The sequence below is a fragment of the Anas acuta genome, chromosome 6, assembly GCF_963932015.1.
Source record: "Anas acuta chromosome 6, bAnaAcu1.1, whole genome shotgun sequence".
NCBI classification, from domain to species: domain Eukaryota; kingdom Metazoa; phylum Chordata; class Aves; order Anseriformes; family Anatidae; genus Anas; species Anas acuta.
Window position 1 is genome coordinate 13,001,940 of NC_088984.1, and position 72,089 is coordinate 13,074,028.

A 72,089-nucleotide genomic window follows, 5' to 3' on the forward strand; every position below is an offset into this window, starting at 1 on the left:
TGAATACTTTCTAAAAACTGGAGTGATTGTCAAACAGAAGTTATCAGTCTCAATAGGAAACTAACTAGGAAAAGAAAGGAAAAAATGGGGACAAATGGGTGTCATTATGCAAAGGAAGAATATACTCACAAGGTGAACCAGTTGACCAGCTGAGGATACAGGTTACAATGAGGATACAGATTAGAACCTGTAGAATTGATCAAAAATCATATATATATAAATATATATATATATATATATTTTAGTCTGAAACATGTGCCTTATGGCACAGTGTAAAGACTCAGGTAAAATATTATTCTGCAATCTAGATCAGTATTTAATTTGTAGATAAGAAGTTTGTATAGTTTCTGTTTGGTATTACTCTGTATTTTATCCCATTGTATTGCCTGTCGCTGTACTGTGACTTTACATTACTACAAAAAAAAGTTACCTAATATAAAACATCCATTTGGATACATCTACTCTGTTACCTCTGTAGCTGTTCCATGATTTAAAAAAAGATTTTAAAAAATACTTCCACTTATTTGTTATTCTGCTGCTTTAGTAATACTGCCAGCTGTACTTTCCACTTCATATGAATTCAGGTCTATTCCAATTTTACACTTCCCTGCCTTTAATCCCAGTGTTACAAATGGAATCCCATGCTACACTAATATCTCTTACTCACTGGCACAGAAGAGATCAATATTTCAGAATGCCATATGTTTTATAGATCAACTGCCTGGTGCATAAGAATCCAATGGCATCCGAACCATTAGACAATATTTGTAAGTTACACAAGGAAATGATTGTGAAGCCTATCTTTGCATGACATATCACATCCTAAGTTGTCTGTACTCATCTGTGAAATGTTTTAGTATTTCAATGAAATTTCACTAAGTTATTCAAATCCCCTATCTCCTCTGATCATAAACCATTCTCTGTGGCCTCTGGGCATGGTGGATCCTTTAATAATGTGAACATTTTGTCCTTCATGGACGTACAAAGACCTCAGAAAACTTTCAGTAAGGTTTCATAGCAGTCTAGCAAAACTTGGCTGAGTATTAGCTCTTACAGAATCAGAGATGAAGCCAGTGGCTGAGGCAGACAGTTGGGGGTGTATACGGTATTCAGTATGACAGAACTGCATTTTTAAAAGTCCAAAACAAAACACTATTGAATACACTTTATCTACTAGAAAGAGGATTAGAGAACAAGCATATGATATCTCAGACATATTGCTTAAAACATCATTGACATTTAGAATAATGAGTAGAGTACAGTAGAGTACAGTAAGTAGAATAGAATAGAATAGAATAGAATAGAATAGAATAGAATAGAATAGAATAGAATAGAATAGAATAATAGAATTAGACTAGACTAGAAGCAAGACACAAGGAAAAAAAAAACTTGACTGCTTTCAAGTAATTTTAAACAAAATAAATGAGAAAGTGATGAAAACTGAACCAAGACTGAAACTTGGATGGTAACTTGGATGGTTTTCATTCTGTAGATTTTTTTTCCACTTGTAGTATAATATCTTCATAGTGCTGTTTACATGAAAATTAGTTTAAATAGCAGCCTGAGGCCCTGGAGAAGTCTCTGAGCTAGTAGTCTGGATTTTAATAACGCTGCTGTATTTCTTCACCATATTATTGTAAATTTGTATAATGAGTAGTTTTCCTCTGAGGAAATGGCCAAGATAGTAGTACTTGAGGGAAGCTCTTTAAAGGCTATTAAAATGTTGTTATTATAAGTTTTTAATAACAAGTTGGAGAAAGACCTTACCAGTGAGGTCAGCTGGAAACCATAAATCAGACTTAAAACTTTAGATACATCTACAGTGATTACAATCAGAGTGCTTCTGCTCAAACTGAAGTTAGGGTAGTCTGTCCAGGTGAAGTTGTTTGGTTTCAGCCTGAGCATGTCTTTGTAAATACCTTTCTTTTTCCTGCTGAATGCAGAAATGCATAAAAAGAGGACTTTGACCCAGAAATAAGAGTCATTCTGCCCAGAAAGGATTTCTGGCTACAGAAAGCAGGATATGAAAGCAAGAAGCAAGGCTGCTGCAAAAGTTTTAGTTAAGTAAACAAATTTTGCTATATTTTCCCCACAAATAAGCCTAGTACTTAAAAATATCTTCATCCTTTCTTCTTTTCACTGAAATTCTTGGTCTTGTTGGGTATTTTTATTTATTTATCTTAATAGCTAGCTGATCTAAGTATTACTGCAAATGGTACATAATAATAGTAATTCCAAAGCTCTCCCACTGTAAGTTGTTTGTGTAGGGAAGGACATTTCATTTCATACATCATTTACAACTCCCTACTATAATTCTAGGGAGTCAGAAAGCTTTTAAAATTTAATGAGCAAAAATGTTATGCTGTTGCAGCATCCAAAATTGGGATATACCAAGCAGTTACATTCAGGAGATTTTCTCTTGACACTGGTTTCATTTTCTTTCCACTACACCAAAAAGAATTCATCTACTCTGAAGTTAATTAAGCTGAATAGGGAAGAAGACATTTATGTGAATCATCTCCAATGTCCTAATCCATTTGCGTATATGTTTTTCCTCTAAGATGCTCCCAGCCACTATAATTCATAAACAAATTGCATGTAGAAGTTGCAATTTTCTTACCTCTTGAACAGAGTGATCCTTTAAAGCAGTATCTCCATGTCCTAGAGGATAAATTGTCAGTCCTGCTGACGAACTGTGCCTGTTTCTATGTGACGCCTTGCCTGGCAGCATCGCACTCTAAGCACATTAATGCTGTGTTATTACATTGGCATAAATTAGTCAATTCATCCTAAAGTGGTCTGTGTGCATATGCAATATCTTTTTTAATTATTTAGCCTGTTTGGGCACAGTAATTAATCTTATTTGGAACAAATGTTTCTAAAGTTTGAAATGGATAGGTTCATTTCAAAACCCTTCAGTATGCTTCTATAACTAAACAGGGATTAGAAACAAGCTGAGAAAGTAGTGTGTCAGTGAAATGCCACTTCTAGCCTGACATATTTAGTTCAGAACATCACAGATAGGGCAAACATTTGTGGAATCCATCTTGGAACTTCTGGAGTCAGAAACAGGGGACTGGAAATCTCATGGACACCTGTATTTTTACAGCATGGGGCCAGCCAACAAAGCTGGTATTGTGTAGGTGCATGAGGAGCAGAAATACCTAACCTCCTTTTTTAGGAGGTAATTTTTAGTAATTAAAAGTAACAGGGTAGAGGGTGCTGGTTGACTGCTGATGGGAACATAGGTTGGCCGTGATTTCAGTTCCCTGTTTTATCACTACCCTGACAATTGCCTCTGGGACTTGTACTTCCCCAACTGTCGAAAAGAACTAACACTGTCCTCCTTTACAAAGCACATGGAGATCAATCAATGAGTAATGCTACAGAAGAGGCTTGTATTCTCATTCGCAAGTGAGACAAAATCATTTTTATTTTTTTTAAATCCACTGAGGAAAGGAATCAATTGTCCTTGATTTAAAACCTAGAATCCAGCTTTTGTTGCAGTCACAGACACGTAGTGAAGCTCATCAGTGTGGTGGAGTGAATTGCGACAGATGTGCTCTGTCATGCAGCTCCCATTTTTGAGTTTTGCAGCAGTAGAGAGAGGAGGAGGAAAACACTGAAGGGCAAGCTGCTTTCATTCTGCTTTTCTTCTGATGACACACAGTATCTGCCATGATAGCCCTGCTCTGTGTTAAGGATTCTTTATATTTAAAGTGCAACCAAAATGCCATGCCTAACAAACGATGACAAGCAACGAGTGAGAAGTTAGGTTGTTGTCATCCTCTGTGACTGCAGAACTGTATCTGACTATGTCCTTGACCACAGTCCTCTCTTCTCTGAAAAAATACTAGGAGGTTGGCATATTGTCCCAAAACTTTCTTGCAGGCATTATTCCCAGTCCCTCTGCAAAGCACCAGGGCACCTCTCTGCTCAGTCCATCTGTGCGTTGGGGATGCAGTCAGCTTTTCAGCTCTCCTGTGGAAAAGGTTATTTTCTTTTCTGTTTTCCACCGAGATTGTTTGAATCATGTTCAGAGTTTCAAATGACACTTGCTCAAGAAAATTACAGTAGTGATTGAGCTAATTGATTAACATTCTCCTCTGTCTGGAAATTATCTATTTAGTTCTCAAACTTCTACCTTTTTGCAGCAACAGTATATGAAATCATATGCGTTGGTTAGAGCTAAAATACAGGAAAAACAGGACAAAGCCACCCCATTTTTTATTCTAAAAACATAGGCTTAGTGGTAATGTAAAACTTTTAGCACACAGGATGTTCTGATATTTCAAATATGATTTGTTCCAAATAAAATACTCCTCGTAAATAAAAAACTCTTCTGCTTCATTTGAAATATTGATATCAATTGTGATTTAAGAATATATCATTTTAAATGAAGTCATATATGTATTCTAAAAAAAATGTAATATTCAATCACAACATTATTTTAGGATATGTGCTTTAAAAAAACTTTAAAAATATGAAGGAGAACAATTAGAAGAATCCTCTATTAAATGATAACTGTTTAGATTTAACAAAATTGAGACAGGAAAATTAAATAATATTTTACAACTAGTGTAAAATGAAACATTTTGGCCTTATTCAAATATTAAAGAGAAAATACCATAATTTGACAATGTTATGTTTCAATGAGCCAATTAGCATTTTCCAAAACAACTTTCAGCTTCCCACTTTATTTAAGGTGCTCTTCTGGATTACCTTTTCCTTTTTATTTCATTCTACAAATCTTGTAATTATAAAGGAAAAAAATCTCATTGAAACAATTCTGGAAGGTTTTTCATTGCCCCTAGGAGCAAAGACATGTACTAGCTAATTAACTACAGACCAAACTAGCTTCCATTCAGGTGCACCCACATACTCTGTTCTTTATAGAAGTAGTTTCACCACCTCCATAAAGTAGCATTACAGACTGTTCCTGTGGGCAGTGAAGGAGCCCTCATTACTCAGTGTACTTGCCTCTTCTCTCAGGTCTGTTTGGAGCTTGTGCATTGGTAGAAGCAGGGCATTATGAAGATTGAGACAGTTCCTCCTGAAGAAACAGCCCTAAGAAAACTTGCCAGATGACAATGAATACCAACAGCTCTCTGGTGACTGATTTATTTTGCTCTCAGACTAATCTTTATCATCTCTGTGTTAGCTAAGAGAGATGATCAGAAGGAAGAGTATTTTTGTATGGTTGGTTTGTTGTTTTATGTTTGCTTGCTTTACTCAGCAAATAGCAAATTCACTGATTGGATTTATATTGAATAAAAAAGTGCATGTTTGAGTCCATTTCACTGGATGTAGGATAATAGCAGTGACTTTGAAGAAGACCTAGACGATTAGTGGTGACATTTTCAAAATGAAATACATCAATTATTCATTTTAAAACATAGTTTTGTTTTGATACCTAATTCTGCTTTTAAAAGGTTAACTCTTCTTAAATGGATGCTTAACATTCTTTCTTTCCTTTTCTTTGAGCTTCTTACTTAGAATATGCTCCAAAATTAAATATATGTATACAAATAAAAAGCAGAACAAAGTATTCTACTTTCTCAAATAATTATATACATATATATATTTATATAGTTATTACAAAGATGAGTGGCTTCCTTTCACTCACTTTCATTAAACAAAGCAGAAAATGCTGTTATTTTCACCTCTTCTTCAGTATTGCTGTATTTTTCCCCAACTCCTTTGGAGTGGAAGTCAGCTAGCCCCAGGGCCACATGTCCTTTGATATTGCTGGTGGTTCTTTGGTGCATGAAAAGAGAATCTGATCCAGCATTAATGCTGCCCTTCTGTTGAAGATTTGATGTGAGACACTAGGAAGAGCTAATACTCCAGCAGCAATACAGTGTATACATCCCTATGCATTTTGTGAAGGATGTTTGTTTCTTTTCCTCTGAAAGGATAACACTTAAAATGCTGTGGTTCGCTTATTGTAATGTCCTTTAGGCAGCATCAGATCCTTACAGACAATTTAAAATTCTTTCACACTCCAGAAATACCATAGGCAGTAACAAGTTAGATAAGTCATTCTTATAGCTATTAGCTGATAATGATGATAGCTTCAGTTCATCTGAAAAATTATTGCTCATAAAATTACTGTATCATAAGCAAACTGCACCTTTTACTGGTTTGTTTATCTTCACAACACTTTCAGCTTGGATAACACTTTTTTTTATTAATATTGTTATTATTTATTTTCTCCCATCAGTTATATAAGATATCTCATAAAATACATCTTATAGATGCCAGCATTAAGAGAATCACTATCTTTCAATACAATTGAAGATGGAACTCTTTAGTGTTGTTATGGAAAGGGAGAGGAAGCAAAAAGAAACAAAAACCAAACAACAAAAAAAAAACACATCATACAGCAGAACTGATTTAAACTCTATCTCTTGGGGAAGGGATGGAAAAGTCACAGAGAATTAGCAAACTTTACAGGGTGGGAAAAAAAATCCACTAAAGATTCCATCAAAACAATGTTGAGAAGAATTTCATTGATTGCCCTCCTGGGGAACTCCTGTAGTACTGACACATCATATGTCTGTATACACATCATATGTCTGTATACAAGGCACATATACTCTTCTGAAAAATGAGCTGGAACCCCTCAGATTGACCTTGTTCTGAAATTATCCACTCATGGACTGTGTGTGACAGATCCTTTTCTAAGAAATTGTGCTGCTTTCTTGGATTTGTCAGACTGGAAGAAGCACAGGTGCTAATGTTGCTGCAGCTGCTCTGCACCTGAGCACTCATGGCACATTCCTGAGCATCTGTACAGGGTGAGGAGGAATGACTGTGCCCTACATTGCTGATTCTACTCTGATTTTTCTCAGTCTTCACAGGTGGAGACAGGATTCCCCTTCCCTCCAGCGCTTAATGGTCTGGTGATGAGGTGAAATCTGCAGCTATTGCACGTTCAAAGCAGGTCTTGGGTTTGATCACCTACCACTTCCCTCTCTGCAGAGCCACAGTTTGTCCACCTATGTCCTCTTTTGTTGGCGGAAGGAACAACAGCAATGATGATCACCAACATTTGTAGCTAGAAGAAAATTCTACAGTTAAGTGATTTTCAAAAGAGCAAGGAGCCTATATGCACATTTAGACTCCTCTAATTTTAAATTGTCCCAGAAGATGAGTGCAGAAAAGCTTTTGTTCAATTACAGGAACATAGTAGACTTTTCCTATAAATAAATAAATAAAAAGCCATTGGGAAATTTAATCTTTGGTCTGTTTGAAACCCAGTGCCCTTCCCAGTGCTCTTCAGGGCTGATATGCAACAACTCATGTGATCACAGCAAGAGGCCATGCTTCCTGTGCACCTCAGGATGCCTTTGCACCTCTCAGGCCAGGGGAGTATGTCCCTTTGGCAGTCCTCTGCTGCTCAAGGCATGAGAGGAATACTCATATCCAGAAGATCCTGCCCCTTAATGATGTATACCACGTCAGCTGAACCATCATAAATTATCAAATGAGTGCTCTTAAGATCTTTTATTGATTTTCAAGCTAACTCATTTTACCTCAGATTTCTGGCAGTCTTAAGTGTGCACGTCCACTCAGGTATGGACAGTTACTATATCTGAGCCATCAACCTATGCATGCCTACATCCATTCAGCCTTACAGGCTTGTCATCACTCATTTAGCAGCAACATCTGCACATGGCTAGACTGGGCTGTAATGGTCTTCTCTCCCCTTGCTATAGTTAAGCACAGAAATGTAAGACATAAACTACATTTTGGGGCCTGGATCGATACGCATTACGGTATGGCCCAGCTTCATCCCTGATGAGGTAAAAGGCTCAGCATGGTCAGGCAGCTGTAAATTTTCCAATGTTATGTCTGGTGATAATGAGAGCACCACGGTTAGGAGTAGAGGGCAGGACAGCTACTGTGATTCTCTATCACTTTTCTTGCAGGTATCACGGAGAAAATATCTTGTCCCAGCTCTGGGGGCTCTCCTAAATGCCAGCCTAAAACATTGCTTGCAATATGCTTAGAAACTGTTGTAGCAGCAACACCAAAATGGGGAGATTCCTGCAAGTTGTGCATTGCCAGCAAGCTTCAGGGACTTGTTTTGCTTCATACTATTTGTCTTTTCTATTGCTCTCCTGACTTCTTGTATCGTAGGTTTTTCAAGGCTGAGCCTATATTACTGGCCAGAAGCTAGCACAGTCCTGCTGGGGTGCCTTTGGTGTAAGATGTGTTCAAAAAAATACTATCATGTAATAACAAATAGTTTCAATTAAACAAAAGCAAGAACTCCATGGCTGTGCAGAAGTGGGGCTTCAGAAGCTTCCAAGGACAGGATGTTATTAAAACCTTTTGTTCCCATTTCTAAAGCAGCTCTGCTCTGCAAACAAACCAGGAACACTTCAGGTTTTAAAATATGCAGAAATTAAAGTAACTGTCACACCTGTCATTTTTAATCCGTAACATTAATTTGACTGCATGGAAATACCACTTTTTAGTGGTGATGAAACTGTTTACTTGGGGCTATGCTAAACCATGGAGAAAGCCAGCTAGATTTTCCACAGATAACATTGGCTATCAGAAGTCAGCATAAGTAGATTATAAAAAGAAATCTAAAATTATTGAGTTGTCAAGGACTCCATTCAGATCTCATGGTTTAAAAGAAAATTGCACTGTTTCAATGTCTGGCAATCATCAAGATTATATGGTAAGAGTTGTTTTGCATAAACTGTGAAATATGTTTGGAAATAATCCCTTTCCCTTCCACCTGATGCATATGCAACATACTTGGCAGCTTTAGTTAATTTATTAACAAAAATAAGGTTTTTTTTAAAGGAAGGAAACTGAGACAGACAGGTGTGATTTGCTGAAAGGTGCAAAGGAAACCATAAGGGAACAAAAGGTTTTAGGGAATTTTCTGGGGATTCGGTGTCCCTTAAACTCCCATCTTTGTCACATGCCTATGGTGTGAACACTGGCAAATGGCCCTCTCCCCAGAGCCCTCTTTCCATGAATTTAGTATGATGATTGTTTCTACCTGTTCTCTGACTTTTATGGGGACAAGCAATATCCAATGTTCAAAACTCCTGTTGCTTCAATGATGCAAATTCATCAGCTTCACAGCTGGGAAAGAGGCCCTGGTTTCCCTCTTTTTTGCCCATTTCTGTATCCTTATCACAACACCACTTAGAAAATAAGATTTGTTCTTTCTTCTGAAGTTTAGTTGCAATTTATTCCCAGTGTTCTATTAAGATCTGGCCCAATCCTCCTCATTATGATCCTAGCTTTGAAGCAAATTGCCTCTCTCAAACCTACTTAACCTATTTAAAATGATGAGGAAATTTCAGCATTAAAACTCAACCCGAGCTCTCTGTGCAGCTAGTGTGGTGAATGCCAGGCCTGCAAATCCCTTTCACCAAGCTTCTTTTAAAATTTAAAGGGGAAAAAATGCATGAAAGCAGCAGCCCAGACTATAACTAACTGTACAGGGAAATCAATTTAAATGTAGACCAGAAAAAGGGTTGGATAACACAGACACGTCAGCTCAATTCCATTTAAGAAACAGCTTCACTCAAGTTTCAAAAAGTCATTCTTTTAGAGCTTTAACAAAAAAGGTAGTTCCATCAAATATTCCAGTGAACACAGCAATAGTATTCAGTTCATTCAAACACAGCCCTTCCACACTGTCATATAAACCCTTACTCTGAATTGCTGCCACCACCTCATTGCTTCAGTGCTGCAGAGTCCCTTTGTATTTGTGTCTGGATTCATAAAGCCTCTTCAAACCCCCAGTAAAACCAAAGGTTTCACAATGAACACTACTGGGAGCGGGGAGGGAGTGGTCTGGTCATTAGGTGACTTGTGAGTGAGTTTGGTGACAACTTTGAGGGGTTTTAATTCAAATCCCCAATGTTTTTATTTGAGAAAATGAAAATCTTGATGTTGGGAATTATCAGAGGTAATAGATGTCATTATGTACTTTCTACAGAACATATAATTATTGATGCTTGTAGCCTGAGTAATCAAGTATAGAACTGCAGCTGATACAAACAGGACAACTTGATGCCTTTAATCTGAAAAACAAGCTATTTACCCTGCTTTTTTCTAAATGTACCTGGATGCACTTGATTTAAGGTTTTAAATTTCATGTGATAGATCACAGTCATTTTCCCACTCAATATCTCTGTATCTAAAAAACATGTTTACTGAGCATTTTGCCTCCTGTTTATGGACATCTTTGCTGTTCCAAAAAGTCACAGACTTTCATGCTCATAGGCAGCTCACCCTGGAGTTAGTGGAAATTTAGGTAACCTCAAAGGCTATATTGCTGAGCCTCTAGCCCTCTGTACATTCTGAGCCACTCTGCAGGACACACAGCACCAGACTCAGTCCGTGAGGTCTGCAGTGAACAAGAGTTGCACCTGCACCCCACTGCACCTATACCTTCCCTACACCTGTCAGTTCATACTCGCTGTGTTATAGAATCCCAGAATATCCCAAATTGGAAGGGACCCACTAGGATCATCAAATCTGTCAATGGATCATTGAATTATCACATATATTAAAAAAATAAATAAACTCTAAATTCAGGAAAATTCTTGCTGATCTTCCATTATATCAATGGATAGACATTTTTCATATCAATGAACTGACATTTTGACATTTTGCTACTTCATGGCCATTTCCTTTCCAAACTTTTTTTCGTAGTACATTTAGAACAGCTCGTTGAAACATGTGATGTTTGTTTTCAGTCTTTTTGTCATGTTTGAAGTCACAGCCTTGTGTTAATTTCACTCTTCACGATTAAGCAAATACCTCCTTATGAGAGAAAAATTAACTAAAGCTAAGATATAATTGTTTTTCTTCACATGCTTATTCAGTTAAAATACTCAGTTTCTGTTCACTTAAACTTGAAAGGAAATACATTCCAGACAGAGTTCCAACTGAGCTGAAAATATGATAAATTAGGCTGTTAAAATGGGTCTAATTGTGTGGTTTAATTATTAAATTATACAGGAGAATACAAAGTGGGCATTTTGTTAGATGAAGACAGTGTCATCTGTCTGCCCCAGGTCCTTTGGTAAAACTGTAGGCTTTAAAAAGACTTTTTTTTTCTGATATGTATAATTTTTCAAGGCTAGACAACTACTAAAATACTAATTATATACATTAATAATCATAACTCCCTAAACATTAATTGTATATATGAATAATAAAAATATCCAAACAAGCCATCAAGTCACCTATAAGAATAGCAGCCATCTTACTTCAAAGGCATAAGATATAAATATACAGTGTGTAACCTGACCCTTTGCTGTGCCTCTCATTCCTTCCCCAAGTTAGCAGAGGAGCTGGTGCAGGACTGAGTATGATCAAATAGTGCTAATAAGCATTTGTGAATAAAACCTGCCTCCAGGTCTAACACTGGCACCCATCTGATCAAACCAGTACACCAGATTGTTCAGAAACTAATAGAGGGTCATGAATACCCCATAAACATGTGAAATAATAACTCTGAGAGTGCAATGCAAATTGATGTCCCCTTATCTCACAACTAAATTTGTGATTTTTGTATAACTGCATTGATCAGGGAACAAACTCTTTTTTTCTTAGAGATTTATTTTCTCCTCGGTAGTATTCTGTTTCCTTTTTCGATTCAATTTTGTTGTTGTAGAGAAAATTTATTTTATACTCATGTTTCTTTTAAAAATTTCATTGTTATTTAAAACTAGTAAGGATTTGGGGTTAGCCCTACTGTAACCATTTAAAGTCCTGTTACCTCTCTCCCATTTTGAACTCCAGATATAGAGTTTTCTTTTCCTTCTTTTAAGAGATTGCCATATTTTCACAGACATGCTATTGTGAGGTGCTGTGGAATTCCAGAAAAGCTAAAAATATTACTTTGAATAATACCTTTCTTACTAATGAACAAAAGTATAGACTGACTTGATATATGCACTACTTTGTCCACTCATGAAAAATGAAGTTTTGCAATAATTAATATTAATATTTCTTTTTGAACAGATACCAGCCTTCTGCTGACTCTGAGTGGAGTTTCATTTCCAGCCACACAAATAAGGTCAAAGACAATCTTTTCTTAATTAAAGGGAGTACATAATATTGATTTAATAAAATTCTAACGTTACTTAATGACAGCTAGATATTATGTTCAGAGCAGAAAGATTGACATTTCTTTGTAATCAATATGTATTTTATTAAAATCAATGTGGTACATGAACTATTCTACAGGGCCTTAATAACATCTAATCTGCCACATGACAGAAACAGGAAGTTTGTCATCTGAAGGGAGAATTGTTTGATATAAGATTTGTTACACGTATAATTCAGAACTTATTTTCAATTTTTCTTAGAGGCCAATGAATGTGATTTGTATTATTCAAAGTGGCTAGTACTTAACCCCAATAAATTTCAGACAGCCACGAGGAGTGAGGACCTAGAGAGGAAACAGGTAATACCACGTGCACTATTTGCCTGCCAGCTTTGCATTCAGCCCTGCTCAAACCCATGAATAGCAGGAGAGACTCTTCCAACCAGGACAGCCCCTGTCCCTGCACTCTGACATTCTCTCCTGAAACATTGTCCTGAGGCAGAGCTGCCCCATGATCTGGGACCGTGTTGGAGCCCATGTGCACTCCAAGACCTGAAGGACATCCTAGTTCTACCAATACTCTCTAAAGGCCAAGTATCTAGCAAGCAAAGAATGTGAACATGCATGCACTCTTATCAGCTTTATGCTATAAAATAAATCACCAGCTGCATCTTTTGCTCCATTCTCAGTGCCCAATTCCCACAGAGACACTTAACCACCTGCTACAGCTGCTAACAGGCACTGCATTCACTCAAGTGAAGATGTGCTTTGGACTTGAAGGGTTGGGTTTTGTCTTCTTGACAATATGAGGAGATAAGGTCATCACACTAACAACTACACCAGCAGCTCTTATAGGACTTACCTTTCACTGATCACAGTCATTGAAAAAGGTGATGCAGTGAAAAAGCTTCAATGCTTTCCTTAGCAGTCTAAATTACCCCAGTGGGTAAGGGGATGTGATTCTCCTTTACTTCTTTATTACTTTCTTTCACCTCAGTAATCTCTATCATAATTACTTTAAAGTGCATTTCTCACCCTAAAAGCTAATGGGCAAATGACCCAAATCTGCTTTTTTGATTTATTATATTTATTTCTTTTTTTGAGGCTATATTCAGGAAATAAAAGGAGTAGAAGTTGACAGGCTTGTTAACTGATTCCTTAAATTTCTCCTTTCAACCTTTCCATTCAGTTCTCTTCTTCACCTTGTGAACAAGATCAAGTGAGAAGTAGTGTTGGAACTTTGGGAGATCCTCCAGTATCTTATTTTATATCATACACACTGCACATAACACTGAGCTCTCTTTCCTAGTCAAATTGAGAGAAAATAAATCTTCCATTAATAATGTTGTGTTTCACCAATCATTGTAGAATTGGTAATATCAGACAACAGACATTACAGAATCACAGAATTTCTAGGTTGGAAGAGACCTCAAGATCATCGAGTCCAACCTCTAACCTAACACTAACAGTCCCCACTAAACCATATCCCTAAGCTCTACATCTAAATGTCTTTTGAAGACTTCCAGGGATGGTGACTCCACCACCTCCCTGGGCAGCCCGTTCCAGTGCCTAACAACCCTTTCAGTAAAGAAATTCTTCCTAACATCTAACCTAAAACTCCCCTGGCGTAACTTTAGCCCATTCCCCCTCGTCCTGTCACCAGGCACATGGGAGAACAGGCCAACCCCCACCTCTCTACAGCCTCCTTTAATGTACTTATACAGAGCAATAAGGTCACCCCTGAGCCTCCTCTTCTCTAGGCTGAACAAGCCCAGCTCCTTCAGCCGCTCCTCATAGGACTTGCTCTCCAGGCCCCTCACCAGCTTCGTCGCCCTTCTTTGGACCCGCTCAAGCACCTCGATGTCCTTCTTGTAGCGAGGGGCCCAAAACTGAACACAGTACTCGAGGTGCGGCCTCACCAGAGCCGAGTACAGGGGGACGATCACCTCCCTAGCCCTGCTGGTCACGCTGTTTCTGATACAAGCCAGGATGCCGTTGGCCTTTTTGGCCACCTGAGCACACTGCTGGCTCATATTCAGCCGACTGTCCACCATCACTCCCAGGTCCTTCTCTGCCTGGCAGCTCTCCAACCATTCCTCTCCCAGCCTGTAGCTCTGCTTGGGGTTATTGCGCCCCAGGTGCAGGACCCGGCAATTGGCCTTGTTGAACTTCATACAGTTGACCTCAGCCCATCGGTGCAGCCTATCCAGATCCTCCTGCAGAGCCTTCCTACCCTCGAGCAGATCGACACACGCACCTAGCTTGGTGTCATCTGCAAACTTACTGAGGGTGCACTCAATGCCGTCATCCAGATCATTGATGAAGATGTTAAAGAGGACCGGCCCCAGCACCGAGCCCTGGGGGACGCCACTAGTGACTGGCCTCCAACTGGACTTGGCTCCATTTACCACAACTCTTTGGGCCCGGCTATCCAGCCAGTTTCTAACCCAACGAAGCGTGCGCCAGTCCAAGCCAAGAGCAGTCAGTTTCTTGAGGAGAATGCTGTGGGAGACGGTGTCAAAAGCCTTGCTGAAGTCAAGGTAGACCACATCCACAGCCTTTCCCTCATCCACCCAGCGCGTCACTTTGTCGTAGAAGGAGATCAGGTTCATCAAGCAGGACCTGCCTTCCATAAACCCATGCTGGCTGGGCCTGATCGCCTGCTTGCCCTTCAAGTGCCGCATGATGACTCCCAAGAGGATCTGCTCCATGAGCTTCCCTGGTACTGAGGTCAAACTGACCGGCCTGTAGTTCCCCGGGTCTGCCCTCCGGCCCTTCTTGTAGATGGGCGTCACATTTGCTAGTCGCCAGTCAGCTGGGACCTCCCCCGATAGCCAGGACTGCTGATAAATGATGGATAGGGGCTTGGCCAGCTCCTCTGCCAGTTCTCTCAGTACCCTTGGGTGGATCCCATCCGGCCCCATCGATTTGTGCACATCCAAGTGCCGTAGCAGGTCACCAACCAGTTCTTCGTGGATGGTGAGGGCCACATCCTGCTCCCCATCCCCTTCCACCAGTTCTGGGTACTGGGTATCCAGAGAGCAACCGGTTTTGCCGCTAAAGACTGAGGCAAAGAAGGCATTAAGCACCTCCGCCTTTTCCTCATCTCTTGTAACTAAGTTTCCCCCTGCATCCAGTAAAGGATGGAGATTCTCCCTAGTCCTCCTTTTTGTGTTGATGTATTTATAAAAGCGTTTTTTGTTATCTTTAACAGCAGTAGCCAGATTGAGCTCCAGATGAGCTTTGGCCTTCCTAATCTTGTCCCTGCACAGCCTCGCTACATCCTTATAGTCCTCCTTAGTGACCTGCCCAATTTTCCAAAGATTATAAACCCTCTTTTTTCTCCTAAGCTCAAGCCACAATTCTCTGTTGAGCCATTGCTCACTGTTTGTTGCTCACCATATCTTCAGTGAAACTATTAAAAAGAGGAGGAAGGATTGGCAGTGGAAAAATGTGCAAATGAAATTTCACCTAGTTTGGGGATGGTTGTGGACAAGGTTTGACTGATCAGCGGGCAGTTTCAACATATATCAGCCAAAGAGACATGTAATATGAGTATCCATGGTGAGTGCTTTCTTTCTCTTCTTTTCAGGTTAGTTTTGTTCAATTATTTGGGTGCCCACAAAAGGAAGGGGGGATGAAAACCCATGGTCACCTAGAAAGTTCTGGAGAAAAAGCCTTTCTCACAGCTCTAGTTGAATCTCTGGACACTATGCCACTCAATTTGCAGTCTGTGCTCCCAGTTTTCACAAAGTTTATATTCATCAGCTTCTGATTCACTTTGAAGACTTTCTTCTAATTACCTGACACAGAAATAAGCACCATTTGTCTGTGCCTGACATGATCACAAAACACAGTGAGAATTGATTTGAGTCTTCCTTTGAGTCGTCCAAGAGGAATTTAATAGTAGAGAGTTTTCTAAACAGAACTGTACAAAATGTTGGGGTAAAGATATCGATAAAAACTAAGGAAATGCAAAAAGCTATTTTCATTATCAACTAATATTTGTGATAAAAAGTGAAGGCACACTAACATCAGAAGTAAATTATAAATAGAATTGTGTCCTACCTTAGTGTCCTACCTTACTCCTCCCCACTCCCTCCCAAAAAAAAATTAAAAAAAATGTTCTAGGTGCAAAACCCGCCCATCCATATGTACCATATGTATTTTGTTCCTCATTTGTCCATAAGCTTTTAAAATTAAATGGGGATGGGGAACATATTTACTCCTAGGATAAATATTTTTTTATTCTGGTCCAGCTTTAAATTGAAATCCTATTATACCTTGATTTCTAAACAAGTATTTTTCATTCTCTATAAAACAAAGTGAAGGAAAACAAATATAGTATAGGCACAATAAAAACATAATGCTGAAAAAAAATATATAATCAGTATAAATTTGCTTTCCAGAAGGAATCTCAGAAGATGTAGCCCAAAGGGCTATTACATAAGAGTTAGAAAATGAGTAACATGGGAAAGCCTTTAACCTAATTATGGTTTTCTTATTATTTTATTGGCACTATTGAATTTTCATGGCTGAGCCAACACAACTGCTATAGCTGTGCCTGCTGTCATTGCTCATTATTGTCTTTTTTTTTTTTTTATACCAAATTATATATGTGCATGTAGCATTTTGCAAACAAACAAGAGATGAGGTCTGTGTTTCTTGGCTAAATGTTGGCAGTGTTATGCTTTATACACATGGCACTTTGTCCAAAGTGATCCCACTGCTGAGATCTCCTTAAGCCTATCAAAATAGTCATAAATTTGTGCCCATAAGACACATTGCTTCTGCAGGTGTCTACCTGCAATTGATAAACCTTACCCCCTAGCTCTCTAATCATTGAAGAGCTTCCCAAATTACTGGCTGTTAAGTTTTGCAAGCATATAATGCAGCTCTTTTGTGCCTTTCTTACTGAGGATGAAGCCCAAAATATTGGCCTCCTGTTTTGTAGTTTTTTAAAATAAGTATCTTCCTCTTGTTTGCAGGGCAGCAACATGGCATGACACTATACAACAATTCATCAGTCATCAGCTGCCCTGTTCAGTCATGGAACTTGGTCACTGAAGTTATGCTATCCAGAAAGACCTGTTGGGCAAGGAAGCCACACAGATGATAAGGTACCCAATAGTCTTATGCCTTTGGCCCCATTGTGGATTTTGAGAACTCAGATCTTGCATCTTATTGTGGAAAAGACCTGAAAGCATTACAAAAAGCCTACATAAGCACATGCTAGAATCACCTGCATCCTCATAAGGCTGAGTACTTACCACCAAGTCCAATTCGAACACAAGACATCCCTCAGTTAGCATCATCTACAAGGCCCTGATAGATTCCCCAGCTATCTCCAGCAAGGCTAGGCCTCAAAAAAAAAAAAAAAAAAAAAATGGATTTCTCATCTATCCAAACATTAGCTTATGCTTGGAAGAATACTGAGCAATTCTATTTAGCAGAGGAAGTTCAGGTAAAGTTGTATTCTTGTCTCTCACACAAGTGCCCTGGACACTAGCCATGTCCAATCACTCCCTCTCTTTCTCCAGATCAGTGAATAGACAATTACTCCACAGAAACTGGTACAGCTTCAACAGGAATGATTAAAAGAACTTCCATGAGTCCTGCGGTTCAAGGAACATATTCTAGGAGAAATCATATCATCAATATCTGAACTCAGCTGGAGATCATGCAGCCAGCATCATCCAGGATTTGGGACTAAGCTAAAGCAGAATATGATAAGGGCTGGTAAGAGACATTGTATGTGAAGGGATATGATATACTAAACTAAGCATTTATGGCTGGTTTGCTTAGCAACACACCCCTGGAGGCTCCATATATTACATTTTATAAAAATACTAGTTTTACACTAGATCCAGAAGCCTAGGATTTATGACAGGACATGTCAAATGGTAGAAATAAAAAATACAGACATTCTTTAATGTTGATTTTTGGGAACAAAAGGGCTAAACTCAGAATAACATAAACATTACATTTTATATATGACAGGCAACAACTGTGAAAATGTATGTGCAAATCATCATTATTTAAAATATTCTTCTCAATTTTATAAATAATTAATACACATAATTTAGTATTCATTATTTCTTATTCCTTTGGAAAAGTTCCAGAAGTAATGTTAAAGTCACTATGAATAAAATTAATTTGATTTAATTATACACTGTTTAGGTGTCTCACATATACTACTCATTTTATTTTCATCTATAGTCATGGGAAGGAAAGAGAGCATACTTCATGCCTTGAATAGAGACTTTTCTCAAGTTAGGGTGGAACTTCTTTCTGGACTTTCTAATGTCTGGACTTTCTAATGTCTCTGTATCAGCAACAGAATAAAACTGCATAACTGACTTAAATGAGATTTCACACAGTTAGATCACTTGAATAACATGTAATGTGATTTTGGGAGAACACTTGTCTACATAACAAATCATAATTAAATGGAAAATATATATATATATCATAAAACTCAGGCACGTGCTTGTTAAAAACTGAAAAAACTTATTGTACAGGGTCTTTCTGTTTGGGATGGAGTTAACTTTCCCTGCAGCAGCCCATATAGTGTTGTGCTCTGAACTTGTAGCTAGAACAGCAATGGTATCACACCAGTGTTTTTGTCTATTATTGGCACAACATCAAGGCTCCCTCCAATCCCCACCAGAGCCTGTAGGCTGGGGGTAGGCAAGAAGAGGGGACATAACCAGGGAAGCTGACCTAAACCAACCAAAGGGATATTCCATACCATGTGTTGTCACACTCAGCAATAAATGGTAGGAAATGGGAAGGAACAGAGGGCACTCGTTACGAAAACTTCTGTCCTCCCAAACAGCTGCTGTGCATATTGAAGGCCTGTTTCCTGGAACATGGATGAACATCACTCACTGGTGGGAAGCAGAGAATTTTTTTTCTCTCTCTGTGCTTCTGCATGGCCTATATTTTTCCCTCTTCCTTTTCCCTTTAACTAAATTATCCTTATCTCAGTCCATGAGTGTTTTTTTTTTTCTTTCCAGCATGACTTCTTCTGCCCCTCTTCTTCTGAAGAGGGGAAGTGAGAGTGGTTGTGGTGGAGTTCAGCTGCCCAGCAAGGTAAAAAAACATACTTATTCATAACATGCAAAAAGGAATGGAATACTTGTGGATTAACCAGATACTAACTAATCAAAATCAAAATCTTTAAAACACCTGTTATTCCCTATGTATCTTCCAGCCTTTTTCCACAAAGAGAGAACTATTGTTCTTTTATTTTTATGACTTTACTTGGCTATAGGTTAAAATGCAACATCTCAGATATGTTTATATGGTTGGTATTAGCTTACAGTACAATTTTGAAGATGATAAGTATTGTAAGAGTTCCAGGGAAATGGCTGACCTCAAGTATTTTTAACTGAATCTGGGAGCAGTCACACTTTAAATCCTCTGGGTCACCAATTCACATCTAAGTAGTATTTTGCAGGTATAACTGCTACTGTGAAGAAACAAGAGATTATTGGTTTCAGATCCAGGTTCTGACCAAGGATAGGAAAAAAGCAAATCCTTACGTTCTACTTTGTTATGATCAGACATATTGAACTTTTGCCAAAGAAAATATATTTTCTTATTTGAGGGACCCAAAACTTAACCCTCTTGTCTTCTACTTCAGTTTTTCATTAGAAAAAAAATTAATAAAATAAAGAAACTTAATTTCATCCTAAAAACAAAAACTTGTGGAGCATCTTTAGTGTAGCATATAACATTTGTGGGAATACATTCTCAACTTTTGAATAGAAAATATAACCTATTGCTAGATACATTCAAGAAATATATTTATTCTCAACACATTCATTCTTGAATAATCTTAATTTCAAATTAGATTGATGTCCCTTCATAAATTCTCCTGTTGCACAGATAACTTGTCAAGCCCAGATGAAAGGCCAAAGTGAGCTTTTTGACATGGAAAATATCTCTCAGAAGAAAAAATTCCTAATTCCTTCTTTTTTCTTTTTTTTTCTTTCCATTGTGAAAGCTGAATAAACAGATTTTCAATAATACAGAATAATGAATGGCAAACTTGCCTGAATCCAATTATTAATCTGATATTCAGATATTTAATTCATTCCTAGTAAGAATTCTGCTATATCAGCACTGAATAATTGCACCTTCTGCGTGGTTCTTCTCTTTAAAAGAGTATTCTTTAATGCAGTACTGTTGTAATGCCATGAATACACAAGCACATTTCGCACATATTCAATAACTGTCTGCACCAGTGAGAAGAAAAAGCATTGAGTTGTATTTACTGAATGCAATGCTGGCACAGAGGTCCTATTTTCAGTATTCAGGTGCATTACACCGTCTACTTAGTTTAATAAAATAAACAGTGGTGGGAATTATAATATAGAAATTGGGTACATTGACATTAAAGCCTATTTTTCATTATCTGAAAAGAACTTTAATACAAATTTAATGCTATACTTCCATTCCACAAATGTTTTAGTTTCATGAAAGTCAGCAATATTGCTCAAAATGTTTTTGTTTCTCACTCTGACAATTGTCTCTCCATCCACATCCTCACTTTCTCTTCTGCCACATATGGGTAACTTTGGTTCAAAAAATATCATGGCAACAAGCAAATAAAAACCTTTATCAAATTCATCCTTTTCCCACTCTGATGCCCTGTGTGTCTATGTAACTGCTACCATCAGTTAAAAGAAACGGGTAAGGGTTAGAATGTACCAGCCCTTTTTGCAGCATTGCTAAGATATGATATATTAGACAGATTGTGGAAATATGACAGATGAACCAACACAGAAAAGAGAGTTTCTATGATAAAACAGCTTGCTTTAACAGTATTGTACTTCCCAAAGGCTGTAGGTGTTATTTATTAACACTACACAAAGTTTCCTATATTTCTATTTTTAAAGTATTTGAAACCTGACATGTAAGAAAATTTTTACCTTCTAAATATCTAGCACTTGTTGACATAATATGAAATTATTTACAAATATAATTTATGAACACAGGGAAAGAAAAACAGAAGGGAAACCTTTGTTCATTAAGATTCACTCTCAGCTGCACCATATATTTTGTTATATTAACTCCTTTCCTTCATTTTCCATGGCTCTGTTTTGTAAAAGTTGCTAAAAATCTAAGTTGATTTTCTCCTTGAGTTATGCTGCAGGATGAAAGTAAGAAGAAAAACTCTCGCCTTTTCCTCCTGCCTGAGTCTCAGATGAGCTAAATGTGATGGGCTTATGTGGGACAATTAATAGCGTACATCATCTCTCCCATCAAATTTCAGAAAAACTGAATGTTGCATCAGTGATATTCCATAGAGACAGCTGTGTCTCGCTGGAAACCATTACATAGAACAGTATCATTGCTGTCGTGTACATTCAGTGCTGGTTTTGAGTAGAAATCCTACCTAGGACCTAAGAATTTCTTTCCATCCAGAGTTTATTGAAACCTAGAAATCTGAAAGTCTGAAATTTTAAGGGGAGGACTAAGACAAACAGAATTTTTAGGGAGAACAATATAATAAAAGACCAAGCCTTCATTTCCTTAAAATATGTGAGCCAATAACCTGTGCAACCATAGGGGCTTTTGAGATGTGAAGAGAAAGTTCAGATTCTTTTTCCTACAGCAGACAGTGGGCCACCTGCATATGTGCTACTTAAAGTCATTACACAACCTAGGGTGTGCAGTAAATAAGTTAAAAAAAAAAAGTTGCATAGCTTTCTGCTGTGTAACTGCTTGCAATATAATTTATCCCTCAAGCAAAATGAAACAATCACCTGCTAAAGCTATTCAGCTACCATGAATAATTAAAATGACCACAAAATCTCTAGTTCAGATCCATTCTAACATTTTCATAGAGAGAAAAAAAAAATGTTTTAATTGCTTGCATTGTATAAAATCAATGGAATTTGCTGTTCTGATTCTATACATGAGTAATTCAAAAACTTAGTCCCACCTAGCTTGTATTATAGGAGGGATATATATATATATATTATCCAGGTGTTAATCCAAAGACATTAATATTAACATACAGATATTCTCTAAAAATTTTAGAGCTAGAGAAACCCAACCAATAAGGGCAGGTCAAACAGAATAACCCTTGTTCTCTGGGCTGATACACTGTGGACATGATGAGCAGGATTTTTATCTAAACATTACTTCTCAGAGAAATCCAAGGAAATTCCTTCAAAGAGAAATTTTGGTGTACTTCAAAAAGAGTTGATACTGAGAAATACCAGCAGATTTAGACTGTAATAGAAAAAGTAATTATCATGCCTGTTATGTTGTATTTCTCTTGATTTCAGGGGAAAGACAAGAAAATGTAACTATGTATGGAGGCCATAGAGTGGAAATATAAAAACATAAATCCTGTCCATGTTGGACACTTTGCCATACTTTACAGTTCTTACTTATTTACATTAACCGTTTCACAATTGCCTAGGTTTTATATTCTTTATAATATTGTACTTATAGACTCTCCTCCCCTCTCTCATATCACCAATTTTTACTCTAATAGACAAAAGGACAAAAAAGTGAGGGAGATAGAATTGTTCTCCGAGCTCTTTGAATGTGGATACCATATGAAATCATAGCTGACCAGCTTTAAAATCTAGGGTGACACCTGGGGATGAGAAACCATCCACAGGTGACAATATCTAGCACTTTCTTTACTACACTTTATTTGGGTGCAGACAGAAGAATCTGAGACTGGCACATTTGCAACATCCAGGAGTTCTTTTCTGTATATATATATATATATTTAAAAAAAAGAAAAAAAACATGTGACTTTCAAAACTAGCTTCCTGTCCCTTCTGCTGTTTGAGTAGTGAACAAGGCTGTATGCCAATAGGCAATGCATCCAGAAGACTTTCAGGATACTCATGCCTACTCTCCGAGCACTCACTGCAACTCTGGTGATAGAAAAGGACAAATGTCATTATCCACATGCTTATATTCAGGCATGACCAAGTTGGTTATTAGGAACTGCAAATCAAATCTGTACTATCTGAATTTTAAGTGGAAGTATTCTCCCTTGACACATTTGTATAGTCAAAATGCATTGCTTTATCTGGGAGTCCATCTTTGAAACACGAGAAATACACAACAGTTTATGAACTCTCTCGGGAAAAGCACATCTTCTCATTGTATGAGCATCTAGTGTAATGGGACTCCAGTTAGGATTGTAAGAATAGCACCCATTGCCTTCTTTTGGAGATCCAATAAAAAAAATTCTCCCAGGGGTAAGCCATCCCATCCCCAGAGTGTGAGGAACAACGATCGTTTGCATTCATGTTAGATAATTTTTATATTAAATTGTTGGAAAAAAAAAAAAAAACTCCAAGTTAATTCAATCAAAGGTCCTGATTCCTGACCTCTTTGCAATTCAATTGATTCCCATTTTTATTTGGGAGGTTGGGATCCGCCAGGGTAGGATCCATTTGATGAGGGGGCCCTGGTGCGTAAGCGTAATTACTTCAGTGGTTTGGTACATTTTCTGCATACCAAAGAGACCTTAAAATAGGAAAGCTTTCATTGCCAGAAGCTAAAGTGCCTTTAATATTTATTATACAGTTAATATGCCTCTTCAGGAAATCCTTTGAGGGAAATAACAAAGATCAATAGAGGCCTGATGAATCCTAAATGGAGAAACTAAAGAAGTATTTATTTTTCTGTCTATGTATCTCCTAGGCATGACAGGAAATCTTCAGGCACATTATAGCAATGGCCCAGGGTATTCTGTGGAATTAAAGGAAGGTGAAGACATTTTCAAACACAAGAGCCAAGACTATGCACTACCACAATGCTGATTATTATACTATGCAAAGCTTCAAACCACACATCCAAAAGCAATGTGCTCATGAAAATAATGAATAAAACACTAGATTGTTGGTCAAAATATTATACATTAAATTTATGCAGAATATTGCATCTTTAATAAAATATTGACCACCTGCTGCAGAAGAATGACCTATATCTGTTGCACTGTTTCAATATTAAGCTGAGTTTATTTCACAGGATCACATTTCATTATGAAAAGAACTTGGGGGGAGGGAGGGAGGAAGGGAGGGAGAGAGGGAGGAAGGAAGGGAGGAAGGGAGGAAGGGAGGGAGGAGGGGAGGGAGGAAAGGAGGGAGGGAGGGAGGGAGGGAGGGAGGGAGGGAGGGAGGGAGGAAGGAAGGAAGGAAGGAAGGAAGGAAGGAAGGAAGGAAGGAAGGAAGGAAGGAAGGAAGGAAGGAAGGAAGGAAGGAAGGAAGGAAGGAAGGAAGGAAGGAAGGAAGGAAGGAAGGAAGGAAGGAAACCCCTGGGGAAACGATCGAATTATAGCCCATCTAGGAGTCAAATTCTCTGTTTCTTTATTTACATAAAGATGCCTAGTGTTTGACATCCATTTGTCATAAATGCCTTTGAAATGCCTACAGTTGATGCAAAATTTTGGTGATCACAATACAATGCATTAAGCAAGGAGCAAAAACAAATAAGAAGGCATTTGGCTGAGGACCATAATCATCAGTGTCCCAAATGGAGTTTGTGTCACTGATGCATAGTGTTCACTGATAAGTACCCCTTAGCTCCCCTGAATAACCAAACTTGTCACCTGCACTATGTAATCTCCATGCAGCATTTAGAATTAGTGTTTATATAGAAATTATGCCTCCACCAAGCTTTTTTGTACAATAATATTATTAATTTACACTGGTATAAACCAACACTGAATATGTGAAGCAAAAAAACTTATATCACCCATGTTACAGGAGAATTTCTACTCCAGCTGGCTTCTTGCATGAAATGAAGTCCTTAAAACATGGGCATTAACTTCCTCCACTGGTACAAATTTACCCCAGATCAAGTCAAACTCTTCCATTTTACACTGACTTACATCGTTTCCAGAAATAAACTCTCTAGACATGTTATATATAAACCTTACTTAGGATCCAGGGGGATAAGATATAGTTTTGTATCTTCAGTTGGCAGCTTGATTCAGAATATGTGCCACCAGTCTGTTTGTCCCCTCTTTTTGCTTGACTGGAAACAGAAGGGTCTGCAAATTGATAGAAAATCTTTTTAACTTATCTTATTATTGACTAGAGTTGTTCCACTAAACATCCATCTGGATCCTGAATGCTTCCCAACACTCACCTACCTGCTTCAATACTGAAGTCTGAAGTTAAATAATAAATTAAATAAATTGAAGACTGCTGGAAGAACTACCTTATTCCTTTAAGTTTTTCACCACACCTTATATAGTTCCTATATTTGAATAAATACAATGTGGACAAGATATTAATCTATATCTTATGACTGACATGCTGAATTTGAAAAAAGGTCCCTCATCTAAGAGTTTTGGGGTATTTTCTCCTGAATCCTTTGCTAATCAGGATAAAGTTAATATTTCACTGTTAAAGAGAAGTTTTGGAAAAGGGGCCAACATTTTCAAAGTTCCCATTTCTTTAAAAGCTGTAAGTTGACATACTTTTGATAATATAAAAATTTGTGATAAATGCTTCTTTATGATATATGCGACTAACTGGAAACAGTAACACCAGAAGAACTGTTTTATTGGCCAGCCACCAAAATGACAAGAAATGCATATTTGTTTATTGTTTACCACACTATTGTTTAAAAAAGCAACAAGCTGTCAAAATCATTTTAAAAATTCATTGCAGATATAAACTGAAACTAAACTAATTTGTTTACAGAGGATATCTGGCACCAAAAGGAGGGACAATCTTTCAATCTTTTCTCTAGCTTTCAATGCCCCTTTGAAAATCTATCCTTCAGTCAATGATGTGATTTCTAATTTTCTAATTTTTGCCAGCTACTAAGTTGTAAAAAATAAATAAATAAAATAAATAAATAAATAAGAATAAAAAAAAAAATAAATTCATGTGGTTTACCACCTACCTCCCATATTCTATCTTTTATTCAGAAAACCCTGTTTAGATTAGGAAGAATCAACAGATGATTATCTGCCTATTAAATCAAATCACTTGGCACTGAGAAATTCTAGGTTCTTGGCAGCAGGATATTTATACAGAAGAAAATTGGCAATAAAGAAGAGCCAACCATTACAAGTCTAGCATTTGAAACATCTGTAATAAGTCTTGATGAAGAGAATGGAGGTTGTTTTTATTTAAAGTACCCCCTTGCCAAGGAAATATTCTTGAACACTGTTTAATGTAGCTCATTAATTAAGATCTACCTAAAAATCCCATATTCTAGAATTCTTGATTTATTTGTTTCAATTGTAAGATTTATTGTAGCAATTCACTACGGTTGGACGCCTCTCTTTCTGGTTTCATCCCAACAGTGTTTTTATTTTTTCCTTCGTTCAGTATATAAGCCTGTAAATGTAATCCCTGTTGATTTAAAGACACTGTTCTTTATATGTGTGTATATGGTTGAACAACCTATGGTTGTTCATATATACACACATATATATATATGTATGTATATCTTACTGTTTCTATTTATCATTTTCTTTTTCTTAAGAAAAATAAATGATAAATGGTATTGTTTGGAGCTTTTATTCTATTAATATAAAAAATTTCAATGTAAAAGTGAAGTTAATTTCAAAAGATTTCAGAAGCTCACAGATACAAATAACAATAACAAACCAATATACAATACAATAACAAACTAAACTTGAATATGTTATGTTAGCATGCCTTATAGAAACGTCCTCTCATTAACAAAATATCCAGATATTCTTTAAAGCTCAAAATAAAATTTGAAGTCAAGTATCAGGACAACCTTTAGTCTTCAGAAAACTTTTCAACAGACCAGTGGTTCAAAAGAAAAGTGCAGGAAGCAGAAAAATGTAAAAGCAACAACTGTGTTCTCCTGAAGCAGTGGAACAATGAAGTTTAAGGCAGGGAAGAGAATGAGAGGAAAGACAGAGAAGATGGAGAAGATGCTCCTTTCTTGAAAAGAGCAAGAGTGTGGTTTTGTTTTTTTTTTTTTTTGGTTGTTGTTGTTGGTGGTGGTGGTTTGCTTGCTTGTTTTGTGTGGTTTTGTTTTGTTTATTCCAGATATAAAGAAAGTTTCTTATCAACTCAGCTGGCACTAAGTCCTAATGCATCATGGTGGACTATGCCCATCTTCAGAATAAAATGTGAAATAACCTGACTGAAATAATAATTACATAGAAAGAATGATGTAAGATAGATCACTGTACTTATAATTTGCTGTTTTATGTTCCTCTGAAAATAGGTGTGTTTGCACAATGGAAGAATCCAGAGACGCGGTGTCAGTTACTAGACGTGCAGCTCCAAGTTGTAAACTTCTTATTCAACGAGTTTGAAGTTTAAACAAACATGATCCACCAAGAAAAATTACACATGAGAAGAAAGCAAGCACTACAATGTGTTATGCAGGCAGTTTAAGAACTTTTTTTTTAAATTGATATTAGTTATGAAATCTTTTGTCCACATAGATTGTTTTATGTCCTAAGAACAAACTGTAAGATCTCTTTAAATTCTTCCATTACTTTCATCATTAACTATCGTAACTCTGAATAGATCTTTATTTTCTCACCATAGCCTCAGTGACATTCACATTTTAATATTTTGCAGTTAGTAAATATTTACAGTAGAATTGTATGATCACAATTGCATGATCACTAGTGCTCATTAACAAATATATATATATATATATATATATATATAATTGCTGGATAGATTTTTCAGCATAAATGATTTTCCACATACAACGTGTATTTTCATCACATATTTTAGACACGTCAAATATAAAATAGAAAAATGACTATTTTTTGTGAGAAAATAAAACATTTTTGATAATACCTATTTCTTCCACTTTGCATAAAAGAATTAATTCTGGGTTTAGCAACCACTAAGACTGCTAAGCAACCAAAGACTGCTATGGAAAAACTCCATAGAAATAATTAGTATTGTTGGTTGAAAGTGTATAAGATTTAATATAAATAATAGGATAAAATGAAATAAGATGTAAAGAATTTTCATGTAGTTCAGTTTCTAATTAAGGATATTGGATAATATTGATCCAATTAGTAGTGTTTTTCTCTAATCCTTTTTGATTTTTTTGTACGATGCAATGATGTTTGCCATTTGCTAAACTGCCTTCTTTGGAAAAATACACTACTTATCTGACTGAAAGAGAAATAAACATTAATGTCATGGATATCTCCCTTTGAACACTGATCATTTCTTTATGTTTGATCAGAAAGTGACAGAAACATTTTAGTGAATCCCTGTTTGCACTCCTGTGAACTAGCAAAGGGCTGAAGGCAAAAAAAAAAAAAAAAAAAAAAAAAAAAAACCTGAAAAATCTGTCTTTTCCAGAGGATAGCCAAGTACCAATTTGAGAAAATGTCATAATAAATTTCAAAGCTGACCTTAAAGGGCTATGAAGTTTCGAATGCCAATTTCTCAAACATTTTCAGGGATAATGTTTTTCAGATGATATCTCATCAAAATTTCAGAAAAACTGGGACTTTTAAAATACCTCTTTATAGACTCCAAAACAAAGAAGTACCACAAATCATTATGCACTCCTTGAAGATCTTAGCTATTTTCCTTTTCCTGAAAATGTTTTGTACCATAAAATCATCTAAAAGATTGTGAAGGGTCTGGAGGAGAAAACATGTATGAAGAGCAGCTGATATCACTTAGTTTTTTCAGTCTGGAGAAAAGAAGACTGAGGATAGACCTCATTGTAGTCTACAGCTTCCTCTTGAAGTGGAGCAGAGGGGCAAGTGCTGATCTCTTGGCTTGAAGCCAAGGAGTGGCTCAGGATGGATATCAGGAAAATGTTCTTCACCATTAAGGTTGTTAGGTGCTGGAAAAGGCTTCCTAGGGCAGTGGTCAAGGCACCAAGCCAGCTGGAGTTCAATATGCAGTTGGACAACACTCCCAGACAGCACTCTCAGACACATAGTCTGTTTTTTGGGTGATTCTTTGGGGACCCAGGAGTTGGATTCAGTGATCCTTGTGGGTCCCTTCCAGCTGGAATCATATTCTATGATTTTATGTTGCCAGCCTTAACATCTTTAGTAATTCAATGGAATACTAGTTTTTTCAACTGGATATTAGAAACAGGACAACGAGAATGAGTTGCAAAGAAAAACTACATGCTTAAGTGTAATCTGTAACATGTTCAGGAGGGACAAGATTTTGACTATTTTGACTCTGAAATTTGAGACGGGAAATTTAACAGATGTGGAATATTGCTTTCCCCATTCCTATCTTTCATAACAAGTGGAGTCCATCTCACCTCTGCAGTGAAACATATATTTCCATGTTAGCTCTGCTCTGACTATTTATGATTATTTAAATTATAGCAAACATGTTAAGCACCACCCCAAGACCAACAGACAAGTAGCATTTGCACCAGACCCCAGGGTCAAAGACTATAGTGATACATGATCTTTCACTCCTTCACACTAGCCTCAGTTTAAAGGATTCAGAGTAAAACAATTCATTACTAGGAAAAAAAAAAAAAAAAAAACATATTGTGGCTGTTGTGTCGTAACTATTTGAATGCTTGTGATAAAGTAGAAGAAATAGAAAAATATGGCACACACAGTAAGTGGTTTTAAAAACACTTCTATGTTTTGTTCTGCTTTATATGAAAGGCACAGGGAGCAAAACCAATATATATTTGTGGCAAAGATAGTACTTAATAAAAGGCATGCTTTGAAACCAACAAATTGATCAAAGAACTGGAACAATAGGACATTAAGATTTTCCTTTAGTGATAATTCACCCGAGGGTAATATTTTGCATGTGTTCAAATTTTACCGAGGTATGCTGCTGAATCCTGAAACCAAAGTTTGTTTTGATCCATCAAGATTGGAAAATAATTTAATTTTCTGCTCAGATCCTGTTAGATATTTCTCAAAGTTTTTCAGCTTTTCTATTTTTAAAACAAATATTTTGTCTAAGACATATCTCTTGTTTAAAAATCAATAATAATAATAATTAAACCCAATGACAATGAGCTTGAAGACTTGGAGCAGTGAGGTTTTGGCTTAAATGGAGGAGAGATTTTAGATCTAAATTCCATTTGATTTTCAAGCCTTTTGAAGTAACTCTAATTCTGATCAAAGGAACATAGGGAAAAGAAGGCAAAATGGAAAAGTGTTAGCTGGGTTTGGCTGTTGAGCTATTGGCCCCCACATTCACAGGTGCTTGCATCCAGGCTTTCAGGATTTAGATCACAGTTAGTCTAAAGAAAGAACAGTTTCTGTTTGTAACAAGATCAATGTGATACCTTAAGATAGAGAAATCAAAAATGGTGTAATTAGATGTTAAACTGATGGAGGTCATGTCAGTAGCAGCACAAATAGTTTGCTTAGAATTGCAGAAGATTGATCTCACTATAGGTATCAGATAAATTGCACATATTACTAAGGAGGTAGAAAACAAAGATTCTTCACTCTAAATAAAAGTCACAAGCTCAAGCATAACACATCATTTTTCTGGTCACCATATGTGTTGGGTCTGTAAACCCAACCACCACACCATAAGAAGACATGAGTCTTTCATAACTAGAAGAGGACATTTTATAATAATAGATTATTGGGGGGGGGGGGGGTGATAAATAAATAAATAAATAAATTTGGTGGAGACTACAGTTAAAATTCAAAACAGAGTTGCCTAGATGAAACCCTGAATTTAAGATGAATCAAAAGAGCATACAGGAAAGCTCAGAAATGGAAGCAAAAGAACCCTAAATGAGAAACCTAGGAAGGAATATTTAACAGAAAATCAACATGTACTGTCTGCTGAGATGTGATAGGGAGGCGTCAACTACATCACCGGACAATTTGAGACACTTGAATAGAAAAACTACAGGGACACACCTAGAGATATTCAATGCAGAGTGAGAACTCACCAAATACTTGGAGCTCAGAATTGATATATAAAGTCAAGCACTGTTAAAAGAATATTTTAACAGCATATAAAAGACATTCTAATCACCACATCTAATTGCAAAGAGGAATAAAGCTCTAAAATGGCTTAACTGTCTTATGTATGAAGAATAATAATTAACAATCGAATTGAAAGCTGCTATCTTGACAGACGATGTATATTAGGACAATGAAAATGCAGCTCATAATTTAAATGCTGAAAAAAGACTTTCAAATTATTGGAAATGCAGTTTTCTTTTTGTGAAACTTAACTGATTTAAAATTAAAATTAGTTTAACAAAGTTTCCTTAAAGCTGTATAATTTGCCCTGTATGTCTTATTTCTTCAGCTCAGCTCAGCTCCAAGATGAATTTGAAGAAAAAAATCTGAAAATTTTGGGTTGCCCAACCCAAGATGTCTTCTAATAGAAGTGTTCTTCCTTGTTTAGAACTAAACAATTTGTGCTTTCCGCAAGAGGGTGTATAATGCCATAAGCAGCTTTTGAACTCAGGCCAATGTTCTCACTGACAGCACTGGAATCAGGAGCAAGTCTGCAGTACAGACTATTTGAAGTACTGAATGAAAGTAGCGTTAATCCCCACTACAAGCCATTAATGAAAAGCTAAAGTACCTTGGAACTAGATTTGTTTAGGTAGATTGGTTAGGTATAGTAATTGTAAATATAGTATTTTGTTGTTTATAGGCCTTGTGTAACTTTCAAATGTGGTTGCCAGCAGTCAGGATATTTAAACAAACAAACAAAAATGAAATAAAAAATAAAAAGTGTTAAATATCAAATGTTATGATATTAAACAAAATAAATATTTAATATTAAGCAATATTTAAGTGAATAGACGCATGAAGCATAATTTTCTTCCTCAACAAAAGTCACAAAAAAGCAGAATTAAATCTGTCACTGATGCAGGAATGAACACAGCCAACACTGATTTCTGGAAGGGAAAAATCCATTCAAAGGAGACAATTCAATCTGTATCATAACTCTGTCTGTGCTTTGTTTTGGTTGACTTGCTTCTTTCTTCAAATGTTTTGTATGAAACTCCCTAGAACCTTATAATGATGAAAATTGATGGAAGGCTTGTGAGCCTTTAAAGACATTAATGAACACAATATAGTCTCCTGAGCAATGCAAGTCATGGATTTTGCAGTAATCTTTGTTTTTATTCATATGTCTGACACATAGTATGTTCTGTAAATAAATAAATAAATAAATAAATAATAAAAATCTTGATTTTATGGTGTCATGTATGGAGAATAGACTGATTCCACCAGTAATGTACTCCAACAGCTGCTCATTTTTCACCATGGAAAATCTTCACTTCATTTTTTAGCCTGAATATTTTGATCTCTAAGCCACTGGATGCTCTTTCCTGATAAATTCAAGATTCCCATACTTTCTTCAGCTTCCTTTCTGTCAACATACTTACAGTCTGCTATTAGGTTACCTCTGAATCTTTCCTTTGATAAATGCAAATTGAATGAATTTTTTAACTTGCCAGGGAAGAGTGAAGTCTGAGACACTTAACATTTATCAGTGACAACAATAGTTCAGGAGGATGCCAGCCTCATCTGTGCAGGTTCTAGCTGAACATACCAGGAGTGTGCAGAGCTGAAGAACTTTGTAAGAATGAAACTGATGTATCTGCCTTCAAAATGCAGAAAGAATAGGGTGAGATGTCCTGTAGGCAAACCAATGAGAAAAAAATTACTGCACAAAATAATACTGAACATCATAATATTTTTAACAATGCTTTTTGATCTGTTCACAAAAGCACAAAATCTAAGAAAAAGCTAGCAGAAGTTGCTTCCTTATCATTGACCCTAAAGGTCCCATTCATTTGTCCTGCAAGCAAAGTACTGCTATAGGTGAGGAAAAAAGAAGAATCTTAGTGATATGGTAACAGAAAACACTGGGTTAAACAATACAGGACTGAGTCTTCCAGCTGAAAGACAATTATAGAATTGACAGAGGACCCAAACCAAAGACATTAGATATACTTTATCGACTATGTGAAAGCTTTTGACTCGGTAGGTCAGCTGAGATCACTCAACTCTTGGAGCAATAAATAGTTCCTTCTGAAAGCTGGAAAAAGCTGTAATCAATACCTATTCTATTAAAGACTTAAAAAAAATCCAGAGGAGGAATATTTCTGTTCCCTTACATGCCGTTATAATCATAAGGCATCGAGAAAGTAGTATAGCAGTGAGGCTCAGTAGACACCTTCAGATAAACACAAAGACTAACAAAACTCTCTGTTACCATCAGCAAACTTCCCAGTGTTGCTGGATGAGTTGTTCGTTGTTCTAGGGTAATAATTACCTACTGAATGATTGCAGGATAAAGCTGACAAATATACTCCCCTGGAGACAGAATAAAACGTGCAAGAATACATTAGCTGCAGCATAAAAAGCAAGTCTTTTAGTGTTGCACAGATTATCTGTCATGGAAATCACTAGGGCTCTGATGCAAAGCTGACAGGTGCAATGTAAGAAACAAATAAAATAGAACAGAATAGCTAATCATTTTAAAAATAAGGCCTTGTGGTCACAGACATGCACTGCATCATTAGTTGTGTCACTTGATTACATTCCACTTGCAACCATCTCATATGCTACACTCCTCTATGGCTAAAGGAGATTTCTAAGACAGTGAAATGACTGGGATTTCTCTGCCTGGCTTGAAGAGGCAGGTTAATCGGCTTAACAACAGATCACTTCTCAGAAGAGAAGAACAGAGACGTGTAAAGACTACACACAAAAACAGAGCTACTATTTTTGTGGGTCGGCAGATTTAAAATGCCTCCATTTTGAGTGTTTGTTTGTGTTTGGGTTTTTTTTTGACACTATTTCTGACAGTGATACTAGTGGCATCCCTCCTCCATTTTAATCTCTCTGTTTAAAATCTAATTGCTAAGCAAAGCCTTTGCAAAACGTGAGAACTCAGGAGCTATTGGGTCCTAAGGAGCATGAAAAATCCCAATTCTTCCAGAAGGCTGCTCATTTGCATGATGTTATCCTAAATAGCAATAATGTTGGTTCCCATATTTCTGAACATTTGTTAGAAGCCTCCTGTCTATATCATTGTGGATGAATTTTGATAATATATTTCATGATATCTCTTACTCATTAGATTTATTCTTCTCATATCTCATTTGCTTTATTCATGTATGATCTAATATTGATGGAATTCTGCTTTCTCTCCTGCCCATGTAAATTGAAAACAACTCTGAAACTTGGATTGATTCTGACCGCTCTGAGAGGAAATTTGGCTATTCCTACATAATTTAACTATGTTTAATTCATCCACAATGTGTAGTACTGAGGCACTAGGAATGAATTTTCAATATGGTTTGGTTGTCTAAACATACAGATGGAATTTGCAGATTTCTTGTCAAGATGAAGATGAATTTAAGCAATAAATTCTCATTGGTTTCACTGGATAGTGGACACTCCATTCCCTTAGGCATTTGTAAACTCTTGGAAATCCTTTTTAATGTTTTTGACCACTAAAATGCTGAAATTTTGACATTCTCACCCAAGCTCCTTGCTGTGTTAGCAGAATAGATGGATGTTGCATGCCTCAGGCTGTGTTCTGGATGGTTTTCCAACCTATGAAAAGAAACTGCATAAAGAGATGTGTTCCTGGCAGCACAGCCAACAGAGCTTAGCTCTTGTTATGCTAGGAAGGCTCAACATACAGCACTGTACCCCAGAGAGAGGTCTTTAAAATTATGCAGGCTCCTGTCCCGCACTGTTGCAGATGCAGTTTCCTCTCCATAACTCTGGGTAGTCCAAAGGCATGTTGACAAGCCTGCAGTCCTCCAGCAGCCTATGAGGCTTGATATTTAACATCAGAAGGTGAAAAATGGACTTATGTTCCACATACCAGACTCAGCCCCTCACATCCCAGTGAGGTTGACCCATTGAGGTTGAACAGCAAGGGCATGTTGTCCTGCAGAGCAGGACTTCCCTATGTTTTGCTTCAACAGACATCTTTCTTTGTGACCTTTAAAGCCTCAAAACACTGTGGTTATAAAAGGTTCTTATAGAGTCCTTCCTCTATCCCATGTCTTCACAAAGTTTTTCAGTGCTATGAGAGGATTTCAGTTTTACCAGCCCTAGCTTTACGACAGTAGTAACTTTTAAAGAGTTATAACTAGGCTGTGTTTCCCCAGCGCTTGCTATAATGAGGCAGTGTTTTCCCAGCACCTGCAATCCTATACTACAAAAGAAGTGATATAAATGAGGTACATTATTATTATATATTACGACAAGAAGTATGTTATAATTAGGTACTGTATCCACTTTGTAATCACTATGGCTTTAATTTCTAATCAAAAGCATCAAAGTCTGAAGAGAGCAACCCCACTATTAAACATTTCCTTTTCATTTTCCTTGACAATGAATTTTCAAAGGTAAAAGGCTGTTGGGGGTGGGGTGGGGAATAATGTTTTATTCTAAAGCTTCTCCATAATTATAGTAATTATAGAAACCTTTAATGTGCTTGGTCAGCTTTTACTGCTCACATTTAGCTCTCGGTTAGAAGTGGCTCTGAAAGTTATAATGCAGTTGGTGCACCAAAGAGTCTGTCCCACCATAATAAATACGAGCTAGACAGACTAATGATTGTAGAGCTTAGAGGAAAAGGTTAGTAATAAATATGGAGGATGTTAGTACAGGTAACATAAAAGGAATTTAGAAATCTAATTCAGCAAATTGCTGTGTGCTATTTCACCTGTTTCTTACTCTCTCTCTTGATTTTAACAGTATTAAAGAAGAAATTTAGAAACCTAAACACCAAGAGGTGTAAAGACAGAGACTCCACAGTGCTAGATATTCAATAAATAAAGGAGGAGTCCTTCCCCTACAAAGGTTTGTTGCCATAGTGCATTTCCAAATGTCTAAAGCACAGAAACTATTTAAATGGGAATAATCTTTTTCTTATAAACTGTCTTTGACCAAAATGAATTATACCAAGAAACTGCCAATATTATTTTTTCGCTAATATAACTGTCCCACCCCATGGCTTTTCCTGGTGTTGAGAGTTGAAGAAAAGGGGTCAGATATCTGAGAAGCATGACAAACAAAAGAGCCTAGATTTATGTATATATACCACAGACACCTAGAGTGGGGAGGACAGCGAATGGCAGAGCTGATCAGATCTGCCACAGCTACGGGGCAGGAGCTTCCCAGCCCCAGGTGCAACAGAAATGCCAGACTCAATGAAACTCTTCAGAGGGATTTTTCCTAAAATAAAATAAAATAAAATAAAATAAAATAAAATAAAATAAAATAAAATAAAATAAAATAAAATAAAATAAAATAAAATAATAAAATAAAATAAAATAAAATAAAATAAAATAAAATAAAATAAAATAAAATAAAATAAAATAAAATAAAATAAAATAAAATAAAATAAATAATAAAAATCTAAGACTTTTTCTGAAGGACTGAAAGCAAAGGGAAAGGGAGGTGTCAGCTTGCTCTACTCTTTGGAGATGAAGGCAGGTAAATTACAAGGCTAGACAGCCAAAGAAACATCAATTGGAGGCTGTGAATCAGTCAAACTTGTTCAACAAGTGGAGCTAACTGATCAGTTTGGATGGTTCAGTCAGTTCTGGAATTGCCCGAGTACTCTCAGTGTTTACAAAGCACAAAGGGTTTTTATCATTATCAATATATTTTTGTTCTGAAATTTAATTAAAACTGGATTAGAAAATACATGTCAAAATATTATGTATTAACTTTACCAGACCATTATCTGTTTCCAGCATTTGGAGTTTGGTTTTATTTTCTGTTAATTTATTTATTGATTGATATTTTTAAGACTGATTTTTCTCTCGGTTCTGGGGTGGATTTATTTTGCTCCACATCGTCACAGGAGAAGAAAAATCATTGCTGCCTAGCTCTACTCAGACTTTTGGAATATTTGCAGAAAAAAAATATGCAAATAAAATTATAATATGGTTATTTCATGTCATATCCTGATAATTTTACTCATTCTGCCTATTGTATAATTCCTACAGAAGTCTATTATTAACATGAAAGAAACAGACTGTATTTTGAGGCCTGATACATAATTTAGAGTTACCCTCAATTATTCTATCTTGCTATTCTTAATTTCTTAATATTCTTAATATTACACATTAATATTCAGTGCAGAGCAGTGTAGCTAGTCTTCTAGAAGAAAGCCAAGAGAGGAAGTACGGCATGCCTTGTGTGCCCACTTGTCATATGTCCTGTGCCTTATTGATATGAGCTCCACCCATCATACATTTTCACTTCTATATCTCTATTTATCTCACTCATTTTCCAGCAAAATTTTATAAACTTGAACCTTCTTTTCTTTCATAAGTTTCACGCCACTCAGATATTTCTTCTGTTTTGTTCCGCTGACCTGTCATAACCTCCATCACACCTCTTTCCTACACAACTTTTCTCTCTCACTGATGTTTTCTCAGGACTTGGCTCATTTTTTATCCCTAAAAATGGTCTCACTGAGGGGGGGGGGGGGGGGGGAGGGGAGGGTGGAAATGGTTCATATGGGTGAAAAGGGCAAAAATGGTAGAAGAAAAGAAAAGGGGTAAGGAAGGGGAAAAAAAGGAAAAAAAATAATAAAAAAAAAAAAAAAAAAAGAAGAAGAAGAAGAAAAAGAAACACTGATTCCATGAACTCTCTTTACATTTGTTTGTTTTTCTTTCCATTTCCACAGCACCTGCCTTTTAGAGTGCAAACCATTCAGTTGCATACTCTACTTTCCACATGACTTCCTCACTGCTTATCCCCTCCCTTGGCTATGTTTTCCCTTTCATTTCAAATAAATGGCCTTTGCTGGATTGTCCTCTAAGTAAAACAACTTTTTCCAGTCTCAGTTTTCTGCCAATTTTGACCCAGGCAAAAGCAATCTTCTGCATAAGGCAGTGTACAATGTTTTTTCCAGCCACTTGGGCTTCTTGAATACCGGGTTGCTTTAGTATAGGGTTGCCTGAGTATAGGCAGGGCTGCATTGACCCTGCTTTTAAAATCCACGTCTTTCAACACAGAGGATTTTTATGGCTCTGTGATTTCTATGATATCACTGTGATCAGTGATATAAGATCAGCAGTACAGTTTTGTATATATATCTCCAAAGACAGCATGTATGTTGATTAATTTTTGATGTCCTCCCATAGCATCTACCATTATGAAAAATTAGAGAGCATTTGAATGGTAATGCAAATCAAATGCAAGCCATAGCTGATTATTTCTCCCAAGAACTCCTCTAAGGTATACTGAAAATTCAGTCCTTCCCACAGACCTTCTCATACCAAAATGATATTTCTTGAATGTCTCCTTACCCACCCATAATTGTCATACCTCACCAGAACACAGCACAAAATAGGGGGGCCATGGCAAGAACAGTGAGTTGTACTGAAATATGTCTTATACACGACTGTTCAGATGAGACCCTTTCAAATCTATCCAGGGAGTATCAGGGTTCCTTTAATAACTCTCAAAGCTTTCAAATCTTCTCCATTCTACTAATAAATCTATTAATGTTTTGGTGAATTAACATTTTATTTTCCTTCCTCATTATATGAATATACGTGCCATTATCCAGACCATTTAAAGAGCTTTTTACCGTACCAGTCTATGATTCTTTTATTTATTTATTTATTTATTTTCCTTTGGAAGTGTTTTGTGCTTGATCCAGATGCCTTCACATCTTGGCCTTTCTCACATAGAGAAAGATTTACTTTTCCAAGCCCAGGTACTAAATCCTTAAACTATGATTTAAATGGACATTTACTATCGTTTTAGATTGCTATTAGAAGCATCATTCTCATTCAATGCATCTAGGAAAGTACAACGTTAGAAATGAACCATGACATTGAGTAGAATTATAGGCCTTTTTTTTTTTTTTTCTACTATATACAGCTCTGCATGCTCCTAATGTCAGGCAGTTCTTTTTTTATTTAATGTGTCTTTCTAAGAATTTCAGAGGTACTCACCTCTTTCTGCAAATGGTTACTGTCATTAAGCATGTGATACGGATACACAGGAAAAAAACGTTTCAGCTGTTTCATTCTTAAATATTTAAGTGCTCATCACCTACTGGACATTATCACCCCTAATACGATGCAAATCCAACGTTTATGAAAGTATGAATCATTAGGGCTATTTTTCCAAACCTTTTTGAAGGTGCTCCAGGAATTCACTGAACCCATTATTTATACTCTGTTGTCTTAAAAGGTCAATCTGCAGCAAATCAGTAAGTATAAATTAAGTTGTGGAAGCATTAATGAATAAAATCTACTTCAGAGACCCAAGCAATAGGGAGCACAGAGGATCACAAGGCAGAGAGTTAACACTGTCCTGAATCTGAAAATCAAAATACACTAATCTATACATTTAATTTTCCCATATGACAATTTTTTTAAAGTATTTACAGTATTTACACGTTATGGAAAATGATAAACATATTTTGATCCGTTTCCACCCTCCTCACTCTCCAGATGCTGGGAGCATTTCATTTCAAATTCAAATGTTGCTTTCTTCAAGTCTCAAAAGTAGAGTCAAACAACTGCTCAAAAGCAAGAATTATGTTTGTCATTAGCTCCAAAACATATGATATTCATTCACCTTCTAGGTTTATTTTCCAGTACACATAGACTTTGCCTAGTGATTTCCTGTTCTCTTTTTATTTCTGTTCATATTTTTCCAAATTAATTATTTCATGTTTCATTCTACTGAAAAACAAAAATATATATGTATCTGTCCATATTCTTGTGATCAAGAGAAAACTGTCTCAACAACAAAAAGGCCAATTGTACCCCCAAGAAAGGTACATACATTTCACAATTGCTCAGCATTTCAGCTTCGTAGCTGCTGGACAGAAACTGCAAAGAAAAGAGCAATCGTTTCATCTCCACACACATAGACGAAACAGTCTATTGTGATTGTAACTTGTAAGGCAAGACTGATTATTTTTTCCAAAAAATGTAGTTAACAGTCGAAAAATACTGTAAGATAATAATAAGCACATTGTAAAGCACAGAATTTTATAAACCTAGTTTTATTACAGGAAAAATCACTTATAACAGTGCCAAATTGTCTGGTGCTAGGACACTGCATAAAACCACTGCTGAATCAAGCTGGCTGACAGCTGTACCAGGGGTGTATTACTAACTCTAAATCAAGAGAGCAGAACTGCAGTCTTCCCCAAAGGCAGAGGAAATCAGGGACATACAAAGTCCAGTGCCTAACAGGCAAGCAGAGAAAAACAGCAAAACCAAGCTGAAAGCCAGGATGTGCCTGGCCAGAAGTCATGAGTCATGACCAGAAGTAATGAGTTGGAGCAATGTTATGCAGTCCCACAGCTCTGGGGGTCAGACTGGGATTGCTGTGGTTCCAACTGGATTTTGGTGCTCCTACTCTATGAGAAAGGTCTGGCTGAGGTTTAACAGAATGATAATGTTGCAATTTGTCTTGTTTGTAAAACTTGCTTTTCTCCCTTTTATTTACATTACAATACCTCTATTATTTTTCTGCTCAGCTGAGCTGAGTAAAAGAGAATGCTATGACTGTACAGTTCCTCATCTGTACTTGATGTGTTTGCTAAAATCTAGACATGTCCTCTTGGCACAGATCTATATGACTTCTGTGTGTGTGATTCTTTTCTTTTCTTTTCTTTTCTTTTCTTTTCTTTTCTTTTCTTTTCTTTTCTTTTCTTTTCTTTTCTTTTCTTTTCTTTTCTTTTCTTTCCTTTCCTTTCCTTTCCTTTCCTTTCCTTTCCTTTCCTTTCCTTTCCTTTCCTTTCCTTTCCTTTCCTTTCCTTTCCTTTCCTTTCCTTTCCTTTCCTTTCCTTTCCTTTCCTTTCCTTTTTCCTTTCCTTTCCTTTTCTCTTCTCTTCTCTTCTCTTCTCTTCTCTTCTCTTCTCTTCTCTTCTCTTCTCTTCTCTTCTCTTCTCTTCTCTTCTCTTCTCTTCTCTTCTCTTCTCTTCTCTTCTCTTCTCTTCTCTTCTCTTCTCTTCTCTTCTCTTCTCTTCTCTTCTCTTCTCTTCTCTCTTCTCTTCTCTTCTTTATTTTTTTTCTTTTTTCTTCTCTTTTTTTCTCTTATCAGTAATGAAGGAGATGTATTTTTTTCCACTGTTCTCCTTCGGCTCCTATTACTGTCTTTCCCAATGTATTCACATCAGTATTATGCTCACTCCACAAATTATTATTTTTTTTCCTTCTCAGTCCCCTGCCTAATTTTCATTATTCATTTGCTAGTGAACAGAGGTTATGATCACTTTTCAATATCCAGGTACTTCCCTTCATTTTTTAATGTTTCGGTATAAGATTGGGTTAGATGGCACAGGACAGTGCATAAATTTGCAGGAGGACACTATTTAGCTATGAACTCTCTGAGATCAGTCTAAGGGAAGCAGTTGTAGAAAATCAACCGCTCACCCAAGGTCACAGACAAAAAATACAGGAATTGAAAACTTGATTCAAAATCTCAAGATAAAATCAGGATCCGTTTTCACTAATTTGGTGCTGTGTAAGACTACTCTGAGGTGATTTTAGCATTCTTTTCTTGTTGATCGCCTGAAACCTGGTGTTATCAAATCTCACAATTTTATTGCCAGTTTTGTGTGTGTGTGTTCCCTTAGAAGTTTTCAGCTTCTGAGAATGTTAATTACTTCAGATAATTTCAGGAGACATTTCCAAAATAATAGATTTTCTTACCTCTGCTAGTAAGTACTCAAAAGGGTAAATTTTAAGGAATCTAACACTGAAAGAGACATAAGCATATATTTATTTCAAAAGCTTCCTGCATTATTATGTCATAATAATTCTAATGGCCTAGTCTCTTTTGAAGTGTTTAGGCTGCTAATATTAGAGCATCTTTTAAAAGCTCTGAAAGCTGAGACAAGCTGATCATAAATCAACAATATCAAGCTGTTACAAAACCAAAGAAAATTTAATATGAGCTATGCTGCAACCAGATGAGATCACATAAAATAATTTTTCCACACAGCACTGTTAAAAATTCACCTGGAATACAGTTTTAGGGACATTGTGTCAAGAAACATGTGGAGAAAGTTCAAGGGATGCCTGTTCTCTGAGAAAATCGGAGTTGCTCAGCTTAAAGTGAACAGAAAGATGGCACAGATAAATCTCCACCAACCTAAAAGGATACTGCATAGGTTAAAAGTAATCTATTTTTAACATCCATGGTCTATAGCATATAAAGCAATAGATATAAAATTGTGGGAAAATGCATATTAGATGTTAAGCAAATTAATGTTAATGAAACTCTTGACTAGATTGCCTGGAGAAGTTGTGAAGATTTTTAAGAACAAATCAAGCAGTCACCAAGAATAATATGGATAGGATATGGATATGGATTTCCTGCCCTGAAAAATAGAGATAGATCTTTCCTATTACTATTCTGCATTTTTTCTAGAAAATTGATATATTTTCTGCTTCACCCACAAGATTTTCAAACATTAAAATATGTTGGAAGAGCAAGTGGAGAGGAGAAATGGCAAAAGAGTTAGTCTTGTAAGAGGAAGAGGGAGAAGAATGCCTCCTGTTTTCTCAGCAGGGCTGGATGCAGCAGTATTGGTGTCCCTAAGGTATGACCAGAACATCTGTAACTCTGGGAGGTTTTTAGCAGCGTTCTTCATTCTCCATTCCCCCATAAAGCTGTAACAGTTTTTTCTTCCTGTTATCATTCTTTCCTTTCTCTCATATCTCCTGTTTTCAGTCATGTCTGCTTATTCATTTTTCATTATTCTGTTTGAAATACTTTGAAATACTAGATTTCCTGAAGAAGATGCTATTCATTCTCCAGGTGGGTTGGTCAGAAGCTCAAAGGAAAGAAAAAGATATATCCTCTTTTAAGACATGTTCTGCTCTCCTTGACTTTACAGGGAATTGTACATGCATTTGAAATGAAGGTTTCTTGTTTAAGTAGCAAAAATATGCGTATCTGTTTGATAAGCAAAGAATCTGGAACTGAGAAGCTGTCCCATTGCATGTCCTCTGCATGTCCTCTGCATGTTTTTGTAAGAGCACATTTTAAAAACAGGCAGCCTGTCATTTACCAGGCATTCTGGACATCAAAATAAAGTTACTTCCCTCACACTGAAATGTTGTGTTGTGAAGAGAGAGTTTTCAAAAACAAAACAACAAACAAACAAAAGCACATATCATTAGCTGCCTCTTGGACATTCTTCCATCTCAAGATGAAATTGTCAGTGTTTTATACCAAAAGATAAATGATAACCTCTACCAGTACTTATTATGATGAAAAATCACACTGGATTCTTTCAATATCTGTGATCTGTGTAGAAATCATTCATCACAGAAGTTCCACTGGAATGTACCATGACTTAATATTTGATCACATATGTACCTAAGAGGAAACAAACAGGTATACAAGGTACATTTTAAATAGAACATGAACATATCTAGTTACTAAAGACAACACAGCCATCCTTCTTCATGTCATGCATGAAAATCTGATCCATGCTGATCTGCAAATCTTTGTACAGTCCAGTTATTTTCATGCTGCAAGGTGCCCATGTAAAATGGGAACTAATTGTTAATACTGTCAGTGAAGACAGAGTGACTTTTCAGCGTTACATCAAATTTCCTCTGATTAAATCAATTAATCAAACGTAAACCCTGTAGTAATAAAATCTGCATTACAAAGTCATTCTTAACCACTCCATAGGAAAGAAGTCTCAAGACTTTTATTTAGGCTATTTTTTTGATTTTTTTTTTATTTTTTTTAGGCATTTTTACAATTTTAATTCTAATTGTTATTATATTATTTTTATTTAACTCAAAATACTGTCATGATTGAATTTCTCTTTAATGTGTTTGAGAAAAATATATATCTACTCTCCCAAAGGAAATAATTTAAACTGATTTCCTTTCAGAAAGTACTTTCTAATAATGTAATTTGTTAACCTCAAGTAACTTATTTCACCTCTTTAGGTTTTTGTTTGTTTGTTTGTTTTCATCATCTAAACAGCATTATTATATTTGTGCACAACTGGATTAAAGAAAGGAAAATACTGAATGATATGTACTAAAGAAGGAAACGTCCACTTTCAAAGATTAATTTTCTTAGGAATGGTTTTTCTTTGTGTAACCTTTCATACAACCTCAACAGCTGATCAGTACCCTATGACCTATTCACAACTCACAAATGACAGAAAGACAGTCTTGAATACTTTCACTGGTATTTACTACAACAGAACTAAAAAATTCTCTTTTGGAAATAAGACAAAGGCTGTTAAGTCTAGTGCTTTTGGAAATTTTAGCCCAGCCTCCTTCTGGGAAAAATAAACCGTGTGCAAAGAAGATATTATGGAAAGTTTAATGCACAGCACTTAATGCGGTAGCTAGGTTGGTAAGCAGCATTGTCCCAAGAGACACCAAGCTACAGGTTCCAGTACATGGGGCATTTACTAGATTGATATCACTATGGTTATTAAACCACTGTTTCTGCACAGATGCTAATTTTGTTATGGAATAAATGTAATTTTTTTCCCATTCCAGCATTATACCATCTCCACAGCAACATAAACCAAACAAGAACAATGAACCATTATCCCAGAATAAACATATGGGGTTCATACTGGAATTGTAATTTGCAGAGGTATAAAAATGCCTGTACATTTCCCAATAGAATGAAAGTCTTTACAGTGATTTCTCCCAATATATTTTCTTACAAGATGATAGGAAGGAGAAAAAGGAGGGGAAGACAGGGAAGTCTACAAGCATTACCTTGATTTCTGTGGGCTTATAGGTCCAGTCACAGTCTGGACCATGGAAAAGTTGCTCACTTAAGAACACTTTTCATCTGCACTGAGCAGCACAAAGTGTGAATATTAAATAAGGAGAACTAATTAGCATAGAACTGAGGTGAAGATAATCTTATTTAATCAGAAAGTAAAACTTTGTTTAGACTTCAGCATAGAAATGAATCTATTACAAGAACTAGTAACATTATTAAGGCAAAGTAAGGAAAAACATAGAAAAAAATCATCACTGCTAGGAGCTAAAGTAGGATTGACCTTCTACTGTCAGTTATGATCCTGCATCGTCTTGCTTTGCTTCTGCTGTTCTAAATTTTTAGTAGATTTTCAGCTCTGAGAAATAAATGCTGCTGGCTCTGCTACTGAAAATTTGATAAAGGTTAGATCACATATCTGTAGCCCTTTTTTCCTTCTGAAATTGAAAGTGAATAGTGGTCCACTTTTCTCATAGGGTTGGTTCCCTTTCTCAGAAGCTATTTAGCTCGTGCATAGTCTCATAAAGGTATGTCACGATTCAATGTGAGTATGGATGCTGCAGTATTGTTCCTGATGTCTTTTGTGGTGGGACCTGTCAGTGGATACCTGTAGTCAGTAATGCTGATGCCACAGAGGTGAATGAAGGTGTCAGAATGAGCACTTCCCAGTGACTCTTGTCTCAGGAAGTGGATGTTCTCCAAACACACCCACCAGATTTCCTTTCCCACAAAAACCATTAGATGTGATGGTTTCCCTGCAGTTTTTCTCTGTTTTGCTTTGCCTAAAGAGGAGAGCTCTTTTCTACTCGATTCAGAGTAATCATCAGCCTGAAAATCAATGACAATCAAAAGTCACTCCATGGCTAGTCTTACTACCATTCTTGGTGAAGTTATGTTTAACTTTTAAAATATACTGCTTATTGGAATGAATAGTGAGACCCAGGTGTCTCCAATTCCAGGTGAGTGAATGTCCTACCAAGAGGTGGCAGTACATTTTTTGGCCTAATGATGTTTTCTGTACAAAGAGGTCACATGGTAAGTCCCCCACTGAGCTCAAGATCTGTTCAGTAAAGGATTTATGAAGATGGAGATATGTAGCTGCTCGTACATTAACAACTATAGAAATAAATGCATTTTTTAAAAGGTATATAGTAAATCTAGATGTTTCCAGTATTCAGTGACAGCTCACTGAGATTTTCTTTAGATTATTATAATATATGATTTAAATAACATATCTATACCAGTAGTGCAGCGGGTACTTAAGTGTTTTTTTTTGTATCTAGTCCATTATATTTGGATGAAAACAACTCTGATGAGGAAGTCAGAAAATGATGCCATTTCCACAGACAAGGCCCTACAACAGTGATATTTTGATTATCACTGATGAATAAAAGTCATCACCTGTATGCCAATCAACCATAATGAGAAACATTTTTGACAGAAAAGATTTCCTAGAGTACGTTTCAGTTTCCATTTATTCCATCAGCTAGATTTAAAAAAGACATTGTCAGATCAAATTTGACATCATAATTAGATTTTTTTAGTCAAGATTCTGAGAGCACTTGAAGGCTAAAGTAAATATGTCTATAAAATTTAATAAATATTTCTATTAAATTTATATTCATTCTCCAAGGGATGTTTTAATGACAGTATAAATAGTTCATTTAAATAAGTAAATATAGCACTAGCCATATTTTCAAACAGAAAGGCTTGAAAAGATTGTTGGTGGTTTCTTGGAAGGTTACTTTGAAATTTTCCTCTCCCTCAGTAGCGTTAGGACCAAGTTCAGTAAACTGAATAGGAGTCTGTGTCTACATTCACTGAAAGTTGTTCCAGATTGTTACGCAGTTGGAACAGGGATTAAAATCAAGCTCTACTACCTATGAACACGCAGCAAAGCTCTTCTTGGCTTTCCTGGAAACTGAAACATCAGAATCCTTAGGTATTATACCTTTTCTGCTCCAGAGGGATGCTGCTCTATTGTGTAATCTATTCTATTTTCTAATGCCAATAGACATCCTCTTTTCCTTGATGCTACTCTATCCAAACACCTTCAATACATTTAGTAAATATTCTATTACCCAAAACCTTCTTGCTTTCTAATCTTTCTCCAAGGAGGGACAGGCATGCAACAAATTTTAAATGGTTATTACTTAAGTTTATTCCATTATATTACATTAAGGTACTGTATAGTTTCAACATAGAAGCAAAGGTCGAAGAACCATACCTCCTAGGTATAGTTTTATTTTTTGTTTCCATCCTGGAACTGCAAGCCCAATAAATACATTCTCAAGCTGTATGAAACATTTTTTTTGCACAGTAAAGAGTGAGTCTTTGACCAAAACAAGCTTCTGTTTTCCTCCTCTGCCAGAAGAGAGAAAGCTTTTGGCTTTCACACAGCAAGTGAGTAGAGAACTTTCCTCTGCCAGTTGCTGATCATGCCCTACACACCCTAAATGCCACACAGAAATCATTTACTTTATTCTCCATGGACACCTGCAGGCAAATGGGAGTCTACTCTGCCCATGTTTGTAGCTGACCAAAAGTTTCAGAACTATCTCAGTGCTAGGCCAAATTACATATCTTCTGTGAAGAGGTGAAATTTATTATCTCAGGTTCAGAATGACATTGACAAAATCTCATAGTTTTGTCAGCTGAATGTCTAGTCAGAGTATCTGGGCACTGGACTGGAACGTATAGCATATATGTATTCTGTGTGACTATGTGGTTATCAGGCTGAAGAAGGGTATTACACTTGGTTATTAGTTCCAGAATTTACAAGGCTTTTATTACCTTGGCTATTCAAATTATTTTTCTGCTCCTTTATGAGTATCCTGGTCTTGTGCTGTGAAAGCCTAAAATTGTCACCCTGTTTAAATTTATAGCAGCTCTATCAGCCCATTATTTCCAACATCTGGTTAGTAATGCATGGCAATAACTATTAGGTAATAACATCAGCTTCTGATTAGAAAAGCTAATATTGTACTAGCAATAAACTTTGCTCACCCTCCAGCAAAGATACATCAGAGAGCAGATTTGGGAAGGACTTTGCAGAACCCAACATAAACAAGACAAAGAAAACAATAGTAATAACACAGGTAGATTAAAAATAAAACTCAAACAAAACAAAAATCAAACAGAAAATTTCTGTTTCCAAATTCTTCACAGCACAAAATCATCTTCTATATATTGTCCTGTGTAGTAACGAGCTCAGTGGGAATTCATCTGACTGCTTTTGGAGCATGATGATGCTCATCCAGAGTAGGCATTCAGTTTCAGTCCAGTCTTATTCTTTCAGTATGAATTCACTGTTCTCTAATTTTGCTGTACTCTTCCACTTCTGATTCCCCATGTTGAATAAATTTTAAGGTGAAAGCTGTCAGCAGGAGTATCATACCTGAAAGGTTTCCCAGATTCCTGCAGCATCTAAATGTTACTCCTGTCAAACAGAAGACTTTGGAGAACTGAAGGCTTCTTGTTTCTCATCCTGGAGCTAATAGGAATCGTTCAATTTTATAACTGAGTTTTCTCTATTCACTACTGATGTTAGAAATAAAAGCAGTTTAAAATTGATCAGTCCCATCTGATTTTTTTTCTGTTTCTAGCTGAGGATTGAAGTTTTCTCTCTTCAGTTACACTTGGAACACCAGTGTGCAAAGAAATGCCACTGAAATGAATCTTTTTCTCTGTGGTTGCAGCTAAAAACTCTCCTAAATGAAAATTCATTGCACCGGGTCCACAGAATCACAGAATCATGATAATATATCATACCATAACCTGGTACCTCTTCATGATCATAGGAGGCAATGAGAAACAACAGGGACTTGCAGACAAGAGACAGGAGAACATCAAATGTTGTAAAATTAGGTAGAAAAACAAGCCCACAAGCAAGATGCTTCTAAAATAGACTGGGTGTCCTGGGATGGGACCACTCAAACAGAGTGCTATAAGGCACTACAAACACAACTGTTCTTAGCATTACCCGATACTGCAAAGACTGACAAAACTGAGTTTTGAAAGGGATACAGATATTGCTAAGATCATATGGAAGTTTTCAGGCCCTAGAAAGTCTACTGTTGGATATATTTGTCAACCTGGAGATGGTTTATTTATGAGGAATGATCACAGTTAAATACCAGTTTACCTGTTTTAAATTGTTTTACACCGTTTAAAAATAAATAAATTAATAGATAAGTATCTTCAAAATGTATTCAAGAACAGCACTAGTCCTGATAAATCAAGCTGGTAAACCAAAGACTGGCCTGAGGTCATGGGTGAGTATGGGTGATCTGCTTAGACGTCATATAGCAGTTCAACATATTTCTCTCTTTCCAGTATGCATTTAATAGCTCCCTCCTGACCACTTTTCGCTCTACTTCCAATGTTGCGGTTGTTTTTGTTTTACAATTTTTATGTCTTTACATAGCTTTTCTCACATTTTGGTTGAGCTCCTCCAAGGACGTTGCCTTGGATCTCATGAGTCTTTACTGCTGGTGAGGCTGGCTTGAGGTCTCTGGGTTTCAAGCTTCTCTAAGGGTTAGTAGCAGTTAAAAAGCACAGGAAGCCTCTGAATTTCTAGTTGGAAAAAATGCAGATGAAGAGGGGACTTTAGCCACCTTTGACCTGCAGCTTTGAGCTTACTAATGGTACTCAAGCTGGCACATGAAAGTCACTTGAGAAAGTTAGCCCCTCACATATTGCCTGATACAATTTCTTACAAAGATCTCTAAGAGTAGGAGAGTGTGGGGGGAAAAAAAAAAAAAAAAAGAAGGGGGGGGGAAGTTGGGGGAGGAGAATGAAACTAAATTAATTAGAATGCAATTAGAAAAAAAAAAAAAATTAAAAAAATCTTATTTGCTATACATAGTTATCTTCCTGAACGCCTTCTCCCTGGAAAAACATTGACGAAAATGCTCAGGCTCAAATATAGACTCTTGAAAATGTTATGATAAAGGATTGATATACCATTTATTTTTAACATGCAAAGAGATATAAAAAGAAATGACTTGATATTTAAGGCATGATCCCACACCTGCACCTTTCTGTAGAGGGGATGAGTCAGAGTAACTGTTTCAGATTCAAGTGTCAGTGGAAACCGTTTTGAAAGAGTTGGTAAAATAAATAGTAACAAATGTATGGGAACAGATGTTATTCATGCAACAGCTCTAAAAGAAATCAAATCTGTACAAATCTGTAGCATGTTGCCTACAGTTTAAATCTATCTTAGTACCAGAAGAGTAACAGGCAGAAAATGTGTGATAAATTTTAGACAGAAGTCTATGGGGATTGGAAGTGATACTTCCCAGTAAGCTGGACTGGTATATAGAGAAAATTGGTTGAAATTACACAGAGAATAGAGTTTATAGGCAGCTGAGTAAATGCAATAAACTGAGATAGAATCCAAATAATTCTCACAGATAAATGTCATGCTTCAGGAGTGCTTGCCAGTTTGTCAGTCATGAACAATGACGTGGATCAGTGTGGCCTAGGGGGTACAGTGGGGCATCAGAATTTCCAAAATCCTAACAAAAACAATTGCTGTTATGGAAAAGAAGCCGCCATGGAACAAAAGAGTGGGTCCACTATGAATTAATACTTGTGCAAAACATTAGAAGTGAAGAATAGGAATAAACAGATAGTCCTCAGAATGGTAGCTTCCCAAGGGGTCTGGGCCCTTTGACGTACCCATGAATGGTATGGAAAGGATGTGACTAGTGAGGGGTAAAGTTTTCAGATATAAAGTTGTTTGCCTGTGAGATGCTGAAAAGGTATCTTACATGACTGTCTACTAAAATGTCAGATAAGATGCAATACAATGCAAATCAATACAATGCAAATATAATAAATGCAAATCAATGCAGGAAAACAACAGTAAGGATACATACAAAAAGAAAAGTGCTAAATTAGCTCAAAAAAGGAACTTAAAATCACTAGAGACTGCTATGAAAATATCTGCTCATTGCTTAGCAGGTATCAAATCAAAAGTGTATTAGTGATTATGAGGAAAGCAATAGAAATATCATTCTGATAGTGTTTAAAGCCATAGGATACCTTACCTCAAATACTGAGAGCAATTCTGGTCATCCCATCCCATCTGAATAATGATACAGTGGAATTAAAAGCAATTCAGATATAAGTGATGATGATTAGAGATATGGTGTAGTACCCATATGCAAGTTACACAACAAAATTAGGAGCCACCATCCAAGGTAAAAATGATTGAGAGAGAAATGCAATAAAGAGCAATAAAATCATTAATAGAAAAGAGCTGTTGAGCAGAAATATATATATATATATATATATATATATATATATATATATATATATGTATTCTTTATTCCTCATCCAACAGGATCTAGAAGACACCTAATGAGATAATCGCCCCAAATTAAAACAAATAATTAAACCTTGAAGTTTGGACTGGACTCAAAGAGCAACTACATCACAGAAGAAAAGTTAATGAACAGCTATTAAATACAGTATACATATGCAATTTGGGAGTTATGTCCTTAAAAGTGAGAAGTACTTATAGATCAGAAGTGGTACAAGTGGAGGGATCACTCTATGTACCTTCTAGATTCTTACTTTCTTTCCTTAAGTGTCTCGTGCTGAGAGCAGAAAAAAAAAGATGGAGCTTCAGCCTTGTACATTCTCTCCTTTGAGCATTTGGTTTCATCCAAACACACACTACAAGGTAATCACTGCAAATTTGTGGGCTTTGAATTGGGTAACTAGACAACCTTTTCAGATCCATTAGGACACATAGTTCTTAAACTATTTGGCTGTGTTGAGAACTGAATTTCTTTGTAAACAACAGCACTGGATCTACAGGGTATGATGTTCAGCCATTTATAAGTAGGCTATGCTCACATATTCATCATATTCCCTTACACGCTGCTCCTGCTGCCACGAAACCATACTTTCCCCTCACATGCACCCATTTGTTTCTACATTATTCTATGAGAATCTGTACGGTAACTTTTGCTGGAACCAAAGATTTGGATGCAACAAGCAAGCGCACACACACAAAAAAAGTGTTTTTCATGAAGAAGCTTGCTCTTGATCGCATCATATTTGCCCTACTATAGCAGCATGGACAATTGCAGAGATGACACTGAGCAGCAAGAGGTGAAAGGTAGTTGGTCAACACTGCTGATAAAGGTGTTTATCATCCTACAACCTTGGTACATGTCATACAAGTAAGGGGAAAGAATCTGGACCTGAATTATGTATCCTCTTTTCCCTATGCATTCACAGTCATTCAGTATGGGCAAAAACGTTGCTCTTCTTAATTGCTGTCCAAATCTCTCATCTCCTGAGACACCAAGAGTTCTCATCAGTCTAAGCTGACAAAGTTAATGTGTTTTGCATCATGATCTGTTCCTTTAATAAAGATTCTGGTCTCCTTGGGCTAAGCTCACTAGCTCTGCATTACACATAATCTCCTTAATCAGAGAACAAAAAAACTAGGTTAAAAGAATGCTAAGGCAAGCTCATAACCACAGGGAGACTCACAACCTTTGTTAATGAAGTGTAGCAGGACAACCAGACCTCTAGGTTTTGCCTACACCAGACAACCCCTGTGCAATCCCATGAGGTACTTTGCTCCCTCAGGACCCTTGCAATGACACAAGGAGTGGTCAGGTACTCACAACTGCCAAGCACCTTTATGGACTGTAAAAAGACCGTGACTTTTATTACTTTCATTACGCAGCATCACCAGCCTAACGTAGTTTTAATTAAACTTATGTGCCATTGATAGTACCTTGTGTTGTTGTTGTTATTATTATTATTATTATTATTATTATTATTATTATTATTATTAAAGCACTTTTCAATTACAGCTAGATAAACAACCAAAAATACCACATTAATAAAAGAAAGTGTAGAAAACATGATAACCGTGTCCAACTCAGTTTGCACAGAAATACTCATACCTTTCTCTCCTGAAGATGCCTAAGTTACCATACACGTCCATGATGGGAAGGTTTTAAGAAATATCATCAGCCACTAATTCAGTACACTCTGTTTGGCAGGAACCCCCTAGAACCTTCATGTTTTCTGCATGTTGGGTTATCTTGAATATTATGAGCTTTTATATCTATGTTGACATTCTTTTCTAGGCATGCTGGTTTTAATATATATAGCATATATACAGAAATATATATATGTATAGGTATAGATACAGATATAGAATACATGAGGATGGATATTCATACTAGTTAAAATGCAGCTGGTATAACATCTGAAAGTCAATATATTGAATAAACTTGTTTATTGACAGGTCAGTAAAGGTTGATATAGACACAGTTCAATACTCTTCTAATTTGGTTTGGTCTAGATGAATTTGTGATGGATATCCAGCATTGTGTATGATGGCCTTGGAGAGTTTCTAGTACACAAAGTCCTTTATTGACTGATGCCCTGAAGAAGTAATAAAGGACCACTTCCAAAATTCAGAGAAGAAAACATGTTTAAATTAGCAAAGCTGTTGTAAGTTCCAAAGACAGACCATTTTAAAGCACCAAGTTATGAGGAAACATTAAAAGACAGAATCAACTTTAACAACTGAGAATCATTTTTATGATAGCCATAGCATGCTATGAAACCTATTCTACACCCTCACTTAAATCATGATGGTTTTTGTGGTAATTTTCAGTTGTACTAAGAATATCTTTATAATAATATAAGATAAGAAAAGGAAGCAATAAATAGGCAGGCAATAGTTCTACTTTAGACATTTTCTATGAAAAGTTTTGAATAATTTGTAATTTATATTCAAATTAAGATCTGAAGAGGAAATTCAAAGATTAAGGTCAGTGAAAGGGAAATAGTTATTACATATTTTCAGCTACTGTTTCAGAAAAGCATGGTACTTTACTGCAAACTTTATGCAGAAAGCATACTACCACATTAGCCATTTTCCCTAGGAGGACTGTTGGACCTGAAAGAGGCATCATGCTGTGAAGGTGCTAGATGGGAAACCAGGAAAGCTGATTTGCCCTTCTAGCTCTACAGACCAAGTGGTACTAGGCATTTCAGTTGTATATAGTTTAAAATCTCAGAATATATTTTCTTGTCTGCCACACAGTCTCAGCAACAACTGGAGGCCTCAAGTGTCTTCCTGTTTGGTACTAGTTCCCTAATACCTAGGACTATGTTTATGGCACTCTCAGGAAAGTATATTCAGCAAATAAATATTGCAGTTTATGAATCCCTTGTGCATCTGGGAGTCAGTTTCTCTGTCTCTGATTTCTCCAGACAGTTTGTGCAGATGAGCAGTTCCACTGAGTTCCACAGGTATAATTCATCTGCTCGTCATTCCCTGAATACACCTGGAATCTGGCTTTTAGGTCGCTCTTACTACTCTTTACAGATATAGCTGCCTAAATTTCAAGACAGGGTGCTTGGAATAGCAAGCTGCCATAACATGATCAATACAATACTTTCAAACAAAAAATAATTTTTTTTATCTGAATGGCATACAAGAGCAAATCAAATCTCCCATTTATCCCACCTCATCTGCTCCATTTACCTCCACCCCCCCTGCCCCTAGTAAGATTTCATCCATGTTATCAATGTCTCTCCACTGTCCAGACATATTGATGAGGCCTGAACTCAGAAAGATACCTCACAAATACCCTCCAGGTTTGGGCAATTAAAATGGTCTGTCAATGAAGAGGTCCTCAACCTCACCTCCAGCTCTGTCTCATACAGAAGTAGTTGTACTGTTGGAAAGCTCCAGGGGGAGAAATACAGCATTGTGCCTCTTTATTAACTATGCAGTTTTGTTGGAAAAACAGCTGGTCTGGCCTATGAGGTACAAAGAGAAAGGCCAGATAAGATCACTGTCATGATGGCAATGTTAGCATTGAAAAGGCATGCTGTCCTGTAAAGAGTCTGGCAACTGTTGATTTTGATTTTTCTGCTAATACATAGGAACATAGGAACTACTGCAAGATTTGATAGTAGTTTTCTTAAGTGAAAGAAAGATTTCCACCATCATGCTATATTGTTAAGCATTTTCTTTCAAGGTGTAAAGCTAATTTTATGGTTTAGCTTTTTTTTTTTTTCCTGCAATACCAGCTACTCAAACTGGATGCTCTGATTATTTCCATTTCTTTCACCTCCTCAGATGTTTGTATTGCTCCACACTGGTTATATAAGAACATCCTATTTTCCACATCCTGCAGCCCTGGTACTCTGTATAGTTTATACTGTTTACAATTGATTTCCCACTGATAACTCCCATATGGTCCAGTGAGCTGCCAGGCACGTTGCACTGTAGATGCCTGATGAACCTTAACTGTTCTGTCAGGTTCAAGCAACTCACAGACCATAGAAGTTTTTGCACAGAGGGAAGTAAATAAATAAATAAATAAATAAATTTTAAAAACTAAAACAAACAAACAAACAAAAAACCTTCTTGAATTTCTTTATCTTTACTTAGTTAACATCTTGCTGTGCATCATTCACCAGTTCTTTTTTTTCCCCTTATATTCAAATAAATCACTCAAGAACACCTAACCAATTAACTACCAGTCACCTTTCCAAGTGCAATTAATCTTCCCTTGGAATCAGAAGCTGACATGGCAAACACAGATTTAAACAATGACAGAGAAATTTAAGATTAATATTGAAGAAATTAACATGTTCCCTGGTGGAAAAGAGGACTCAAGAAAATCATTCAGTTGCTTGCTGTTCTTATTGTGTCTTCTCCAGATAATGTATCCAGTTTATTTTATAATTCTCTCCCTCATTTCCCATTTGTCTTACACAGACAGCTGTGCCTTCTTTTGCCTTCTGATTGTCTCTCAGAAAAATATATAAGAATTAAGTGAGTTGTAGTAAGTGTTATCACTGGCTCTAATTAGGTCATGAGAAAATAACAATTTTTTAAAAGAAATTTTCTACTCTTAAATGTACTACATTATGGGGTGAGAGGTTCTTTGAAAAATATTTGGGTTTCATAGATTAAAAAAAAAAAATCCAAACCAAAATTTAGTTTCATTATACATTTTGTCTACACCATTTTTTTCTTAAATATAGTAAAAACAAAAAGCCCTTTTTTATCTTTAAAAAACATTTGAAAATTTATGTTTTCATAAAGACAGACCATGGAAAGGGGAAAATTCAACACCTTCTATGCAAATTATTATAAGTGTGTTTGCTAAATTAGAAACTTATGAGAGGACTGAAAAGGATAATATGATTTACATCTCAAAAATTATTTGCAGAATCAAACTCAGCCAATTCTAATATGAAATTAAAATTTAAACACGCATAAAGTTAAGCACATGCTTAAGTGCTTTGGTAAATTTTGAGTGTGAGCTTGAATGGCAGCATATATTTTTCTTTATTTTGTGCCTAGAATGAGAGACACCTGAAGGTAGCAGGTAGCTTGATTAGTATTTGAAATAACACTCTATTAAAATGTAAATTAAATAAATACTACTGCCTGGAAAATAAATGAGTTTTTAGCAACTGTCATCAGACCTGGATTCCACCTCCAGCCCTCTGAGCTCTCGTCAGCTGGATTCCAGCCCAGATGAAGTGGGCAGGAGAGCACAGGAACCTAATGAGAATAAATGGGAATTAGTTTAGCACTTTCATGCAGCTAAATTATCCAAAGATTAGTTACCTGTTTGGAGCAGGCTACCAAAGGATTTATTCAGCAGTGGAGTGTGCAGGCAGAACTCCAGCATTTTAAGCAAACAGGTCTTTGCTGGGGACTTAATAGAAAATAATTTGAATTGCATTAGAATTCTCCTCAGTAGTGCCTCACAGTCCAGCTTCTTCCTCGGAAATCTCCCAGATTCTAGCTTGCCTGAGAAAATGTGGTACTGGTCTTAGTGTGTAAATCACAGCCTCTCTTATCCCTTTCATCTTTGCATTCAAATATCCATCGCTCTTGTTGCAAAAACTTTGGGTGTGGTTCTGCAAAGACTGAAAAGTGGCAATTTTTCAGTTCTGAAAGTTCAATACAGAATCTTAGCAATTGTTGCAGGATGAGCTTGTGAGAAACTCCCAGACACAGGTGTACACACAGCAAAGGGGTATGTAGTGAAAATGCGGGACACAATCCTAGGAAATGGAGAACAACCCAATGGGTGGATTGCAGGGCTCCAATGACTTTCAACTTCTTTTCACATACCAACACTTTCAAGCTGATAATTTATAGCATTTGCCCAAGATCTCATGTTTAATATTATATATGTCTGAGGAAAGAACACAGCCATTGTTTCAGGTGCATCTCTTAATCCAGGTGCAGTCTTCTGCCTTAGACCAAATAGTCCTACACTGCTAATCTGGAGTGAATTCCTAGAGAATACCTTCCCAAAAGCCTATGAAGCTATATGTTTCCCTTAGAGAAGCATGCCTCAAAAAAACAGTGATTTTTTATAACTAACATGAACTGATCTCTTTTGCATCTTCCAACATGATTAACGTGTCTAAGTGGTAAAATAACTCTTGTGAGTTATTGAAATACAACAAAAGTGCAGGGCAAAGCTCTTTGTGTCACTAAATTGCAACCCTTGGTGCTCATTAGGGAAAATAGTTTCCAACTTACTTTGATCTTAATGCAGTGGGAAAGTGGATGAGAAAATAGGTGTGTAAGGCCTCTGTCTGCTGTAAATTCTTGAGTTTTACCCTCAATAGCATGGAAAGCTGAAAACTGATCATTTTTTGACAGTGATAAGAGAGGTGCAGAGTACAATATACTCATGTTCTTACTGTTCCTGTAAATTATGACAAAAAATAAATTCTCCAGTTGTTAAGAGTGTAATCATAGGAATTGGGAGACTTATATTCATTTTTGCACAATACCATGTGCTTCTTAGGTAACCCGAGGACCTATGGACAGCAACAATAATTTTTCTAATTATTTAAATACTGGATAATATCTACACTCTCTATACAAAAAAGCTAATTTCAGCATCCTAAAATGTCACTCTAAAAGTTGGTTGTGTTTCCTCACTGATTAATAGGGAATTGCAGACTTTGAGCTTTTGAATGACAGATCCTTAACTAACCAAAGATAAATGGTGTAAAGATTCCCCTTACAGTTAAAAATCCATAAAAGAACTTAGGGTACTTGTTCATCGGTCTCTGAAACTAAGTAGTCATAACATATAACCTACACAAGGTGGTAAATATTCAGCAATGTCAGAAAAGTACTTTGAAGTTTTAATTTCAGAGTTCTCCCCCATTGGGCTAAAACTGAAATAAACAACTAACTAACTAAATTTTAAAAATATATAAAAATAGAGGTATAACCAAGAGTAAACACAAGGTTGATACAATTAAATTCAATACAATATTAATGAGCTTTTTCCAAAGCAGATCAATTTCATCCACACACATATGATTTTCCTGGGTCCCCCCTAATAGAAATAAATTCCTTTTTGAGAATGGGCAAGAAGGTAGAACCAAAGGAAAGCAATAAAACATGATTTCATTCCATGTGCACAGGCAGGATTAATTTCTTAATTTCTTTCTTCTATCAAAGTAGTGAGGTTGCTTATCATATAAATTTGTCATTTAACATCATCATATTTGGTGCCTGAGTCTCTGTCAGGCAGCAAAGCACCCCAGCCCCCACTCTGCCGCCCAGCCAGAGCTCCCACTACCAGACCACCTGTTACTGCTGGTCGCAGCATTGGAACTGCCACAGCTTTTTATAAAAGATAAATGTGTTAAATGTGTCTGCACTCAGCTGTAATGAGGATGAGAGGTGACAGTTAACACATGCAGTTCAGTTGGGTGTCTCAGAGACTGCATGAAATATAAAAAGATGAAATATAGGGAAAGCCTTTCCCAAAAGGTCCTCCCTCGGATATTTGGGGTGAATGGTGTACAGGAAATCCTGAACTAATGCTGATAGTTATCAAATCTATGTCTTGTATCTTTCTTGGCAAAAACAACAACAACAACAACAAAAGACTTTTATTCCAATATCTAATTATCTAATCGCTGATAAAATCATTGCTCTAATAGCTACATTACTGCTATCACCACCAGAAAACCAATGTTCCTCACAAGGAGAATCATGGAGAGGTGAAGAAAGCTTTGCTTCTTCAGAAGTGCTGCCAATAATAATCTAGTGAATCTAGTGAGTTTGAAGTGCCAGCTATCGTTTCTATCACCTTGAATCCAATAAAAAGTGAAACCATTCTCTGTGGCAAGGACTTTTCTTTCTTCTTCTCCCTCGGACACATTCATACAATAGAACTATGAATGATGATCCTGATTTCTAAGTACTGTACACAAATAACTGTTATCTGATCAGAAAGTAAAGACTAAGCTCATACATGAAGCTGGTTTTGCTCAGTTTTCACAATATATTCACAACCTGAATGAGAAAGAAAAGCATAGCTGGCAGAAAAGAGATGATGACCCCTTTACCTTGAAAGTATCATCTCAATTTTAAGAGCACAAAGGAAGAGAAATTAGGCCTGTTTTTTATCTTTACCTGAGCTTGATTAGGTCATAGAAAGTTCAGGTAATACTCATGCCTCACAGCCACAATCATCACAGCAGTAGAGAAGCTAATGGAACGGAAAGAAATGAACAGAAATTAAAACTTTTTAACAAATATTCCAGCTGCTTGATTGCACAGAAAAGGTTCAAAATAAAAATTGTCTAGAAATGTATTGACACATTCTGTTCTGATTAGCATCCAAATTATGTTTCAGCTGCAGAGTCAGTGAAAACTATTACCTGAGAGCACACCCCTAACTTAAGATGTTTTGAGAGGAAATCTTTAATTTTAAAACTGTGATGACCATGCATTTAAATATTTTAAATTATCTTTATCATGAGGTATGCATGATCCTGCCTGCATATCATCTCTGTCTTATTTCTTTCTGAAGTGACTCGTTTTGTTTGCCTGCTGTTCTTTATTTTAACTTAATCTCATTGCCAAATAAGGTTGTCTAAATAGACCACAGAGGTTCAAAACTCAAAGCTAATATTTGCCACAATTTGCAAAAAATACTACTGATAAGTATTGTGGAGGGAATAGGAGCAGGAAGGCAAAGAATAGTTATACAGATATTTTCTGAAGCAATCTCATTTTCCAGGTGAATGGCCACTCTGCATTCTGACCATGTGGGGTTTAAAGACTCCCAATCTGGAGTCCCAAAAAAATAAGGCACAAATAATAAAAATAAATAAATAATAAATAATAAATTATAAATAAATAAATATAAATAGTTCATTTTTATCCTCGCTTTTATGTCTTTCAAGTCTTGACTCAGACTGTCCAAAGTATATCATTATATGTCCAGAAAATGTTTACATCATTTCATTGTTTATTCAGAACCTTTTAATCTACACAAATAGCTGGAACTATTCATGCTATTCAGCAGACCACAAGAACCTATTGTTTATATTAGGTCAACTAGTTCAAAATTCAGCATAAGCAAGGCACAGAGGAAAACAGGATTGATATCACTAGTTAGCTATCAGATGCAGGAAAGAAGCAATGAAATCTTGGCTTAGAAAATCACACAGAGAACTGGACATTTCTGTGTTAGCAACATAACATTTTCCCACCAGCTCTTTAAAAAGCTTTATGTTTATGCTTGGTTTTGATGTCTCCCAATCTGATGTCTTGTCTGATTATAAATACATTTGCACTATAAATATACTTATCTTCCCTTGTAAAATGTTTTAAAATCTTCTGATGAAAAGAATTAAGTAAATTGTGTTCTATTTTTGGATAAGCCTAAGGTAAGATAATGTTCTCTGCATAGAGATTTCATGGTTCTGCAGAGCTTGGCCTCACATCAAGGAGTTGTTTACACATAAAAAAAATCTGTCAATCCCACCACTGCTGATCAAGGAAAACTAGTAAATAAGTCAGTAGCAGTCAATATAGGGAAAAACAAGACAACAGTAAAATTTCAACAAAGAAATGACACTGATACCAAACTGGAGGATGAGTTCTCTCCTTCAACGTGTCAAAGTGTCTTCATACTATTCTTGATTTAGCTAATCCAAATGTAGACAGAAGCGACACAAAATGAGTCAGGCACACCGTCTGGACTCTAACTCTGAATTTGGAAGTGACAAACTCACAAAGGTTTGCTTGGATGTTTCAGTTTAACAGCTAAAGTAAAAGCCAAAATTCCCAGTCAGCTTCCAGGCAACATGCAAGTTGAACAAAAGTGACATATCCAATGATTAAGGAGTCTGCTGAAAAGGTATGATGCTGAAATTTAATGAAAATCATGTAAGAAATCCAATTTTAACCCAGACAAAGTCAGTGGAAAAGGCTAGCAGAGACATATGGGAAGGGCTACGATGGAAATTGTGAGCAATGGCTGCATTCTTCTATCCACTGAGATTTGTACACTTTAGTTCTTTAGTGGTGGCTGGTGTATACTCATTTCTAGCCAATGAAATCTCAGAGCAATTATTGTCTAGTTTTAATTGTTCATAAGGTTTCAACAAACAGGCAAGGACAGTCTTCATTCTCTGGCAGATATGGAGAGTGCTGCTTCTACCTGGGCTGCTATGAAAGCATAATGAGGTGATCTGCAAGAAGCCAGCTCACAAGGCCTCTCAGCACATTTGGAAATTCTAATTTGTATGTCTGTAAGGCACCTCAACCAGCTCTTCGTTTGTGATAAAAAACCTGAGAAATTCTGACTAATACCTTACATAGGAATCTCTCTATCATAGTTCATAAAATAGTATTTTAAATATCACTAGCAATGAATAATATGATCTTCCTCACTGCTGAGCTTGTTTGTCTATTTCTTTCCCTTTTAGTTGCAATTTTTATACCCCATAAATGCCTCGCTCTATGCCTGTGTTGGGATAGAATATCTATAAGAACTTAAACCACAAATTTTCATTGCCATTTACCATCCCACTCTTATCCACACCCTAGTCTACAAATAAATGGCCATGAAAGAGATGTATTTGATTGGGATGTACCATTTTCAAAGAAAGTCATCTGATCGCCACGTTCCATTTAATGTGCAATTGTATTAACATAACTCTTAGTGCTTAATCAGAAAAACCTTTTCCAGGGAGTGGGTAGAAAGAAGAAAAATAAGAACATGGTAAAGGTAAAATGAAGTGATTAATGATCTAAGACTTTTTAAGAGACTTACCCAAAAGGAGTAAACTGCATCATCTAATGAACAAAAGATTGCAGTTTAAGTAGCTGAATAATTACTATGTTTGAAGCAAGAATGCACAATGTTTGATAACCCTTTCTGAATAATTGTAGTATTTCTCCCAAAATTTGTGTCTGTTAATTGACTAGTCTGAACATTGCTGTGGTACACACTTAGCTTATACAGCACATAGGATAGGGAGCAGATCCAAACTGAAGGAGACGTGTCTGTAAAACACCTTCTTTGTTAAGACAATAAAACAAAAAGAGACCAACATAACTAAGCTGCCTCTGCTGCCTCTGCCTACTGATTTCAGTGGAATTGCACAGGCAGAATTTAACTTGTAAATATTTACTTTAGGATTAATAATGAGTAAATTATTAAATATGCTTTTCTCCTATCTTGTAGAGCCTGCCACCTCCTTAGAAAACTGTTTGACATTCTGACAAGAATTTCTCTTTCACTGACACAAAGACAACCAGAGAGATGAAAAAAAAAAAAATAGTCTTATTCTCATCTTTATTACCACTAATGCCCAGTAGATCCTTAGGCACAAGATTTTCAATGCCAGGCACTGTATAAAATGGTTATATATAAGGGAAGATAAACAGCAGAAAGGTGGGGTCAGTTCAAGGAAACGGTAGGGTAGTGTCAGCTCAGTTGGGCATAATAATGAGGATGACATGGTCTTATCCACCACATAGCCTGCCTGTCTGAAAGAGTTTTAGATATCACAACAAGATAACATTTACAAAGGATTTGAAAGAAACTAACAATACTCAGATTGGGGGGCTCAAGGGAGGCTGTCACATGAAGACGTTCCTGATTGACATCAGTGAGCAAAAGGCAAGTCTGCCACAATGTATATAGACAAAGCGTCTTCACAAGACCTGTCTTGGTCTTATGAATAACGTATGTTCAGTATATTATTATAAATCTCATATGGATTTTGACAATCTGGAAAGAAAATGCAGATTTTCTGGACAAGATTCTCCCTTTTTTTTTTAAACTGACAACATCAGCTTTAACCTTTCTTAACAAGATACCTTCTCTAGTGAGTCTTTACTGTCCACTACAGAAGCTTATGCGAGTATAGTAGGTTCACTGCAACTGTAGGCCGATCTGTAGGAATACTTTCAACACTAATTCCATTTATTCCCAGTTTAATTTATTTAAAAAATTTATATCTGAGCCTCCTCATGTAATGATGAACTATAGCTAGGGACAATGACTAAAGGTTACTCAAGTTTACTTCAAGTACGGGAATTCTTTCCAGTATCTTCTGCTCAGAAAAAAATTGACGTTAACTTTGGAGCACAAAAACAAGAGATTAAACAGAGCCACTCAAATGGCAGCAGAAGGTGAATAATAACATAATTTTGGGGTCATTGCAATACTGTGTGATGACCCAGAAGTAACCAAATCAAATCACAAAGCTAAAAACTGGAAAAGGAATGAGCTGCTCCATAAACAGTGGAGGCAGTTTCAACCAGGCACCAATGTGCTTTGTCCACTGCAATCATGTGCAGGTCCTCAGCACTTTGGAGTCATCACACTGGCTTATCCCCGTGTTTTCTCTTAAACACCTCTGTTTCTGTCCCTGCACACACACGCCTATCCAATAAGTCCTCTACATAGAGCACACATCTTTCTTTTGGGGGGAGGAAGCTACACATATTGAGACCATTTCTGAGCTGTTTGGTGAGCTAGCAGGCAGACCTGGTAGGCTGAATTTGCACTGCATCCATTTTCTCAAAGGGAGTGAGGATGTAGGACTCTCTCCTCTGTTTCTGATCGTCACCAGTTGCACAATTTTCAACAACATCACAATAATTCTAAGAAAGACTGATGTAAGGTATAGATATACAGGTGCAAAATAGATGCTCATTCCGTTCTTATATTTTTATTTCAGTCTGTCTTCCACACAAGAAGGACAGAAACATAGGCAATTTAAATCCATACAGGGAACAAAAGCCTCTAGCTTTCATTTTCAAACGTGTCAATCAGTGAACTGAAGTCTGATCCCCACTTGCTTTTCATGGACTTAGGCAAGCTGGCCAATTTTGTTCTATTATATTCTATGACTAATTTACAGAGAACAAGGACTCTTCAGATGTTTCATTGCACTATCTTGTCCTGTCTACAAGGAGTATTAAGTAGATTCTTATTACAGAGAAGTGTGATTTTTTTAATAATTTTAAAACCCATATCCTTGGTGGACATAAATATTTCACCTGTAGCTATCCTCTTTACTCACCCTGTTCATAAGAAACTTGCATTGCTTATTTTTCATGAAAGGCTTGTCACGATGAGAAGCCATCACAGAAACATTTCAAAATTTCCCAGACAATTGGCTCATTCATAATCTAATTACGCCAGCAGGCAAGAAACTCCAAAAGTCCCTCAATGTGCCATGACAGTTTTTACATGGATCTTGACAACACTTGCCAAGCTATTTGCACAGCCTTGAAGTTTCTGTCAAAAGAATGTAAAGAGGAATAAGAAACCCTGGGACTTTGACCACATGAAATGTAATTCAATATTTTTTCTTTTGCCAAGCTGAAATGCTATCCTAAAACTGTCTTGTGAAAGGCACACAAGGAGAGGTATTTGTTCTTCTGAGGATGTCTTCTCTTCAGAGCTTAACTGAGGTCATCCTGGGTTCAAGATATACAGGAAAATGAAGCTCTTTTTAGATACTGCTCCTGTTGTAGGGAAAAAAAGATCTATCCTGCATCAAACGTCCACCACAATCCCTTTCCTAGAGGTACCCAGTAATGGATTATGTGACAAATAGGTCCCGCTTCTATACACATGGGTTTACTTCCAAGAGTCCTGGTGTTAGGGTTTGGAAGGGATGAAGGACAGGGCAGAAACAGAAATGTGTCTTGGTAAAAAAGCCACTAGACCCTCTCCACCATAAAATGTTCCCTGATGTGGTGTGGAAGGGTTTCCTTTAGTCCACAGATGTTGGACTTGACCCTAAACAGTTACATGAGGAAGACATTTTCTTCAAATCTATTGGTTCTAGCTTTCTACCAGCCAAATAAATCTATATAATCTACAGTTATCTTGCTTTTGGTCTTATTACAGAACTGAAGTTATTGCTAAAAACAAACAAACCAAAAAGAACATGAGAATAAATGGGTTCACACTACTTTTGTTCCCCTTCCTCCAATTTACTTCCATATTAATGTATTGGGCAAGCTAATATAGATTTTCAAAAACACAGGAAAAGGAAGTGCAAATAGGAATGTCTACCTATGGTACTTATGCTAGAAGTTTTCTGAAGCTCTTTTGAAAGCTCTTTGTGGGTTTGAGACACTTAAAAGAAACAATATTACCTGGAGTAGACAACAAAACAGCCATCAAATTTACCAATTTGTTGCATTGAATACTACAATCAATAGAAATGTCAGCTATTTCACATTAACATCAGAGCAGGTGGATTTATATGTCCATTTTGGTTACTATGTTGGACTTCATCATGCTTAACAATAAAAAAGCTTAAAGCTGCCTGCTCCAAGCCAGTAAAACACAACCTTCCAGAAGTACTAATCAGTTAGGCTGAATTTTGGAGGAAGATGACAAAAATCACAGATGTGAGCAGGTTTAACATTTTCAGGAGGAGACATCTCAAATGAAAGTTCCATCTTCCACCACAGATGTGTCTAAACAAGTAAAATTAACCTTTCTCTGGAAGAGGCTTTCTTTCCTGCTGCAACTAGATAATGGAGGGAGCAGAAAGTTTAGGCTTGATGCAGAAGGTAAGTGAAATTACTCCCCCAAAAAGTCTATCTACTCAAACCCTCTTCCTTCTACTGAGGATGGAAACTTCTCACAGTTTTGCTCACAGATGACTATATTCTTCCTCCAGGAATGCATCCTTTTGCTAGTATATATACTGCAAAGAAAAGCAATAAAATGGCTCAGGAGAAGGCTTTGGAAGTGATAGCATTATGCTATCAAATATGCCTCACAAATGACTTGTGGTTTAACTGATTTAAGAATACAAGTTTGCTGTTTCATTGGCTGTACAAACTTGCTCAAATGCCTTAATAGCACTCATGGACATGAATACCAGTTCCAAGTGGCTATTCAATTCCATGTTCATAGACCATGTTATTCACGTTGCTGTGTGACTGTCAGAAGAAAACAGATTGCTGTTCATTTTAATCAGTCAGATCACAGTTTTATTGGACGTGCCTGTTTGATGTGATTGCATCTTGCGCAACTGAGCGAAAGGAGACAAAAAGAACAATTTTATATCACATGGATAATAACAGATGCACCCCTCAGAATTCATTACAGAAATCTGTTTTGCAGCCGTATGTTCCACTTCATCTGAAATCCTTTTGTTCTCATCAGCCTCTTCCTGTGTGAAACTACCACTTTGCATTTTGCAAGCACTGACTAATGGAATCTGATATTACCTTGTCCATATCCTTGGATCTCCTGATAAATATTGAAAACTAAGAAGTTTAGTTTTCCATAACCTACAAAAACAGCTTCCAAGTAGTCCACTGTTTATAAAACACCAGATATAGTTACCCTCTATGTTCTTATATACCCTCTATTTATATCTCTCAGATACCTAGAGAGAGGGGGGGAAAGAGAGAGAGGCAGAAGAAATTAAAAAAGCTCTAGCAGTAAATAGTTTTTAAAATATTTTGTTTCACTGGCTTTTTGTTCTGCCCCAGTCTAAGCCTTCAGGGTCAGCACAGCTCTATCAAATCTCAGCTCAGTCTTTTGTGTCATTTTAGTTTAAGGTGTATTCAAATCTTTAGTCATTCAAATTCCCTTAGGATTTATGTGTATGTGTATGAATCAAAATTACAGGTATCATATGCTGCTTCTTTTCCTCAACCTTTTTTTTAAATATCTACGTGACTATACTGACTAATATGTGTTTTACTGGCTTGATTCTTAGCTGATGTATATTCAAGTGGCTCCACAGATTTTAATGGAATTATGCCAAATTACATTACACCAATGGTCTGGCTGAAATCCCATCCCCCTTGACATCATTGGCATGGCTCCCGTTGTCTTCAGCAAAGCAATTATTCCAATGTATATGCTCTGCATATCGAGACCCTACTCAGCAGAAGTTCATACAGTCAGGCAAGTGGTCCCATGCCTAAGACATCACATACACCCCGTGATGTCTGCTAGAGGTTAACACCAGAACATGAATTTCTTGACTAGACATAAGGAGCAAGAAAGGTAAGGTTGGACATACATGGATTACCTTTTGCAAAAATATTTCAATTATATTTCAGTGTAAATGAACTGAGCAGAGACTGAGAGCATTTCCTAACTTTTCTTTGTCTTTTTAAAAATTCATTGTTTTCCATAAACATCTTCCTTTGTTTAGTTTGACTTGGCACTTTTTTTGGAAGGAGGGATCTTTCTAATTTTTTTTTTTTTGACTGTTTCATAGAGAGACATATTTTTTTCATTTGCTGAAATTTCCTCTTTTCTCAATCTGGACAGCAAATCAAAAAGCCAATCACTCAGACAATACTAACTAGCTCTTCTAAACTCTACCAAAATACCAAAATAATAATAATTGATTTCCAGTCTTATTTCAGCAGAGGATGTCACGTATTTAAGCTATTGCCATGTTAGACTAGAGGTAAGCTAAATGATAAAGTGACTGTCTCCTCATGCATGTTTGAAGAGAGCAAAGGAATTCCTATTTCTTGTAAAGCTGGAAGAGCCTGATAACACTGACATTTTATAATCTGAAAGCTGGACTTTCATCAAATGCAACTTGATAGACAGATGTTGAGTTTCTGGGGAATCACAAAAGCCTTCCAGTGGGGAGGAAAAAAAAAGAAAAAAAAGGTGTAAATTGCACTTGTGTTAACAGTGAAGGGACAGCTGCAAAATCCCTATCAAAACATTATGAATTATATTGCAGGCCTAATGTTGTTTTGTGTGTGACATTAATGCCATTGAAAACACATTGACATAGAAGCCTAATATAAACATTATGAGCCAAAGCTGAAATAAAGGCAGGAAGGTTATCATTGACAGTATGGATATAAACATATCAGTCTTATAATAGTATTATAAATAAAAGGGTTGTTAATTTAACAATAGCCATATATATATATTTAAGTAATGTCAGTACTCACACATTGCCAGCCTTTGTATCAACATTTATATGGGATCTCATAAAGCAGCCAAATACTTCCTGTTAACTTTTTGGAAATGATAGCACAAACATGACCATAAACATGATTCTGCTGCATAAATCAGGTCTGTACATGTGTAAATTGCACTGGTAATTTATAAAAGTAAATGTAAACAGAAATAGCCTGCCCGTGATTCAAAAATGCCAACAAAATGAAAAACAGGCTCTGGAAACAGGTTCTGCAGGTATGTGGTATTAGAGCACAGAAGACCAAATAAATTTTTCTATAAGCGATGTTCATCATGCTCAGACCTCAAAGATCTCAATGAGAGCATACTAAGGACAGAAAAGTACACAATATCATCACTCCAGGACCTTCACAGACCTATGATTTTCTTATTAAGGCTTGGTCCTGCCAGAGTCAAGGGGAAATTTTGAGAAGAAATTTTATTTCTGCAGTGACTTTGAAAGTATGGAAGCATCTAATGTCTGCCGGAGTGGGAGACTGACTGTACGAAGAGCAGAGAAATCCATTCAGAAATGGGGAGAATCCCACCCTTTGGTCCATATGGGCCAATGATTTTGAACTCTATGCCTCACTACCACTAAGAGCACCACTGACAGACAATTTGACTCCCTTGACTCCCAGGCCTTCTTCTAGAACTGTAAGTCAGATTTCTCCCCATTAAAGCTACCCATTCAATTTTTCATATGGGCTGCTCAGGATTCATATAAAGCTTGTAGCTCTGCCTGAGAAGTGCTGGTGATTCCTGTTTTGAAAAAAATAAATAAATAAAATAAAAATAATAATAATAATATTTTATCCACTGCAAAACAATACTTTATTGCCCTGTACAGAACATTAAATAATTGAAAAAATATTTTACCACTACCATAACTGAGGTACTAGTGTTACTTTAAGGAATGTGATTCTTCATGCCAAGAAACCATCTGTTAAATGAAATATGTGAGACTAAAATGAGGCTAAAAAGGAGACTGCAGATAAGACAGCTCCAGATTGGAAGCTTCCTGGTACCATGGGAATGCTAATCAGTGTGGATCCTGACAGCTGTAGGTGTTCAGCTCCCGACAACTAGTAGCACGCTCTCATACCTTCCTGTTTTTTATTTCTTGCCTTTACTTTTTTTCAAGGGTGAAAAGCAGGCTGCAGGTCCTTGTTCAGCATACTTAAAGAGTAAATTAAGGACACAAAACATTATCTCTGATAGTAGTTTAAATGAGATAATGGTGGACACTGGGAAAAATTAACTTGTAGCAACATCTACTGATCACTCATGAGGAAAAAAAAAAAAAGAGAGAGAGAGAGAATCAAAAAATGTTAGAGATTTTTAAGTTGGTTTGGTTTCTTGAATCTGCTTTTATATATCCTGTTTTTGTCAAGGTCACAGAAGAGACATGCATTTGGGCCTATGCAGAGTTTCTTCAAATCTTATTTCCACTCCAGTCTCTCACAGTGTGATTAGTTAGACAGCACCCCCTCATTTTAAAGAGAATCTCAGTGTATCTTAATGACCATATGCATGGGAAATAAGGGCTCAGAATTTCAGACACTCAGGTGTTGTGTCTCACTATGCTATGAAAACAACTGACTCCCGACCATCTTCACAGGCAAAGCCTCACAGGCAAAGCATACCCCCAGAAAGTTGATAAAGCTGATAAGAATTGTAGTCATTCACCTGTCCCCTTCTTTTACCTTGGATTGATGACATTACATTAAGAATAAGGAATTTATTCTTCCAAAATGGTCAGTCGTTTTGAGTATCCCACCATGATTATATCATGATGATTTATTCTGAAGTTCTGAGATTATTTCTGGCTCTATTCTTTATGATCTTGCTGCACCTTGATTTTAATATTTTTACAATACAGGTAGTGATATTAAATTTCTGAATAACATGCTTTGAGATTCTTGTAAGAAATGTGCTACATAAAAATGGTGTTTTATCGCTGTTGAAATTCTGAGAAGACATTCAGAAACTTATGCTGAACTAAGATCTCACAAAAGACTTCCCTGTTCATTGAAGTCACCTAGTGATGATTACAAATGAATAAAAGTCCCTTCTAGAATCCTCTTCCAAGGAAATTCAAATATCTTCAGAAGAGCTATTACATCCACTAGTTTAAACAAAGTTAAGAAGGTAAAATGTTCTCCTAAACATCCTCGACCAGTTATTTCCTTTTAGCTTCACTAAGAAGTAAGATAGCTCAGGATAAAGTGATTAAAAAAGAAAAACCCTGCTTCATATGGAGAGATGAAGCAGTGATTTTCATCTACAGTAACAAGAAGCAGGCAAATAACACTGGCTTTCTTTTTTAATCAACCAGTTCCAGTATCAGCACAATCAGATGAAGTTACTGTGATGTGCTTTCACAGTTGCCTTGACTGATTATGTACATTAGAGCTTCTTAATGCTGACATAATTCTTTGATTTAAATCAAATGACCCACAGAAAAACAAAAGGGAATAAATACAAGGTAAATAAATCCTTGTGAACATTTGTAAGGTCCATTGAACTTGATGAATGTTCAAGGTACAGGTGGCAAAACTTCCTTATTCAGCCCCAATACTCTCCCTTCTCTCATCCTGCAAATGTAGATGCTCATGCTGTCTCAGGCAAGTGGCTTTTCCAAAAACCAGTGATGTGAATGAAGCACTTTTAAAGGGTTTGTCACAGGTGCTAACCCTCAGCAACTATGCACTACAGATTGACTCTGTAAATCTTATTCGTGTAAAATGACTCAGAAAGTAATCATGGGGAAGGGGGAGGATGTTTATGAGGGCAAAAGAGGGCTGAGGAGGTTCCATTCAGTTTTATTTAGTTTCATTCATCTACACCACATCCCACTAGAGGGTACGTTGGTGTGCTGTCCTCTTTAAACCTGTCCCCTTCCTCCAGTCATCATTGAAACTGCAATCCTGGAAGGGCTTTAATACGAGAGACCTACATGCAGTTTCCATGAACTGAAGTTGATAGAGAAATCCATACAGACATTTTGTTCACAGCAAAATTGTTTCTGTTCTTTGAGGCAGGTTGCCTATGTGTGATGGTCTAAAATATAAATGACAAAGAAGAGTTATAGATAATAACACAGTCAGCAAAACTAAGCTGTCTAAAATCCCCATAATCCCCTTGTATAGCTAAAGAATAGAGTAGGATGTCCAAAACTGGGTATTATGAACATGTCCCTTGCAGTTCTCACAAAAACAATATATATTACAAAGTTAAGTGAGTAAATAAACTGATCTGCCATTAACAACAAAAAATGGCCCCAGGGCTTTAGACCTCATTAGCCTAGATTCAAACCAAAGTGATGAATTCCATTCTTAATTGATTCTGCAAGATTCTTAATGAGGCTGTAAAGGGAGGGATCCTGAAGATAATGGATACCTTCTGAAAAAAATCGACAACAGTAAGGGAGAGGGAAGGGTCATCACTTAAATATGTGTGTAGGTAAACAAAAAAGGTTGGGGTTGGAGGATGTGTAAGAAGACTGTGAGGATATGTTTTCACCCAGACCCATAAAGTGTATCAAAACATGTATCTTCCTGTATTTCTTCAAGTAGAAAGAAAGAAATGCATGTAGTAGAAAATTAATTGTGGTGGCAAAGTACTGGAAGATTTATACCTTTCACAATAAGAAAATTTATTAAAAAAAAAAAAAAAAAAAAAAAAAAAAACAGAAAATGAGTTGTTGATTTTTTTTCATGGGCAGTGAGCAACAGTATTAAAGACAGAAGGGAGTTGTTCCAGTTATTAAATGAAATGCTTGGAGTATGCATGGATTTTATAATCTGTCCATTTTTTCAACTACAACAGTGAAAATCATGTGTAGGGTAAAAGAGATTTAATGGATTAATAAAACTGTACTATTAAACTACTGATAACTGAGAATTGTACTTTTACATTTTTTGGTCTTTTGCTCAGCTACAAACTAAGTCAGCGGTGAATGAAGCTTATTAGTGTTTAAAAGATGTAGAGAAGCATACAAAATAAATTTCAAGGTGAGTGTAGTAAG